This window comes from Lacerta agilis, chromosome 14 (genome assembly GCF_009819535.1).
Source record: "Lacerta agilis isolate rLacAgi1 chromosome 14, rLacAgi1.pri, whole genome shotgun sequence".
Classification (NCBI taxonomy): Eukaryota; Metazoa; Chordata; class Lepidosauria; order Squamata; family Lacertidae; genus Lacerta; species Lacerta agilis.
This window is the reverse complement of record NC_046325.1, coordinates 38,583,341-38,646,274: the sequence shown is the minus strand read 5'-3', so window position 1 is coordinate 38,646,274 and position 62,934 is coordinate 38,583,341. Positions and strand designations below refer to the sequence as shown.

Below are 62,934 nucleotides of genomic sequence, written 5' to 3'. Positions count from 1 at the left end.
ATCAATGCCCCATCAGCTTCCCAGTTGTGACCGTTTCCTCCCAAGACACAAAGATGATCTTGGAATTGTCCCCCTTGCACGAGCATTGTTGCCTTTCATCTCCTCTTTGTGGCCTCAAACAAGTCCAAATCTTCAGCAGGAGAGGAGAACCATTTTGGGCTGCTTCCCAAGCTGGGGAGCTGGAGGGGCAGAAAAGGTTGGTGGTGGTTCTAATCCTCCATGCAGTACGACAACCTGGGATCTGCTGAGCTCACACAGAGGCTAATGAAAGCATGGGACATATTACCTTGAGTGTAAAATGCATTTTGCTGCTTAATAAACGAAAGATACCATTTAATTCTTGGAGTTTTTCTTTTACCATGTTTTTTCTACCAGCTTTGTGACAGGTAAAAGGTAAAGGGACCCCTGACCATTAGGTCCAGTCGTGTCCGACTCTAGGGTTGTGGCGCTCATCTCGTGTTACTGGCCGAGGGAGCCGGCGTACAGCTTCCGGGTCATGTGGCCAGCATGACTAAGCCGCTTCTGGCGAACCAGAGCAGCGCACGGAAACGCCGTTTAACTTCCCACCAGAGCGGTACCTATTTATCTACTTGCACTTAGACGTGCTTTTGAACTGCTAGGTGGGCAGGAGCTGGGACCGAGCAACGGGAGCTCACCCCGTCGCGGGGATTTGAACCGCCGACCTTCTGATCAGCAAGCTGTAACATGATGGGAGCAATAATTGCCTCACCAGTAGTTGGAAACCCATTAGTATTGTGCAGGATCCAGGTTTTAAGGATTCATTTATTTATTTCAAACACTTGTATACCTATACCATTCATCCAATAGATTCTAGAGCGGTGAACAAGTGTATGTATGTAACAACATGGTGATTACTGGCACCTTTCCCCCCTATATATATATAAAAGCACTGCATTTATACATTATTTGTTGTTGTTCAGTCATTCAGTCGTGTCCGACTCTTCATGACCCCATGGACCACAGCACGCCAGGCACCCCTATCCTCCACTGCCTCCCGCAGTTTGGCTAAACTCATGCCAGTCGCTTCGAAAACACTGTCCAACCATCTCATCCTCTGTCGTCCCCTTCTCCTTGTGCCCTCCATCTTTCCCAACATCAGGGTCTTTTCTAGCGAGTCTTCTCTTTTCATGAGGTGGCCAAAGTACTGGAGCCTCAACTTCAGGATCTGTCCTTCCAGTGAGCACTCAGGGCTGATTTCTTTAAGGATGGATAAGTTTGATCTTTTTGCAGTCCATGGGACTCTCAAGAGTCTCCTCCAGCACCATAATTCAAAAGCATCAATTCTTCGGCGATCAGTCTTCTTTATGGTCCAGCTCTCACTTCCATACATCACTACTGGGAAAACCATAGCTTTAACTATACGGACCTTTGTCGGCAAGGTCATGTCTCTGCTTTTTAAGATGCTGTCTAGGTTTGTCATTGCTTTCCTCCCAAGAAGCAGGCGTCGTCTAATTTCGTGACTGCTGTCACCATCTGCAGTGATCATGGAACCCAAGAAAGTAAAATCTCTCACTGCATTTATACATACAGAATAAAAAAACCAAATAAATTAACAGTGTTATGAAGCAGCAGCTAAAACCAGGTGCATGAGGAATGAAAGCAATCACTTCACCTGCCTGTTGTTCTTTATTGTTAGGAGAGAGAGAAGAAATCCACCATAGTTTCAGTGCAGAAGCCAAATTGTCTGCTAGTTTTGGATGTACCGGTAAATTGAAGGACAAATCAGGGAGGGGGGCCTTCAAGATTTCTGAGTCTCCTGCTTGTTACTTCCTGACAACCCCTGCATATTTTGGGAGTGGAGGAAGCTGCTAATCTGGGATTAACCCTTTCTTTATTTGTTGTGCCAATTAGTTGATTAAAGCTCGAAGCCTTTGTTTGAATGGGCGAGATGCACGTGAACATTGACCTGTTTTTGTTTTTAATTCTGGGAGAGATGGCATCCTCAGGTGTTGGGGAGGCAAATAGAAATTTTTTTTGCCATTTAATGCATGTGAGCAGGCAGACCAGGTTTGCTGGGATTTGTTAATACTTGAGTAGGACATATGCAAGCAAGACGATATGACTTCAGCTCATAAAACAAATAAAAACACAGGGACAGCTTTAACCATCAAAGAATTGTAATTTTGAGATCCCCCCCCCCCCGTCATGCATGTTCAGTACGTTGGCTCCACATGCCCCAATATCTGAAAGTGGGGGAGGGGGGGGTCTGTGGACTCTCCTTCCTTGGGAGGTTTTTCAGCAGAGGTTGGATGTAATGGATGCTTTAGCCGAGATTCCTGCATTGCAGGGGGTTGGACTGGATGACCCTTGGGATCCCTTCCATTTCTAGGATTCTATAATAATGTACACATTGGCCTCTTAAAAAGCTGTGAAGTCCCACCAACACACTGTATTTGAAGACGCGTTGAACACCCAGAAAATAGCCTTGGAGAGGAAACAGAAGAGGGGGAAGCCAATCCACAGATAGGAGCCTCTGGGCCCTGCGGAGAGGGCAAGGCTTACTTGGAACAATCTTCACGTTCTGCACATGCTCAGAGGCACAGTGCACCCCCTCCCTTTCCCTGAACTTTTTTTTATTTTTTCCCCCTTGCCCAGGACTATTCCCCGGCATTGGACACAGTTTCTAGGTGAGGTAAGCTAAAGGCGGAGCACCCGAGAAGAAGGAGGCGGAGGAAGAAGAAGAAGAGAGGAGACAGAGGCGGCGGCGGCGGCGGTGCTGGCTTGTTCCAGCAGGTGGAGCCGTCGCAGCTTCTCCCCGCCGGGCAGGAGGGGGCTGCCGGGGACGAGGAGACACAATCGCCGCCGCCGCCGCGTAACCGGATCCCGCACAGCCAGTGCGCCCGACTTGCCGCCGAGGCTCCTCCGGGCGCGCCATGGCCGGGTAGCGGGGAGCCGGTGGGGGCGGCCACAATGCTGCGGGCGCCGGCCCTGGCGATGCGCTTCGCCCTCCTCCTGCCGCTGCTCGTCGGCCCCGGCTGGCCGGCTCGCGGCAAGGCGCAGCCCGGGGACCCTCCCAGCCCGCAGGGTGAGTGGGCGCGCAGGGGGCGCCGGAGAGGAAGGAAAGGAGTGCGGGGGTCTGCATGCAGAAGGCGGGTAGTGGCGGGGGGTGTGTGAGTCGGGGGAGCCCCCGCCCCATCTGCGGTGGGAACGGGGGATCTGCTCTCCATTGCTGGGTGGGTGGGGCAGTTTGGGGTGGGGCGGGGGGTATTGCTCCGTGCCATTTTTGCGGGTGGGAGAGCTGTTGGCGCGCGGTGGCGCTTTTCCAGAAAAAGTGGGGTGGATAGGTGGGAAACGGAGGCAGATATTTAGCTGGATTTCAAACCCCCCACCACCCCACCTCCAATTTTTGTGTATTGTGTGTGTATGTGCTGCTTCTCCCGCCTCCGCCTTTCTTTCTTTTTTAATTAATTTTTAAAATTAATTTTATTTTTACCCCGCCCTTCCCGGTTCAGAAACCCGGGCTCAGGGCGGCTAACAACAAATTCTTGATCGGGTGATGGTCGGGGGTGGGGGGGTTCCCTTCGGCTCTGGTCTGCTGGTTCCCCAAAAGGAGATGGGCGAGATCCTTCCGGATCTTGCAGGACGGCGGCGAAAGAGATGCGACGTGGGGCAGCGGGAATGGGGGGTGGGTCCGCGCCGATTCCTTCCACTCGATCACGCACACAACCCCCCCTAAATGTTGCGCCCCTCTCTCGATATTGGGCGACCCTCCCACAAGGCTCCCTCCCTCCCATAGACAGGAAAGAGGTGGGGGGGGGGAAGGAGGGTTTTGGAGGTGGGTGCGCGTGGGGGGTGGGCAGGGTTTTTGTCTATTCTTACGACCGTCCCCAACCTCCTTGAGCTCCCTCCACCTTCCATCTGCCAGCCCCCTGCTCGCACCATCTCTTTCTCCTCCCCTGTTAACACCCATCCCTTTGGCTGGCCATCTCCTTACATGGCAATCTGTTTATTTCAGGGTCTTTTCTTCTACTGCTGCCCACCCTGAACCTTTGTCTGCCTCTCTGCTGTCCCCATCCTTGAACCACCGTCTCTCCCCCCTCCCCCCCGTGTTTCTCCCCCCCCCTGCTTCTGTCTGTATACCATCCGAACCAAATATTGCCTTTCTCGGTCCACACCCTCCCCCCCCCCCACATCCTTTTTGACCTCTGTTGGATGTACCTGTTGTCTGCCTGCCTGCCTTGCATTCTGCTTGTTGATCTCGTGCATTTCATAAAACCACACACCTCTGCTCCTGCACCCCGTATGCACAGTCGCTTGGTGTGCGTTGCACGACATTGTGTCTGAAACAGCCAGAAATCTCCCCATTTGTGGTGTTTGATCTGTGGTGGCTCTTTCACACATGACGTGTGTGGACGGGGCCTATCAGAGGTGCATAATTCTTCCTCTTAACACATTCCATCTACCCGTTCCTTATGCAGTGCCCTTTTCTGTTTATCGGTTTCACTCTCTCTCTCTCTCTCTCTCCCCCCCTCTCTTTAGATGTATTTTTCCAAGTGCCACCATGCGACTTAATTCCCCATCCCCACCCCCTGCTTGGCGCCATACCTTCCCTTAGGGTATCCTTGCTGGGAACATGGCGTTTGCCTTGGAGACCTTGATTGTGAGCTGTTGCTGCGACAGAGCGCTGTATCTTGGGGGGGGGGCTTACCTCCCTCCTGGACCCTGGAGAAGGGCTGAGTAGGGATGAGGGGGAAGCAAGGGTGCCCAGGCCCCTCTCTCCATCTGTGGCTTCAGGGGTAGCCAAGTAGATCCCACACTCCACCGTTTCAGTGGCTTTCCATGCTCTTCTTGTTTAGTGTCTTTGAGTCCATATGGCAGCGTGGAGACAGAGGGCCTGTTTGTTTGTTCTGGATGATGGAGCTGGAGAATTGGGTAGTGTGAGCAGATATTCATTTGAGCCATATTAGCAATGTTGTGCTTTAATTGTTGTGACCAGCTCTGGGACCTTAGGGTGAAGGATGGGTAATAAATTGTAATGCGTAATAATAATGATTAATAGTCCTTCTTTCCCAGGTTGTGTGTGTGTGTTGGGTGGTGATAGAGAGAAATGGCAACTCCTTCCTGCGCACTGTGCTGAGATATCTGCCACTTCAGCTTTATTCCATTAGAGACCCAATAGACACTGACGTTTCCAGAAAACTGCTTGCCTTCCCTGGAACTGTCATTGCATATGGGGGGGAGGACTCCACCCTTTCACCTGCTGCTTGCCCCATGCACCTGCTGCTCCCGCTGCAGCCAATTAATATGTCCGCAGCATCTCTGGCAAGTTTGACCAATGAGCTCTGCCTCCTCAAACCTGAACTCGAATCACATTGTGCCTCTTTGTGTGTGTTGGAGCACAGGGAAGACTGTATCTGGGCGAGATGTTGTGGCTCAGCCCTGTTTAAAAAGGAAATGCTCACCTGTGCATACACATGCTAATATCGTTGATTTGGTGACTTTGCCAGTCCTTTGCTTTCACCTCTTTTGTTTCACCCCACCCCACAAAAAAAGATCAGTGGGCAGAGTTCTGTGCTGCCTTTGCATTTGGCAAGTTCCTGCTAACATTTTTAGATTAAACAAAATAAAAAAATTCCTTCCAGTAGCACCTTAGAGACCAACTAAGTTTGTTCTTGGTATGAGCTTTTGTGTGCGTGCACACTTCTTCAGATAATTTTTAGATTAGTTTTTAATATATGTGATGCTTTTCCAAAAGCAGTTGTGCTCAGAGCAAGTGGCAATTCACAAACAGCAATGATTCGGCAACAACAATCCTTTTTTTTGTATTTATGAGTGTTTATTAAATTACAGCTTTTCACATAATTATTGCCAGACCGTTTCAAAGTTTTACCCTTGCATTTGACTAATTCCCTTTATATCTATCTATCTATCTATCATCATATTTTAATCATTCTGGCTTTTGCATAAATTCCTCGTTAAAAATTTAGGCTGTTTTACTTTCCGACACAGCTTCTTACTTTTAGGCTAAGCTGTGTTGCTGCTTTTTTAAAATTAATGTGTGTGTTTGGCACATGCCAGCCTAACTTCCATGCCTTTGAGCCTACAGTTCTACCTACCTGCTAACAAAATTGCTCCTGGCAGTGCCAATCCAGGCTGCCAGTTTCTTTTCTCTGATATCTTCCAGACAAGTTTTTTAGACCCAGCACCTCTTTTATCATAAATGAACTGATTCTGCTTCATTTTTTTAGAATTTACTGTGTGGTATTCAACTAAGTCCAACTCAGAGTAGGCCCATTGATATTGATGAACCTAGGTAAGCTATGTCTGTTAACTTCAGGGGTCAACGCCTGAATTTTTGTTGGAAGCCGCCCAGAGCGGCTGAGATAACGTAGTCAGATGGGCGGGGTATAAGAAAGAAATCATCACCATCAGTTTCCCCCCACTAAGGAGCCTAGAGGCAGGGGATCCTGACTGATCTCCCTGTTCAGGTAGTGTCTGGAGACATGCTTAACTTCATCAGGCAGCTTCAAACCAAACTCTGGTTTCACCATCACTTTTTAAAATCGGCTTTACTTTGGTTTCCGATAAATGGAAAACAGATTTTTCTCTCCTCTGCCTAAATTTTGAACTCTGGAACAGAAAGAGCCTCAAAAAAACCCTGAAATCTATTTCAAGAGACATTTGTGCCTCTTGGTTTCCACTAGCAGGACTCTGAATTCTTCTTCTTCTTCTTCTTCTTCTTCTTCTTCTTCTTCTTCTTCTTCTTCTTCTCCTTCTCCTTCAAGAGTGTTTTATACTTCTTGCTATTGTCAGACAGTTTGGTAATGAAAGATATGGACGGAGATCAGTGTCACCCAAGAAGGCATAGAGTTGCCCATTCACTATCCTCTTGAATACCTTTTCCCAGAAAGGGTATATTGGTGAATGGTATTGGATTGGTGAGTTGGCACAATCCTCCAGGTGCAGCATGGGTGTGCCCACACGACTGTCTCCATACGTGCAGTGGCAAATGCTTCCTCCAATTTATAAGCCGAAGAAGAAGAAGAAGAGTTTGGATTTGATATCCCGCTTTATCACTACCCGAAGGAGTCTCAAAGCAGCTAACATTCTCCTTTCCCTTCCTCCCCCACAACAAACACTCTGTGAGGTGAGTTAGGCTGAGAGACTTCAAAGAAGTGTGACTAGCCCAAGGTCACCCAGCAGCTGCATGGAGGAGCGGAGACACGAACCCGGTTCACCAGATGATGAGTCTACCGCAGTGTTTTTCAACCACTGTTCCGCGGCACACTAGTATGCCGTGAGATGTTGCCTGGTGTGCCGTGGGAAAAATTGAAAAATTACTTTATATATAGTCAATATAGGCACAGAGTTAAATTTTTTAACATTTTCTAATGGTTGTGTGCCTCGTGATTTTTTTCATGAAACAAGTGTGCCTTTGCCCAAAAAAGGTTGAAAAACACTGGTCTACCGCTCTTAACCACTACACCACACTGGCTCTAGAGAGGAGTAACCAGATTTTACCGGGCTACAACTCTCATAATTCTTCACCGTTGGCCATGATGGTGTGAGTCATTGTCCAATAACATCTGAAAGGCACCACATTGATTCCCTGTTGCTCTCGAACCTAGCTGGTCAACCTGCCACCGCTAGATATCCTAAACCACAATGGGCAAAGGCTGAAAACAGACAGGATAGGCTGAAGATTGTCAACATCCCCAAGACTGAAATTCACCCAGTGATTCCAGATCGGACAGTGCTCTGGGTGTATCGAGAGACTGCAAAAGCTGCCAAGTAGTTGTAGAGCAGGGGTAGGCAACCTAAGGTCCATGGGCCGGATGCGGCCCAATTGCTTTCTCAATCCAGCCCGTGAATGGTTCGGGAATCAGTGTGTTTTTATATGAGTAGAATGTGTGCTTTTATTTAAAACACATCTCTGGGTTATTTGTGGGGCATAGGATTTCGTTCATTTTATTTTTTCCAAAATATAGTCCGGCCCACCACATGGTCTGAGAGACAGTAGACCGGCCCACGACTGAAAAAGGTTGCTGACCCCTGTTGTAGAGGCAAGCAATGCTATGCTCAAAAGCAAATTGAAAACCACAGACCTATGAAGATTCCTTGACATCACCCTGCTAGCTGTGATGTGAGCCGTTCCTTTCAAGGCTTGTGCTACAGATCCCAAATTGCAGAGGTGATGAGGACTTGCCAGGAGCTCGGTTTTGTTTTGCAGTTTTATGAATTTCTATAGGACGCCTCAGCGGAGACATAGGCGTTTGGAGCGTTTCCGATGGAATGGAGCACAAAAAGAGGAAATTGCTGCAGAGGTTGAAAAGAAGTGGGGACATGGATTAAGTTTAAGTTGAATAGGTAGAGACCAAATGAAATTATGTAAACATCCTTCCTCCCACCCACCCTCCCAAATTCTCCACTTTTGGAGAAGCCTGCCATGGATGCTGATCCCATTTTGTGGGAAGCAGTCATGGCTAGGGGAAGAAAGCTAGCAGAGGTTCCCTGATCCTTCAGCCAGATAAAGCCAACCAGGAACTGGATAGGAAACTTTGGTCTGTGCTGTATCCGGATTCTTGACCGGCAAGCGAATTTGGCAGGATTTCCTCTGGCAGATGAGGCAGCTTCGATGGGGAAACAGGGTATGTGATGGTCATAGGATGCTTGCTGTCTGATTGCCTGGGGTGTGGCTGTGCTCATTTCTGAGAATCTCCAATTTTTGTGCGGAATAACCGCCCAGTCTTCTCCATCTCCAAAGAGGGTATCTCACATCTGAAAAAGCTGGAGGCAGGAGAATTGTGCCTGGATCTTCTCAGGGTGCCACACAGCCAAAAGCGGATTAAAAGGGCACATTTTGAAGATGCTGGCCCCACAACTGTGTTGACTGCTCTGCTTGCCTGGTTTTGGCAGACCTGTTGAGCGGGGTTTCCCGGTGGGCTGTTTTCCGATTTGTGGGTCACAAATTGTGCAGGCCTGCTCAAGACCTCTCTTTTGCTTCTGCTGTGGTGAATGGGGAGCGGATTTGTGGACGTAGGTTTTGTGTGGTCCCGCCAAGAAGACCCCCGTTCCTGCCAAGCACAGATCAGACCAGATGGACAGCGCCAAGTTTTGAACCTGCAGGACAGCAGCTGCTGCAATGCTTGTGTGTGTTAATGCAACACTTGGCTGTTTCTCCTCAGCTCGCTTGTACCCCACTCTCTTCCTTGAATGTGTGTGGGAAGGTCAGGGTTCCCCCAACCCTTCGCTGGATTTGGCTTCCCTAGAGTCTGTCCTGGAAAAGGACACCAGGCTATGCAGCAGCGTTGGCCAACAATATTTTGCTTATAGACTTCCGGCGGCGACGCCATCGCCGGGTGGTCGAAGGCTGCTTCGGGTCCGAAGCGCCTTGTCCATCCCGGGGGTTAGGAGCCGCGCTACCGCAGCGCGCGGCTCCGGTTGGGGTGCGGGAAGAGCGTCCCGCACCCTGGGCTCCCCGGCTGCGCCCGCGGAGGCTCCGAACCCTTCCCCTGCCCCCCTGTAAAGGGGGAGTGGGGGTGAAGGGACAACGGAGCCGGGCTTACGGGGATATGCCCCAACCGGGATGCAAATGCGGCGGCAAAGCCCGCGGTGAGCGTCTAAGTTCTACCTGTGAAGAATGGAGCTAAAGGAACCCGGTGGTCGTGAGTAAATAATCTTGGCAGAAATCGTGTTTTTGGAACGATCCGGGGGGAAGGAGAAAGGCAGCCTGCCTCCCTCCCTTCGAGCCTAAGAAATTAACCAATTTGAGGGATTGCTGCCACAGAACTGGTTATAAAGTATTTAAAATCGATACATGAGACTGGCAAACTTTTTTCTTGGGAAGCTAACTAGCGGAAAATATCTCTATTTAAAGTTGCGGTGTTTGCGCTCCAGCTTAGGAAAATGGCGACGAACAAAGAGACAGGAGAAGAAATATGATACCCACTTCCTCCTCCTCTGCCAGTACAGTGGTACCTCGCAAGACGAATGCCTCGCACAACGAAAAACTCGCTAGACGAAAGGCATTCACTAACGAAAGGGTGACTCGCAAGACGAATTTCCCTATGGGCTTGCCTCGCAAGACGAAAATTTCAATGCATTCCTATGGGAATTAAATTCCTATGCATTCCTATGCATTCCTATGGTCGTGCTTCGCAAGACGAATTTTTCGCAATACGAAACGACTCGCAGAACGAATTAATTTCGTCTTGCGAGGCACCACTGTATGCTGGGTTTCGTCCTTGAACTGGTATTGAACTCTGGACTAACAGATGAACAAAGGCTCACTGCCTTGAAGGTGGAACTACTTTACAGAAAAGTTAAAGTCTTGTGTGGGGGTCTGAAATGGAACCAACTGCCCACAGAGGAGGCTAACAAAACTTTTGACACTTTGGAAGAAAATCTTGTCAAAGAGCTGAGAGGATGGATGGAAAGATGGAAAGAAATGAGTGAGCTACTTCGGAGAAGAAATTCGCTTGTTGGGGGTGGCAGCCCCAAGGCGATGTCAAGATTTGCTATATCCAGTCCCCGAGGTGTGAGCTCGGGGGCTAGTGACAGAGAATTAAGGTATTTACAAGAAGAAAAGGAATGCTACAAAGAACCGGAGAAGCTGAGAGAGGGAGAGTTGGACACCTCGGAGCTCGTGGCAAGGAGAGCTTTGGACTATGCCTGGATCTGTGGACGTTTGGAGAGGGAAGATGCATGGAAGTTCAGTGCTGATGCCATCAGGAGAAGAAGAATGGACAGAGGGGGTGTGGGGTGATGTATTAAGCAAAATCTAAAAGTAATCTGTTATGGTACTTTGAAATTGGAGGGTGAACACTGTCAACAATAGTTTGTTTTATTATCTGTTTGAACATGAAAAGAGATATTTTAAGTTTTTATGTTATTAGCAGCAGTTCAAAGGACAGAAGAGATAGATTTGATGAGGATGATCTGTGAGGATTTATGAGGATGTAGTATAAATAAAGTCGATTTAAGTGGTTTAAGTTTATAGATTAAGACGATTAAGATGAAGATGAAGATTAAGATGAATGTTTTTCTTTATATATATAATTAAGCTTAATTTTTTAAATGAAGAGGTTAAAAAGTAGATTATGGATATAAACTCGAAGGTGAAAAGGCAGGGGAAGTCAACTGTCAAGATTGGAAAAAGAAATTTTTTTTTTTGGAGATGTCTAATTAAGAAGGAAAATCATGGCAATTTTTGTATTAGATGTGTAATTGTATTTGTTTAGTATGTGTATAAATGTAGGTGTGGTTAAGGTTGTATGTGGTTATAAGTAAAAATGTCAATAAATTCTTATAAAAAAATATTTTGCTTATAGTTGTAGAAAAATGGAACATCTGGAAAGCATCTGGATCCGACAGCATTCCTCAGCTGCAAAAATCCAGCTGCTGCATAGTTGGGGGTAGGGGTGCTCCTGGATTCAATAACACTCTTTTTTACCGCAGGGACTATCGCAGCCTGCGATGTATTACGTATTTGTCCTAGGCGCAAATCACTTGTGGAAACTGCAAGCTCATTTGACGGCAATGACTTCCTCCCAAGGAACTTTGACGATAGGATAGCTGTCTTGAAAGAGTGCTGAGTGCTGTCGGCCTCTCACACCAAACTATTATTACTAAGAATCCTGGGCCGGGGTCTGGGAATGCGCTGCGACATTTTGTTGTTGGTCCCTCCTTGTTAGCGTCATTCCCACTATTAGCAAAAGCCATGGGGTCTCTCTCAGTACACAGAAGTATTCAGCATTGTAAATTAAATGGAAAAAGAACTTTTTAAATTAAAAAATGCAGTAACAACAAAATCCTGACAAGGCCACAGAATGCTGGTTGCAGTTGAGAAAGGGGCGGATGGGGGTTGAGATCTAAATAAATCAGGTCAGGCAGAGGCAGATTGTGTGAGTTCATCAGATGAGTAGGCAGTGGTGGAAAAATCGAATATTGCCCACCCACCCCCCCCCCAAAAAAAAATGCTGGAGAAAAGAAGGAATTGACCTGCTCAAGCTCCTGACAACTTGTTGTAAGTATGGAGCAGGGTGGGGTAGGGGAATAAGGTTAGCGAGTTACCTTCTGTGAGGTTTTTAAAAACCCTTCTCAGCTATGCTATACAGGGATGTTTTAGGATGAAGGAAAGACAAAGTACAGTTTTCTCTCCTTTTTATTTCTCCAGGAGTCCTGCCTGCTATAGCAGTGTAAGAAGTTCAGGTGTGTTTTGGCTGGTACCTGCCACTACATAGCTCAGGAGGGGAAGATTGCGGCAGTTGTGTGGGGGTTTGGGGGCAAGGTGCCCTTTATCCCCTCCCCGCTCTTTAAAGTCTCCGCTTCCTTGATCAGAGCTCTCAGGTGGTTGGGGGGCACGCTGCACCATTTTGTTGCAGCAGGTCCCATTTCTTCCCTCTTAACTCCCTGGCCTGTTCTGTAGGAACATTTCTCCAACTGCTTTATAACAACAAAGTCGTGTATAGCACAGCAAAGGGATATTTAGGAACAAACCGGGGGATGCGACAAAATTTTGCCACATATCCCCAGTCTCAGTGAACTTGTACAGCCAGACTGGAAAAGGAGCTTTGTTCTGCTGTTGAGGGTTTGTCCGCTCTTTCAAAAGCCCTCAAGGAAGCCCTGGAACAGCAAAACAAGGTTTCGTTTCCATGTTGGCTGGGCCCCAGAGCAGAAGATTCATTGTTGGGGGCTAAAGATACACAGCAAGATTTTTTGTTGCATGTCCCCACTTGTCGTTCTTAATCGTTCTGATCTATAGAGCACTTTGAGTTTGCAAAGTTGCTTGAAGTCTTTTTTTTCTGTTTATTTTCACCCCGTCCTCCTTGAAGTGGGTCAGTTTCCATGGTTCTTTGGGAGCTGCTAAGCTAGTGTATGATCATAGTATATGGAAATAGGCAAACTGTCACCATAAAGCAGAGAACAGTGATGTAAGTGCCTGAGGTAATGTTGGGAGTATAGACCCAGCAGCCTTTTCATTCCTGGTGGTCCTCCTCTATCTGGAGTGACTCCCATCTAACCTTTTTTTTTTTTTTTTGCATTTTCTTCCCAGCCTTTGAAACAGTGGTTGGTAGCTAAACGCTCTCACCAAGAATCCCTCCTTTCTTAATCCCACACATGTATGCAGATAGTGGGGAATTGTCTCTTGTGTATTTAGTGGAGATGGACAGTGGCACTCTGCACATCCTTAGAGGCAACCTTGCAGCACACATGGTGTATGAGCTCTGGTGTTCAAAATAGGCCTGAGAGCTCCACCTTGGCTCAGATTATGTCCTCATTGTATGGCATTGGGAAAGTCCAGAGAACATTTTCTCTTTCCGGTCTTGTTTGGTCACAGGAATAAACAAAAGCTCCACGTTCTTGGCAGAGCGTTGGCTTCCGTAACAAAAGGATAGTTGGATTCAGACCGGAGTAGAACTCTTGACATGCAAGTTGCATACATACTGTACCTTTAAAGCAGTGTTTTTCAACCTTTTTTGGGCAAAGGCACACTTGTTTCATGAAAAAAATCACGAGGCACACCACCATTAGAAAATGTTTAAAAAAATTAACTCTGTGCCTATATTGACTATATATAAAGTAAATTTTCAATTTTTCCCACGGCACACCAGGCAACATCTCGCGGCACACTAGTGTGCCGCGGAACAGTGGTTGAAAAACACTGCTTTAAAGCACACTCAAAATACATCCCCCCCAAAGAATTCTGGGAGCTGTAGTTTATTGCCGGTTGCTAGGAATTGTAACTCTTTGAGGGGTACCGGTAAATCATTGTTAGCCAGACTCCAGGCGTGTTTTGCAACTGGTGCAGTTTCAATTGCGACCGCACAGAGATCTCTGGATCTGGCGACTAGGGAAAACAAAATGTCACTTAGAGAAGGATCTCAAATACTTTTCTCAAAGCCTGAATTTGTTGTATTTTGGATTGTTTGATGTTTTAATGTGTTGTAAACTGCTCTGAGCTTTCTTCTTTAAAATATAAAAGGTATATAAATGAAATGATAGTAATATTATTAATATTATTATTAGTAGTAATGATAATAATGATAATAATAGTAATAATAAAAATAAAAAGCACCACTGCAAAAAGGCATCTAGACATTCCATTGTGGTGACCGTCATATCTAGGTTTAAGGTGCCATTTGGCAATTAGATTATATATCCGAGCTGCGAACACAGGCATAAACTACACTACCCAGAATTCTTTGAGGGAAAGAATGTGCATTGAATGTGCTTTAAAGGTATAGTATTGCATGCAGCCTAAAACTATAGCAGTGTCTTCCAGAGGTGACTTTCTCTTCATCATTATCAGTCTATTGAAGCATCATAAGGTGTAAACTAGCAACTGATATGGGCTCAGGGTCTGAGGAATGCTATTAGTCTCTGTGGGCCTGGAATACAGTGCAGACCGTGTGGGGACAGAGGGTTAGGAGAAGCAGGTGCAGGATTGGGCGAATTGGAGAGAAAGTCGATGTCCTGCCTGGAGGGAAAGCACAGGAGAGGTTGGCAGCTTGGCAATAATGGACAGGGAATGTGTCAGGAGGTGACCTGAATCTGGGCAGCTGCATGACGTAGTGCTGCCCGTTTGAGACAGGAGACAATTTATAGACTTTAAAGAGAGTTGAAAGTGGGGTCACTGCTCTTGCTGCGCTTAGCTCCGCCTTCTTTGGCTTCGAATAAACAATATTTTCCAGAGTTTAAAATTACACATAAAGCTTCAAGACCTGATTGGCCAGAGGCGACAAGGAAAGAGAAGAAATGCTTCTATTTTCTGGGAAGCAAAACTTCCTTCAAATCACTTCAGACTCTTTTTGAAACGGGGAAGGACCATGGTTCAGACGCAGAGTACATGGTTTGCCTGCAGAAAGGTCTAGGTTCAATCCCTGAGATCTCCAGGTCAAATTGTCCCCTGTCTGAAATCCTGGCGGGCCACTGCAATGCTGACAGCAATACAGTGCTGGATGGACTAGTGACAGCAATAATGCATATATAAAAGCAGATTCCTGTGTTCCTAGGGCTTGTCCGCACTGGAGTTTAATGCGGATTTGAAGCTGGCTGGTCTTCCTTTGTGGCATCCACACATCCTCATCCAAGTGGTATCCGCTTCCCTCCCTCCCACTAAATTTAGATTGTCCCAATCCACGGATAATCCAATAAGGGAAGAAAATCCAATATAAAATCACACGTTACCTGGTTGCAGACACACTGAAGCACATTCTGTGTGTTGTTTTTGTTTTTAACGTGTGGTGATGTTTCGCTGGGTGCTCTACCATTGCAACCCCTCCTGACTTCCATTTTGTTTCCATCAGCCCCTTTTAGCCTGCCTTTTCCCATCCATTGTTTCTGAAGGAGCATTCGTGTTATTTTTAAAACCACTGTTATTGTTTCATTTATTTCACAATATTTATACATCTCTTAATGTTTTTTTTAAAAAAAGAAAACAACCCCAAAAAAACTTCAAAGCGATTTGCAAAAAGATACAACCATGAAATTGGGCGTGGGGAATTACGAAACGCAAGACATTAAAATACTAAACAGACTAAGCATCTGAGTAGCCTTGACTAAACAAGGCACCGAAAATACTGTATATTCTGGTGTAGGCCTATAAGACTACTTTTTAATCCAGGAAAATCTTCTCAAAAGTCGGGGGTCGTCTTATACGCCGGGTGGAGAATCTGCGGCCAAGTATATCTCAAACTCTATATTTTAACTGGAAAAGTTGGGGTGTCGTCTTATATGCCTAGTCGTCTTATACGCCGGAAAATACGATAATAAAATGAAGGCACCTGCTTGATATCAATAGGGCGGGAGCTGCAAATTGTAGGTGCCGACACACTTAAACGGTTGGGTTCCTACAAATGCGGAATGCATATTATGTAGCACCCTTTAGTAGTATCAATTCTGCCGATCAAAGCGGTCAAGTTGGGCACGTGGGGTAAGGTGATCTCGGAAATAAACTGGTCAAAAGCTGCCAAGGTCTTTAAATGCCAACCATAACCTGGCCCAGTAGCAAATCGGCAACCAGTACAGATCTGAGCGCAGGTTTTATATACGCTGACAAGGCCTCACTCCTGTCAGCAGTCGTGTTACACACTAACCGCAGCTTCTGGATCAAGTGTGAGGGAAGCCCCACACAGAGCACATTGCAGTAATCCAGTCTTGAAGTAACCTGGCAAGGCTTTCCTGGTCCAGGAAGGGCTGTAGTTGTTGAACCAGTTGCTGTTGTTGTTGTTGTTACTTAAGTTGTATAGAACAACAGTATTAAAATTAAAAATAAAATTTGCTCTCGCAGGGAAAAGAAAAGGAAGTGGCATCCTTTTATGCAAGCGACTCCAAACCTTTGACTGGCTTGGAGCTTGCACCTTTTTTAAAAACAAAAAACAAAAAACAAAAATCCGGTCTGGTATACTGAAAAACTTGTGTTTAAAAAAACACAATAAAATTTTTAAAAGCACGTGCTCACAGGTAAACAAATGCCCATAATGGACGTCAGGTTTCTGGAATTCAGGGAGGGTAGTGAAGGACTAACTGAAGGGAGGTGATGACGACAACACACAAATATATCCGATGAAGCACTTTCTCGGTGTGGTTGGGAAATGTCAAGGTAGATATTGAAGGCATTAAACACGCACAGAGATTCAGCCACCCGTTAGCAACATAATGTGGATATAACCCTAGTCTCTCATCTTCAGTATGTGGCATTCTGCTTGCACGGACCAGGGCTTGTCCCCTGTGGTTAATTTCTAGTGAGATAGATCCAGGAACTCAAACCTGCCTGGAAGCCATACCTGAAAGCTCTGCCATAAACAAAACAAACCCCCATATGAGAGAGAGAGAAGAAGAAGAAGTCTGGATAGGTCTTTTTAGTAGTGCGGGAAATAATTCTGTGCATGCTCAGCGACATTATTATTTTGTATGATGCATGCCCAGCCCTGTCATTAATTTTGTACTTGTCCAGAAGATAAAACAATTTCTCTCTGCCATAGTTGTCACAGTGGTCTGTGAATTACGCATTTTCCAGGGCCCAGCTGCCCCAGCATTGAAAATAGATACTGTGGATACCCCGCAGGACTATAGGAAGGGTTTTTTTTTAATTTAAGAGGACAGCGGGGAGAGGTTTTGACTCCCAAATGTTCTTTTTTATTCATGTATCTATATGCATTCACTTAATTAGAAAGCCTTGAGGTGTCAGTATTGTGCATTGTGAAGAGAGAACCTTTTTACTCATCCGCGTGCAATAAAAGCACGGCAAGGGAGCATGGTGGAATTGTGTCCTTTTGCCACAATCAGCGCCACCCTGGGTTGGAGCACAGCAAGATGGTTAAAAGTGTGTGAAAGGGCAAGCCGAGCGGAGCATTTGTTGGGAGGGGGCACTGTTCTGGCCCCAGCACCAGCGCCATGGTAACCCATGGGCCTGCTGAAGGATGCGGGCCTAGGCCTTGCTCTGTGCAACGGTCCCCATGGCAACAAACTCCAGCGATGGGAAGGAGGTTATTCACATCACTTTGCTTTCTAGGCCTGAGTGGAGCTTGGAGGGAGGGGGTACTTTGTAGGACAATTGAGGCCGTTGCCACGGTGATAGGACCACAGTCCAAAAAGGGGAAGGTTGATCTGACTGCTGAGGGCACAGGCCTTTGGAAGGCAGGAAATAATCAGGGGTTTTTTTAGTTGTGGGGTGGAGTGGGACCCCGGTGTCTGTATTATGGGTCAAAAAAAACAACCCCCACAGCTTTTTTCAGAGCTGCATGGCAGGCAACTTGATACAGGCTGCTGTATAAACCATGGCTGGTCAGTTTTAAACAGAGTTCATGTTTGGAGTTTTCCAGGGGCTCCATTTCCAGAAGCATGGGCTATGCAGAGGGCCTTCTTGGTAGCGGCACCCCTCCCGTCTGGTGTCAAGGAAATAAACAACTATCTGACATTTGAAGGCAGCCCTGCAGAGGGAGGTTTTTAATGTTTGATGTCTTACTGTGATTTAATTTGTTGGAAGCTGCCCAGAGTGGCTGGGGCAACCCAGTCAAATGGGCAGCATATAAATTATTATTACTATTACATTTACAGTTTAAACCTTGCAGAGAAACATTTGGTCAGTTTGGGAGAGTCAAAATGGTTTCAGGACTGTCTTCATCTACTGTTTCAGACATGTGGTGTATATATTTATGTACGTGTTTGCCTTGTACATTTAATTTACATATTTGAGACCTTAAATTCTTAATAACACGGCGCAACCCAGAAGTATACACTTCCGGGTTTGCCACGTTCGCAGGCCGAAAGTTACATATCCAGAGCAGTAGGTAACTTGAGGGTCCAGTGTATTATTATGCCTATCATTTGCGCCCTCACAAAGGGCTCTTGTAACTCCTTCGCTCCCAGCAGCGGAATGGGCTTTGGTTTTTACAGCCTTTCCTTTGGGCACCTCAACCTACTCGCTTCCATTCCTTTGTGTCTTCTACATAGCAGTGAGCAGCTGAGGTGCCTAAAAGGGGAACATTTTACAGAACTTCTGTTGCTGCTCACATTGGGGGATTTGGGCCTCCAGAGCCCTTTGTCTCCTTTTGAAAGTTGGGTTGCTCACTGATCACAAAAGGAAACCAAACAACATTCCTCCTCCCAGCCAGCCTGTTTTCAGGTCAGATGCCAGAACAACAAGGGGAAAGGATAGCTGCTGTGTGTTTTGTTTGCAGGTGAAGGGACTGTGGGGTTGGGTTTTTTTTACCATTAGTCTGATTAATCTGATTTTACATTGCCAAAAACTACTGGGAGCGCAGCTGCTTGTGTCTGTCCCCTGACCTGCTCTGTGTTCTGTCCTCCGGACCAGAGGTCTGTACATCTGTGCCCTGTCCAATAAGTTGGTTTTCCCCCAAGGGCGATAGCTTGTAGCTCAAAATGTTTTAGCTCAAATTAAGTCAAAGATAGCTTTGTTTTGGTGGGGTCTTTTTATACAATGGCCTTGGATTTTACCCAGTAGCAGGAAGTGCAAAGGAGTTGCGCTCCATATTTCAAAGTTTATTCTAGCTGTGCAAATTGAGGGATGCTAGCTCTGCTTCTTCTTCCCCTGCAAGCAACTACTCTCTGAATGCACTTTGTGAGCAGTGACTGACCCCAGCTCCACCTTGATTTTGCTGGAATTGTACCCCCAGTCCTTCTTCCAGGCAGCTCATTGATGGAGAGAGGAAGCAGCAGTGGCCTCCCTCCAGCTGGAGCTTCCTGGTCACCAGGGAGCTTGCATCCAAAGCCAAGTGGAGTTGAATCAGCCCCTCTGTCCGGAGGTCTTCTTCTGTTTGCACGCAGGGTGAGGAGAATATGTCAGGCAGGCAGCCAGCAGAGGAGATCTTTGCCATGTGTGACCAATCCTCAAGTTTGCACATTGTTGGAATGGACTGGGGTGATGGGAGCCAGCACTGCTTGAGCTGCAGGGAATTGCATAGCGGGAAATACAGCGAGACAAACCTTTTGCTAGGGTTTAGTATTCTTGAACTGCTCAGTGAGATATCCCATTTTTGCTTCCCCTTCTTGCTAGCACTGCTCCACGTTCACAGTTCTTCTGTGTCTAAAGTACGTTTCCCATCACTGTGCGGTGATCTTTCATTTATTTGGAATAAACAGATGGCTATAAGAATGCATGTTAAATGTTTGCCTGTTTGTTGTTGTTGTTCAGTCGTGTCCGACTCTTCGTGACCCCATGGACCAGAGCACGCCAGGCACTCCTATCCTCCACTGCCTCCCGCAGTTTGGCCAAACTCATGCCAGTCGCTTCGAGAACACTGTCCAACCATCTCATCCTCTGTCGTCCCCTTCTCCTTGTGCCCTCCATCTTTCCCAACATCAGGGTCTTTTCCAGGGAGTCTTCTCTTCTCATGAGGTGGCCAAAGTACTGGAGCCTCAACTGTTTGCCTGTTATCCCCCCCTTTTAGGGGGGTCTTTTGAGTTGCATCATTCTGATATGGGAACATAACTTGCATAAGGAATCCTGCATATTTCAACTAGTTTTCTAACTAGAATTTCTGCATTGCAGGGGGTTGAACTAGATTGCCCTCAGGGTCCCTTCCAACTCTTATGATTCTATGATTTACTAGCCTGCTTTGAATTGTGGTCACACAGAGGACTTGGGGGAGAACTGAGGTCTTATTTGTTCCTGAGCAGTGTGAGAGAGTCAGGGGTGGCAGCTTGAATAAAATAAAATATTGGGGCGCCCAGGTAAGCCCCAACACACATAAGCTTATCACAAGATGTGGTGCACACACACCATTTGAATGGCAATGCACATCAACTTTGGTGGGGCAGCCTCATAACATGAAGGGATCTTGGCCCTTAGGAGTTGGTTCCACAGGATACCCTGCTGGTTTTTCCCTTCTTCAGACCCAGGAAAAAATAAAGACCACAGCCCTCTCCTAAGCCTTCCTCAATTTGCAGATAACTCAAGGGAGAAGATTCTGTGCTGGGCATCATGGAAGGGTGTTACCAGAGGAGGAGGAGAGACAGTTGCCATCGGCAACTAGATGTGTGGAATCCTGATGCTCACAACATTGCTTTTCATTTCTGTGACTCACATATACACAAACCATTACCTGAGCGGCTGTGATGTTCCTTTGCATTCACAGGCGAGCAAAGAGCGCATGCCAGACACAGAGTGTTGAAACTGGGGCAGCTGCAGTGAGGGAAGCGAGGACTTGGATTGCCGGAGAGGAAATCCTCACACGCAAAGGAACAGTGGGAGGGGTTCTGTGCTATGAGCAGAAATGAGCGAAAGATGATACGCTGGGTAGCTAAATAGGAAGAGGGCTGAGGAGACATGACATCTTAAGGACAATGGACCAAATAGGGTGGCTACAGGAAGGTCATGGAGGCCTTAGAGGTGGAAAGGAAACTGAATGCCCCTTATTGTTTTAACTAGCCCACACCTTTTGTTCAAATGAAATGGCAACACAAATACCAACAAAGGAGGGGAAAGGCCACTGAGAAACCATACAAGTTACTTTTGAGTTGGGGAAAACATTGGGGGTAAGCCTGGTGTCCTCACACCCCCTTTATGTATTCTCTCTCTTTCCTCCAGAGGTGGTCATCAAGGTCCAGGTGTATGAGAACGGCGACCTGTCCCCACTGCCTCAGGCAGCCGTGGAAGTGTATGGCAACCAGACGTCTCTGGCTTCAGGCGCCACCGACCATGAGGGTGTCAGCATGCTCCCCATCAGCTACCGCCTGGGCACCTGGGTCATCGTCACAGCCTCCAAGCGTGGTTTTGTTACAAACTCTGTTCCTTGGCGCGTCAACAAGCTGCCACGTGAGTTGCGGTGCCTAATGGCCAGGAGAGAGTCTGGGTGGATAGAAGACCACAGATGTGGGGTGGGGGCTGTCAGTGCATGATGGGTACTTCATGGGTGGAGGTGGGGGGGTTTACAAAGGTTGCAACTTTTATCAGCTTCCACCAACTTAACTTCTGTTCTATAGGAATAAAGCAATATGTGGTGCTTTGGTGGGTAGAATGAGGTCACTCCTTCCGCCTCGCTAGAATGGATGATGGCACGAGCCCAGCATCACACTGTCACATGGCTAGATCCCACTCAGTATGTACGAATCTCATATCATAGTGTGTGTTTAGTGCACAAGTAAACAAATTTACAAGAGCACTGCTGGATCTTACCAAAGGTAATCTCAGTGCTGGAAATTCGCCAGGCGTGTTGTGTGACTGGGACGGGTCCAGTTGCGACCACGTGGAGATCTCTGGATGCTAGGTTGGCGACTGACATCTCCATCAGGCTGGCCCTTCCAGCTTTTTTAAGCAGGCCAGCAGAAGAGCTATTTATTGCATGTATAGCCCACTTTTTTCTCCATGTACTTGGTTCACACCACACCCCTCCTCAGTTAACCCCAACAATGACCCTTTGTGGTAGGTTAAGAGGCTGTCACTGACTCACCCAGTGAGCTTCATGACTTAGTGGGGATTTGAACCCTGATCTCCCAGACCAACAGTCTAACCACTACACAACACTGCCTTCCTAGTGTACTTCTGCTGTGGGGCAGCTTATTTTTTTGGGGGGGAAGAGATAATTTATAGTGAAATAATTCAAACCGTTTGGGGTGTACAGAATAAGATGGGGGAGCCCTCACCCCCTTGCAAATGAAGCAAAGTGCACACATTATGTATGAACCCTTAGTGCGCACTGGCAAAGACTCACTGGCGCTAGTAATAAGGTCACCTCATTGACCCACCCTGGGGTTGGAAGCAAAAGTCACAGCTGGCGTATAACACTATCAATAATTTCTGTCTGTAGGCAGGAAATAGGAGGCAACCAACACACACATGCATAAAAATATAGATGTCTTGTGTTTACATACCTTTTTGGACACAGGAGAAGGCCAGAACAGGATTTCGAATTAAAGTGCATGCACACTGTGTTTGGAAGCAGGTTGGCTTAGCTTCCAGTTCACATATCTCGGTCCCTACAAACGCCCTTATTTTCCAGGGAAAGTCCCAGATTTACAGAATCGTCCCAGTTTCTGATTTGATCCCGGAATGTCCCACTTTTCCTTAGGACATCCCTATTTTCCTCGGAGAAATGTTGGAGGGTATGGAGTTAGGTGATCCCCGAGCCAAAGAGATAAGTAACACTACAACCTTTAGAAGACATCCGAAGGCAGCCCTGTATAGGGATTTTTTTATTTAAAAAAATGTTTAATGTTTTACAGTGGTACCTTGGGTTACAGACGCTTCAGGTTACAGACTCCGCTAACCCAGAAATAGTACCTCGGGTTAAGAACTTTGCTTCAGGATGAGAACAGAAATCGTGCGGCGGCAGCGGGAGGCCCCATTAGCTAAAGTGGTACCTCAGGTTAAGAATAGTTTCAGGTTAAGAACGGACCTCCAGAATGAATTAAGTTCTTAACCGAGGTACCACTGTATTATGTTTTTATATGGGACGCGGGTGGTGCTGTGGTGTAAACCACTGAGCCTCTTGGGCTTGCTGATCAGAAGGTCAGCGGTTTGAATCCCCGTGACGGAGTGAGCTCCTGTTGCTAAGTCCCAGCTCCTGCCAACCTAGCAGTTTGAAAGCACGTCAAAGTGCGAGTAGATAAATAGGCGTTTCCATGCGCTGCTCTGGTTTCGTCAGAAGCAGCTTAGTCATGCTGGTCACATGACCCAGAAAAACTGTCTGCGAACAAACGTCAGCTCCCTCGGCCAGTAAAGCGAGATGAGCACCGCAACCCCAGAGTCGTTCACGACTGTACTTAACTGTCAGGGGTCCTTTACCTTTACCTTTATGTTTTATATATGTTGGAAGCTGCCCAGAGTGGCAGGGGCCAACCCAGGTTTAGAGAGAGCCTAATAGTCCCTATCATAAGTCAAGATGTTAAATCTTAATCACTGGTGTTAGACTGTCACATACATGCTCACAGTTTTCCTCCTGTCTTTAGGCAGGTCCTATCTTTAGACACAGCAAGCTGGAGGGTGGCAGCAGCTGGTCCCCTGGCCACTCCCATCCTCCTGAGCTTCCACTCGGGTGGCAGTGATGCATCCTTGTGGCTGGTCTGAGCTGCCTCACCTAGTTGCTTTCTCCTGATGCGTCACTTATGGTATGGTTGGGAATGGCTGTGACTGATGCGAGCAGGCAGAGGGGGAGCCAGCCAAGGCCATGCGCCCCAGCAGACATTGCACTCGCACACATGTTGTGGTGATGCTGCACTGTGGCATTTGTTTGCACAGGTAACAAGCAATGCCAAGTGGAGCGGTGAGTAAGGACAGAGCTTTGGGTCCCACATGGGACCTGCCCTGCGTCTCCTAAGCTAGCCTGCTGCCCTTAGAGCCAGTGTGGTGTAGTGGTTAAGAGTGGTATACTTGTAATCTGGTGAACCGGGTTCGCGTCTCTGCTCCTCCACATGCAGCTGCTGGTGACCTTGGCTAGTCACACTTCTTTGAAGTCTCTCAGCCCCACTCACCTCACAGAGTGTTTGTTGTGGGGGAGGAAGGGGAAGGAGAATGTTAGCCGCTTTGAGACTCCTTCGGGTAGTGAAAAGCAGGATATCAAATCCAAACCCTCCTCCTCCTCCTCCTCCTCCTCCTCCTCCTCCTCCTCCTCCTCCTCCTTCTTCTTCTTCTTCTTCTTCTTCTTCTTCTTCTTCTTCTTCTTCTTCTTCTTCTGTGTTGTGGTGGAGGGTCCTGTCCTGCCCCCAGTATTAGAGTAAGACTCTAGTGTCAGTACAGCTGGCTTCTGCATTTGGAATAGCAGCAATTATTTCATACAGGCAGCAAAATGCCTTTGGCTTTGCCTGCTATGAGCATGATATGGCAGTCTCCCTGCAGCTAGTGTGCCATTGTTGCACAAAGGTTTTGTTGCGCATATTTCAAGTTTAAACCAGAGGGCCAACCTCCTAGAGATTTTCTTTTATTTAAACCTCAAGGTTTTGGGGGGCAGTTGGGAGAGGCTTATTCTCCAAGCAGAAAGTGAGGAGGAAGATTCAGGTGTTGAGGGAACACCAGAGCCTTCCCTCCTCCTTTTTTCTTTTGATGTTCTTTTCCCGACCTTTCATTCTCCCCAGAGTTCTAGTTCCTGTTGCTCATCAACATACCATGCCAGAGATGCCGACCATGATTCAAGAAATATTTCAGGGAAGCAATTCAGATTGCTCAAGCCACATGTCAAAGGGGATTGCAGCTCCCAGCCCTCTCGGAAAACCACTAGCCAGTCAGCCCTGCGAAAATTCCTTCTTGCCATCAAATTTGGAAACTTTAAGTAAACACCCACTCATGAGTTTACAGGCCAACCTCTTATTTGCCTCTAACATCTTTTAAAACTAGGTATTTATGTATGTACCCTTCAGGAGAAAAGGCTGAGGAGTAAACCCTACACAGATCGGAGTGGGAGTCCTAAGATGGTTGGGGAGCATCTTGTATGCCTCCTTCCAGCAATTCCCTGCAGCCAAGCTGATGCCAAACGTATGGCTCTGCTTTCCTTTGGGCAAGGGGGGGGGGTCTTGTCGTCTGGATGGCCCAGGACCTCCAAACACACTTGTCCAGGCTTGAGCCCTGGGGAGCTCACTTTGGAGCTGCTAACGCAGCAAAAGCAACACTGCAGGTGGCAGTTATAAGTTACCGGTACTCGTCTCTGCAGCCACAGCAGGAGTTGTGATTCTCCAGCTGTTTGACTTTACCCCTGGAGACACACTCCATTGTCTCCTGAGAGAAACAGATGCCTGAAGGAGCGTCTCCACCCCCATCGTTCAGCCCGGACACTGAGGTCCAGCTCCGAGGGCCTTCTGGTGGTTCCCTCACTGCGAGAAGTGAGGTTACAGGGAACCAGGCAGAGGGCCTTCTCGGTAGTGGCACCGTCCTGTGGATCGCCCTCCCATCAGATGTCAAGGAATAAACAACTATCTGACTTTTAGAAGACATCTGAAGGCAGCCCTGTTTAGGGAAGTTTTTAACTTTTGATGTTTTATTGTGTTTTTAATATTCTGTTGGGAGCCGCCCAGGGTGGCTGGGGAGACCCAGCCAGATGGGCAGGGTATAAATAATAACTTATAATAATATTATTATATACAGCCCTACAGAGTTCTGTGGGGGTGGGTGGGAATATGCATACTTATTTTACATGTAGGAAATATGGCTTACTAATTATAGTACCATGAACCTCCTAAGTGTTATTTTTTTCCCCCTGGAGTCTGGTTTATTCCTTCATCAACATTTTTTTTAAAAAATAATTTAGTTTCAAAATAGTTTTCTACAGCCCAGAATGACAGTGTAAAATTCTCATGCCAGAAAAAAATCTATTTTTTAATTGTTGCGATAACATTTGCTTCTGAACTGCTTCCCCCACACCTTAAAATTTCAAAACTGTTTGCACCAGACCAGCTTTTTTGGATCCAGTTTTCATGCAAGCTACTCCCTCCTCTCACTATCTTATGTAGGATAACAACAAAACTTGCTCTCAGAATGCAGAGCCTATGTATCCAAAATGGTACTATCCATGCACCGCCCCACAGGAAGGCATTAACAGGGCTTGTAGGAAACCCTCATAGGATTGGCAGAAGTACGGGAAACTCCTAATCATCTGTTGACAACTGTGCATCCTCAGTGACCACAGAGCAATGACTGATGGTTGAAGCAGGAGGGAACAAAAAACCCAGGCGGGTGGAGTATGGAATGGGATAGTTTATTCTGGAAAAGGACACAGCAAGCTGAATAGGAGCACTCTTCACTGCAAGATTTTGTGGAAGATCCACAATCTTCAAACTCCTGTGTCTCAGAATGTGTGGTAGTGTAAATTGGGATACATTGGGGTTCCAAGAGGCCATGTTAGGGACCAAGTTAGGTCTGTCCTCGCTGGAGAGTGATGAAATTGAAGTTATTTCAGAGTTATTTCTATTTCTCATGTTTTAGGGTTGAACTCTCAAATTGAAACAGATTGTAAGGCTGAGCCTAGGCTCAATTATGCTCTAGCTGCCATCCTTGGTGAGAAAGGGAGAGGGTGGGCTGTGACAAGCCTTGCCAGATGTGCCTGACAGAGTCCATCTGTCAGGCACCCTCCACGTTTTCCTCAGTTTCGGCCATTTGTCTTTGCTCTGGGCCTTGCTGCTCCAGGATGCGGTTGTGGGAACACTTGTTAGAAGCTGGTTGACAGATTTATGTAGATGACAGGTTGAAATTCTGCATTCTAGGAATCTAAAAACAAGGGGAAAACTCGGTTTTCCACGAAGTCCACCATCCAACTTATCATAGAATTGTAGAGTTGGAAGGGACCACGAGGGTCATCTAGTCCAACCCCCTGCAGTGCAGGAAACTTTCGCCCAACATGGGTCTTGAACCACAACCCTCAGAGTAAGTCTTGTGCTCTACCGCAGTGTTTTTCAACTTTTTGGGGCAAAGCACACTTGTTTCATGAAAAAAATCACGAGGCACACCACCATTAGAAAATGTTAAAAAATTTAACTCTGTGCCTATATTGACTATATATAAAGTAATTTTTCAATTTTCCCACGGCACACCAGGCAACATCTCACGGCACACTAGTGTGCCGCGGAACAGTGGTTGAAAAACACTGCTCTACCGACTGAGCTGGTAATGTATCTCTCCCTCCCTGATCACTGCTACTTGACCCACAATGAAAACTGAATAATATAATAATATTTACTTTAGTTCAGATCCTATTCCTGCAACTGTGATTATTATTATTTTTTTAAATCAACCTTTCTAAAATTGCCATGCTATAAGGCTGAATGAACCAAGTAGACTTAAAAAAGTTTTTACTCTGCTTTGTTATATGGACTTGCAAATTTACTCTTTGCTTGCAAAGAGATTCAGTTCAATCTAACAGCTCCAGTGGTTGTTAGCAATGATTTCCAGAGGATAAGAGGACTTTCTCCTGCCCAAAGGGCTTAACAATCTTGTAATTCAACACAGGAAACCACAGAGGAATGGCTGGGAAATCCAGACAGAATGAATGGGAAGAGCATGTGTTTATATATCAATTACATGCGGTTATGATTAGTTACAGCACAGTATTGCATCTAGAAAAGGTGGGGTTTGAGAAAGGATTTAAGGAAGAAAGAGCTGGCATTGCAGAGATGCTCTGGGAGGCTCTTCCAGGCTAAAGGGCAGCAAGGAAGAAAGGGAGAGAAGCAGGAGCTGTATGAGCAAAGATCACAGGTGGGGAGGGATGCATTGAAAGTAAGAGATAAGAGGTGGGGGCAAAGCCACGGCCTTTGAATAAAGAGCCTGCACTGGGGCCAGAAACAGCAAGGCAGCTAAGTGTAGAGGTATAAGGTGGGATGTCATGTGGACGCAGGCGGTGCTGTGGTCTAAAGCACTGAGCCTCTTGGGCTTGCCGATCAGAAGGTCGGCGGTTCAAATCCCCGTGACAGATGCCTGGCAAAAATCTTTTTGTCCATCTGCAAGAACTTGCAACTGTGGCACAGGCCCTCCTTCCCCAATCTATTCCACCCAAGTTATAATGACAAATTTAAGCTCTTGGATGCTGCACTTCCAAACAGCCACTGGGAAGAGGCAGATTGCTTGGATAACATGGTACCCAGGGATGGGGCAGTGGTGGCGCTGTGGTCTAAACCACTGAGCCTCTTGGGCTTTGCCGATCGGAAGGTCGGCGGTTCGAATCCGCTCAAGGTGGTGAGCTCCTGTTCCTCTAGCCCAATATTATAAAGGAGGAAGAGGCATGGCATGGCAACAGACTGAATAAGGAGAGAGAGAGAGAGAGAGAGAGAGGAGAGAAGGATTTGTACCTATTCAACAAAGTGAGTGATGATGCCGTCAGTGGCTAAGGAGAATGTACAAGGAACACTTTAGAGGAAAGATGAGAAGTCTTGTCTTGAGCATACAAAATTACGAAGAAGTATTCAAGGGATGCGGGTGGCTCTGTGGGTCAAACTACAGAGCCTAGGGCTTGCCGATCAGAAGGTTGACAGTTTGAATCCCCGCGACGGGGTGAGTTCCCATTGCTCAGGTCCCTGCTCCTGCCAGCCTAGCAGTTCGAAAGTACATCAAAGTGCAAATAGGTACCGTTCTAGCGGGAAGGTAAACGGCGTTTCCATGCGCTGCTCTGGTTCACCAGAAGCGGCTTAGTCATGCTGGCCACATGACCCAAAAGCTGTACGCCGGCTCCCTCGGCCAGTAAAGTGAGATGAGCACCGCAACCCCAGAGTCCGCTACTGGACCTAACGGTCAGGGATCCCATTACCTTTACCTATTCAAGTGAAAGATTGGCTAGGATAGGGTAAACAGCTGGAGATGCAGATGTGGAGGTGAGGGAGACCATTCTAGTCTAGAAAGAAAGTGCTGGGTTTCCTCAGTGTACAAGTCAGAGGCAGGGAACCTGTGGTCCCCCAGCTCTTGTTGCACTCCCAATTCCCATCAGCCCCAACCAGCATAGCTTGTGGACAGACATGATGGGAGTTGTAGTCTAGCTACAGTTTCCCCACCTACGGTCTTGATGGTACCAAAAGCCGTGGGATTAATGAGGTCATCCAGAGACAGTGTGTGGGAAAAAGAATAGCAGAGTCCAAGAATAAGAGCCCCAAAAGACCCCAGTGGGAAAGGGGAAAGTGGAGGAAGAGCTTTCCCTTGTGGAACATAAAAGGAGCATTTAGGTAGGAAGAGAACCATGGCTAAGAGATGAGGGGTGACTTATACATGCCTTCCCTCCTCCTCCTCTTCCTCTCCCACTCTTCCTCTCCACCTTCCATTTTCCAGTTCGTTTTTGTGGGGCAGCATTATATCTGCACTGAGGTTATTCACAGCATGTTTAGATTCAATCAGGGTTTGCAAATCCATCTTTAGATTATGGTCTGGAGATGAGCAGATTTTGCAGCTGCACTGACTCATGATGGAATTGCTATCTTGGGATAGAATAATCAGAAATCATTGTGTGTACTATCAGTATTCCCACTCCACCATTAGTATTTCCATTAAACTCCCCACCCCACTTATGATGGACCAGTACTAATAATAAATTAGCGGGGGGGGGGGGGGAAGGAAGAGCATGCAAACTCCTCTAATGAGTGGTTCATGAGAAAGAAAGAAAGAACAGCAAAATGGCTCAGTTCAGACATCACACCAAGCCTTGATTAATGAAGCTAAACAATGGTTTGATGTGATGTCGAATAGTTTGTGTTTGGCTAGCAAATCACAATTGGAGACCACTTCCTAGAATGGGTTTGCAAACAATGGTTTGTGTTAACTGTAAATCACCATGAAAGACAGGATGCAGTTTTAACTAACCAAGGGCTCATCCAAACGTGCCCTTGACCCACTGCTTTCCCCCAGGGAAACCTAATCTTTACTGCTGAATTGGAGCAAATATAAATTGGGTTTTATCTGATTTATCACTAAATAGTGGGTTTTCCCGGGGAAAGCAAGGGCAAAACCGTTCGGCTTCTTGTCTGCAAGCACGGGACAAGCAGAAAATAACCCATGCTTTCTAGGTATGTGGAAGTGTGGACAAGCCCTCAGGTTTGGTGTGATGTCTGAATTAATAAACAATACCTTTGACTAGTACTTTGGAAGCTATTCTGCCTTGAGACTGCCTTGAGTACTGAGCGATCGCACTCACTGGATCATCACCTTGTCGTGGTGAGTGGGCTTGCATGTTCCTATGACCCTTGTGAGCGAAGCCATTGGGAATCTCGTACTCCCAGCAGGGTCACCCAAGGTGGTAAGGTCAAAGGGAAGGAGCTAAACAAAGAATGATCCAAGAAGTCCTCAACAGCAGAACAGGCGGATGATAACAAGTGGTATGTTACAATGGCTGTGAAGGTGGATGAAGGCTGCAGCAGATAGGAATCTACCGTGACTACTTCATGCCATTGGAACAGAGCCCTGCTGCGAAGACTGTGCGTTGGTCAGCGTGCACTGATCTACACACATAAAACAAATTCACGCACAGGCGTCTTCCAGAAGAAAAAGACTGAGCAGATAGATAATCGAAGAAGAAAAACAGTTCTAAACGGTGGTTTTCCAGTTGTACACCTGGAAGCTTAAGTGTTTGAGTACAAAACTAGGATTAGTGCAAGCCATAGACTGGTGTGATGTTTGGGCTGAGTCTTTGCAAAAGTTAAGGGGACAACACTTCAGAGAAGAGCACGCCCCAATTTTTTCTTTCTGTTTCTTTTTCTGCACCTCCTGCCGCCCTGCAACAGAAACCTTTCTAGGGGCTTTTACTCCCAAGACAGACTACCTCATGAAGTTATCAGGAAACTTGCTGCTAGGCACAGAAGGACTTCGAGTAAGTCTGATTCTCTCTTTCTCTCTTCCCTCCCACAATTTCCCTTTGCAGTCTATGCCTCCGCAGCCTCTATCTGCTCCCCGAGCGCCCTGCAAACACTCATCCTCTATGATGACCTGGTACAGATCCTCCTTGGCTCTCCAGGTAAGTCCTCAGTTTCCATTTGCCAGAAAGTGAAGGGCACGTGGCTGGCACCCGGGTAGCCAGCTTGGCTGTCTGGGGATTGGGGATCCCACACAATCGCCAATGCCATCTTCTGGGCTGCAGGGGATGCTGGTCCCATTTAAGATTGCAGAGCACATTGCTGCCCTCTGTGCATACTACTAGGAAGTAAGTGGTGGTCAAGGGAGACAAAGGAAAAAGTTGGCTTGCTCACTGCAAGCTCTGCACCTCCTCCAAGGCCTCTGGCAGTCTGTGCCTGCAGGGGGAGGCAGTCATCAGCAGGGGGCATTTGGGAGAGACGTCTGCAGCTCAAGGGACTTTTTGAGCCGGGCTGGATGATGGGAGGAGGGAAGTAGGAAGGTCAGTGCTCTGGGCCTTTGCTAGAACTGAATAAGCCAGGGATGTCCAACAGGTCAATCGTGATCTACTGGTTGATCCCCAGGAGGTTTCGGTAGATCGCTGGCTCCTCCATCCGGCCCCGCCCCCTTGCCCCATCCTCTAGATCGCTAGAGCGGAAGTTGGAGTTTTTGCAGCGAGGCTGACTGTCTCATTTGCAATCTCTTGGTGGGGGCTTTTTATAGCTTGCTTGACCTAATCCCCAAAATTAAAGCTTAAGAACTTTGACCTGAAACCCCCCCCCAATATGGAACGTTCCTCCCCCCAAAAATCTCAATGACCTGAAACCTCCCCCCCCCCAAAAAGTGAGGTTCTTCCCTTAAAAAAGCCCAACAATTTTGACCTGAACCCCCCACAAGGGTAGATCACTGCCAGATTTTAATCGTGTGAGTAGATCACGGTCTCTTGGAAGTTTGATGTCCCTGGTATAAGCGAGTGAGCTGAGGAGGTGACCCTGGGTCGGGTGTGAGCTGGTCAGGAGTCTGCAGGATCAAGATGGGTTGCTGTGCAGTGAAGTGGTGAATGAGAGAATTAGGGTGGTGTGTGCTCTAGGTCCCTAGAGGGAGATGCCCAGTGGCCTCTGCTCTGATGTAATGGGCTCCGTAAGAGAGATGCTTCCATAAACTTGCCAAATGAGGCAAGTCACTCTCATATTGCTCACCTTTCAGAATTTCTTGCCTTCCTGTTATCCATGGGGAGGAGCCGAGCATGGTTTGCTTAGCATACTGAATTCTCTTATCAAGGGCTAAATTCCACCCTTTAAAAATACATTTTAAAAAGGTGAATTACAGTCAGTATAAACTAACAAAAACTGGGATACATACAGAGCAATGCAATAGGATTCAAATTCCATATGTTTTTCATGAGTTTGAGCAGCCCTAGGCTATACAGAGTATACCTGAGTATAGTGGTACCCTCGGTTTTCTAATGTAATCCGTTCCGGAAGAACGTTCGATTTCTGAAACATTCAAAAACCGAGGCGTGGTTTCCCAGCTGACAGGACCTTGCACTCAGCAGTAGCTGCCTTGGAAGTTCGACTTCCGAGGCGCATTCGAAAACCGAAGCATTTACTTCCGGGTTTACAGTGTTCAAAAACCGAAACATTCATCAATGGAGACATTCGAAAACCAAAGTACCACTGTATATCGCAGGCAGCGGCTCTTGTTTCCTGAATGGTGAGCAGAAAGCACTCTGCACATGCTCAGAGGTGCTTCCTTGCATTTGCCACATCACATGTCCACAATAATCTCAGGTTGCAAACTGCAGGCCGAGCTGCATCCCACTGTTTGCTGTGTGAGCGCTGCCTCAGTAGGCCGGCAGCTGAAATGGTTGATTCTTACAGGGGCCAAGAGCCAGCCGTGGGCTCAGTTCCAACGCAAATCCGCCCGCCTGCCCCGCAGCTCCACCTACAGCCAGCTCTCGGCCTCCCTAACCGCCGCCAGTAGTGGGCCGGATATGAGGGGCTTCCCATCTTTCATCGGGGCTGAAAGCAACGGCAGCGGTAAGGGGACTGGGCCCAGATCCTGGGTGAAAAATGGTGAGGATGCGACACGGAATGTTGGAGGCTGTGGAACCAGCCCTTTGATTGCTCAGGGGGATAGTTGCCTTAAAGCAGTGGATTTGGGAGCAGCAAACAAATTTCAGCTGCCAGATTTCTGGCCGGGGTTCCGTTTAGATCTCATAGTGCCCCCTTTTTTAAAAGCAGCAGCTGCATCAGTGGCCAGTTCATTTCCGGTCCCAGTTCAAGGTGCTCACATGAGTGTGTAAAGCCCTAAATTATCTAGGCCCTTAATACCTGAAAGACCACTTCCTTCACTGCAGACCCTCTTGGGTGCTGAGATGGACAGAAGGAGCCCTCGTGTTAGTTCCTCTGCCCTCTAAGGCCTGGGGGAGAGCCTAATCTGTGGCAGCCCCTAAGCTGTGGAACTCAGAAGTTCATCCAGCACTTTTATTATACAGCTTCCGGCAAGTGCTGAAGACACACACCTCTTTATCCTGGATTTTGTTACACGAGGTGCATGTTTTTCTGACCCAACTTATTTTTCTGATCGTTAAGTTGCTTCAAACTGGTTTTAATACTGTTGTGTTAATGTTTTGCAACCTGCCGTTAGGGTGAAGGGTGAGTAATTGCAGTAACAACAACAACAAGAAGTTTGTTAGTACAGTCATACCTTGGAAGTCAAACGGAATCCATTCCAGAAGTCAGTTGGACTTCCAAAACGTTCAGAAACCAAACTGCGGCTTCTGATTGGCTGCAGGAAGGTCCTGCAGCCATTCGGAAGCCCCGTTGGACGTTCGGCTTAAAAGAATAGTTTGCAAACTAGAACAGTCGCTTCTGGGTTTGTGGTGTTCGGGAGCCAAAACGTTTGAGAACTAAGCTGTTCAAAAACCAAGGTATGACTGTATAGCTTTATCAACCAGACAGCTCAGTTGCTTAGAGCGTAGTGCTGTTGACACCAAGATCGCAGGTTCAATCCCTGTATGGGACTGCTAAATATTCTTGCATTGCAGGGGGTTGGACTAGATGATCCTCGGGGTTTCTTCCAACTCTGCGATCCTATGATCATTGGGTGGGGTGCATGGTGGGGGGGACTTTAGTTTTTGCTGCATAAGGAACCAAAGTATCTTGGGATGTCTCTGGAGGCGGAAGCAGCTCTTTTCCTAACCCTTTTGTCCCCTCGCAGCCAACAACACGTGGCTGGAGCTGGTGCCAATCGTCGCTGTCAGCGTCCACCTCTTCACTGGCAATGGGACAGAAATCCAGCTCTCTGGCTCCGTCCACCTCTCTATCCCGCTGCCGCCTGATACCGCCGCTGCAGCAGCCACCAGTGTGCCGGCCTGGCGCTTTAACCTCAAGAGCGGTGAGAGCGGGCAAGATCCTCCTGGTCTGCAGACACATTCGAACTGCTCAATTCTTGCCACATTCCACAGGCTCACAAGGCAGGGAGCAATGTTGCTTCCGTCGGAGAAAACACCCCGCATATGTATACAGGGGTCTTTGCCAGCCTCTTTCCAGACCCCAAGCATCTCCTCTGTCACCCATGACTGTGTGGTGCCATAAAACCAACTAAGTGCTTATAAAAGTCCATTAGCAGGACTCCAGGGGCAGGGGAGGAATCACGCCACATCTGTAAATAGAAGCCTTTTGGGGGGGGCTATGCTCTTATAAGGGGGTTATTGCTGGTGCTGAAAGCATTTTGAGTTGACGGCTGGATTTCTGCTCCCACTTTTTGATTCCAGTTTGGGACCACCCATCATTTGTGGCTGAAAGGCAGGGGATTATATGTACATTGTTTGTTTCTACGGTGCCCTGCTTGCTCCAATTTGCCTGTGTCTTCTTGGCTCACCTAGGGAATGAGCTCTATTGAAACCTCTGTAGCAGCGCATAGTGGGTTCATGAGGAGCCACTAGCCTGTCTGAAAATGGGGGGAAAGTTCCTGAGGTGCCCAATTGGAGCTAGGGGAGCCATAGAATCAAGAACTATGCCTGGGACCACATTGGTTCTCTAGGTTGGCTCTTCCTCCTTGGCATTTCTACTGCACAACAGAATATGTGGCCTGCTTTGCTATCTGCATTATCTCTCCCCCCCCCCCACCTGATCACCTAGCTGTATAGCTCTGTCCTAGCTTATGCCAACCTAGCAGTTTGAAAGCACACCAATGCAAGTAGATAAATAGGTACCGCTGTGGCAAGAATGTAAACAGCGTTTCTGTGCGTTCTGGTTTCCGTCACAGTGTTCCATTGCGCCAGGAGCGGTTTAGTCATACTGGCCACATGACCTGGAAAGCTGTCTGTGGACAAACGCCAGCTCCCTCAGCCTGAAGCGAGATGAGCGCCACAACCCCATAGTCGCCTTTCACTGGACTTAACTTTCCAGGGGTCTTTTACCTTTTATAGGTTTTGCAGGTTAAGGATGGGGCTGGTGAGTGGCCAGTCCTTCATCTGGGAAAGGGCTTGGTCCAGATGTCCTTTCAGGTTACTTCTGATTGAGCAGTTCTTCTTTCTCTCAGGTCTATGGATTCGGAATGGGACAGGCCTCATCCGCAAGGAAGGGAACCAGCTTTACTGGACGTTTGTCTCCCCACAGCTGGGCTATTGGGCAGCTGCCATGCTGTCTCCAACAACAGGTAAAAATATCACCACCAAATTCTTAATTACTTTGCTGAGGAACCAGCCAGGAAGCTGCTAGCGGATCTCTTGTGTTAGCAGGAGTGCACATTCTCTGCACACCTGTGGGAATTTGCTTGGAGTGTGGTATCTTGTGGGTTATGAGTTCCTGAAAAACGAGTGCCTCTCAGTTTGCATGGAGTGGTTGCCACACAAACGCTGAATAAATGCAACCAGAGCTGGGGTGGGTGCCATGCTCAGAAAAGCATGATAAAAACTGAAAAAAATGCAATAGAAATAAGTCTGGGATTAAGGGAAAGGGCATCTAGGGAAAACCAAAATGAATATGGGGAATAAATCCCTCCATGCATAAATCTGCTAATATTTATATTTGTAGATATCTAGTGCTATTTTTCTAGAAAAGAGGTGCTGGAACTCACCACGAACACCTCCTGTATATAAATCTGCTTGAAATTATATCCCGCTAATCTGAGCATTTTTAATTAGTCCCATCTTTTGATGTTTTAATAAAAAGAAAGCCATCTGTAAAATGTTTAGTAAACTGGAAAAATTGCCTTTAAATTATTGGCATGACTTTAAATCAAGCTTTTAAAGAGCCCCCGCGCCCGGTTTGGAAATGTATAAAGTTGGGATTGGATAAAAAACACACACACACACACAAATTGGCTACATCTTTTGCTGGATCAGATCCAGGGTAACCCCATTTAGCACGGCATCCCTTTTCATTTCCAACATAGATGCTTTAGGGAAACCTTCAAGTCAGCCCATAAAGAGGTGTCTTCGTTTCAGGGCTGGCCAGTGCAGTTGGAGGCATAAAGGACATTGCCACCTACCACACAATTTTCTTGCTCACCATCCTGGGTGCCCTGGCATTGCTGGTCCTCATCCTGCTCTGCCTGCTTATCTACTACTGCAGGTGAGTGCTGCTTGCCCAACTTCCCACTTCCAGCCTTGTCTTCTCAAACCCTCTTTCCGTCACGCAGTAATTTTTTAAAGTTCGCCCTCCCTATCGCTGCAAGGGCTTATTTACTGCATTTTTGCTTTCATTTCATCTGGGTATTGTCGGGGTCGGGACCTGGCAGCCCGCAGGCTGGATCTCAGCCAATGGGCCATTTGAACCGGGCGCCAGTTGAGGGACCTTTCTTTCTCGAATGGAACTGCAAAAGGACTTCAGCTATTGGCGCTCTGAGTGGTAGCTGAGGAGGGAGGCAAATGGAACGTTTCAGGCATTGGGGGAGATAAAGGACAAACCCCTTTTCTCCCCAGCGACCTCTTTAGATACAGCTCACAGCTGCGGTTTCTGAAGGTTTCTCTTTCCCCTTCCCTCTTTCACCAGGAAGGGTGAGGGTATTCAGCTAAGTTGGGAGTCAGTACCTCAAGTTGCCAAGAGCGTCACGAAGCAAGTTTTGTTATAGGTGCTTTACATATATATACTTGTCCTTAGAATGCTTCAGAAGTCATGGATCCAGGACACCCGAGTTCAAGTCTACCGCTAACATAATCAGGCTCAGTTCCCCATCAGTAAAATTGGAGTAATGGAACCTTGCGCCCCGACATTATTTTTCGCAGGAAGGAATCACGCTTTGCAAATCGGAGCCCTCTCGCAAATGATCCGTTTTAGTAGGGCCCAGGCACGAGGAAAAGCAGCTGAGCTGAGGATTGCAGGAATAGTCCTAAGGAATTTGACAGCTGTTGCAAGCACTTTGTTGCAAAATGTCAGGCAGCCTCTGGCCGATTAGTCATGGGTCCATTCCTTTCCCCTCCCGCTCTCCCAAGGCTCTGCTCCTTTGCTCTTTGTCACCCAACCCTATGCCCTAGTGAAAGAGGACAGCGGAACCCCAGAGAACAGGCATCCAGACACACATTGAACTGGGAATGGGGAGGAGGGAAATTTCAGCCAGAGATACGAGCAAGCACATTTCACTTTAGAAATTAAGTGCTTTGCACGACTACCGGTGGGTCTCAAACCCAGCTTGCTTGTGTCCCGAGGAAGAGGGTTCATTTCCTTCAGCCCCGAATGCCTTGACATTTAAACTTCTTTAACAGAAGTTTGTGTTGCAATGATCCAAGGGTGAGCAGCAGACTCTGACTAGCAGTCCATTCACTCTTTTACTTTTATAGAATTATAGAGGCAGAAAAGAGAGCTGAGAGATCACCTGGGAAATTCTCCTCTCACACCCCCACAGCACACAACCCTATGTCCAAAAGGCAGGAGCATCCAGTTATTAGTATCTAAATTTGTATACTGCCCTTCATCTGAAGATCACAGGGTGGTTCATTGCGAAAGCTGTGCCTGCCCTGCGGAACGCCCTCCCGTCGGATGCCAAACAGATAACAGCTACGTGATTTTTAAAAGACACCTGAAGGCAGCCCTGCTCAGGGAAGGTTTTAGTGTTTGATGTTGCCCTGTGCAAGGCACATGTCACTCCCCTGAGCTAGAGCACTTCTGCTATGGCTAACTGTGAATTTATCTGCACCTACATTTTCTTCTTTGTCTTCCCCCTTTCCAGGAGGCTGTGCCTGAAGCCACGTCAACAACACAGAAAGCTCCAGCTCTCTGGGGCGCTGGATGCCTCCAAGAAAGACCAGGCCACCTCCATGTCCCAGATCAACCTCATCTGCACGAGCCACCTGGAGACGGGCTCTTCCAACGGGGACACGGACGTGCACACACCCATCCTCAAGTCGGCCTTCTCCTCCTCCCGGGAGTTCGAGAGCTCCCGGGAGGAGTTCTTCAAGCAAGTGTCCAGCCAGAAAGCCCGCCACGCCAGCAAGGCCTCCATGGTGGACACTCTGAGCCAGCGGGGGGCCCTTAAAGATGGCTACCCTCAAGTGGCAGAGGGCTACTCCCTCAAGGCGGCCCGCTCCATGGATGTGCCTGGTGCCCTTGAGCCCCCTCTCCTGGAGGACTACAAGCGCGGCTATTCCCACCAGTGCACTGAGGACAAGAGCAAGCAGGCGCGCCACGACAGCAAAGGCTACCCGCAGGAGCACCCATCCCCGCCTCCCTTTGACCATTACGTGGGCCACAAAGGGGACCCCAAGCCGCCCGAGTTCATGATGTCACAGTCCGTGGACCACCTGGCTCGCCCCACCTCCCTGAGCCAGCCTGGGCAGCTCATCTTCTGCGGCTCCATCGATCACATGAAGGATTCCATGTACCGGAATGTGATGCCGACGCTCGTCATCCCTGCCCACTACATGCGCCTGGCTCCCTCGGACCAGCCTGCGGGGGGTTCCGAGAGCCAGCCAGACCTGGACCCGGGCGGCATGGGGATCCCTCACCAGTTCGTGGCCGGGGAGCAGCAGCAGAGGCAGCAGCCGCCGTTCCTGCAGCAGCAGCTGCAGCACCCGCAGTTCCAGCTGCAGCAGCACCCAGGGGAAGAGGGCGAGGGGAAAGGCTGGGGCCCCCACACGCAGTCTGTCAGTGGCTCCGTCACCATCCCGGTGCTGCTGAACGAATCCACCATGGCCCAGCTGAACGGGGAGCTGCAAGCCCTGACGGAGAAGAAGCTGCTGGAGCTGGGTGTGAAGCAGCACCCTCGTGCCTGGTTTGTGTCCCTGGATGGGCGCTCCTCCCAAGTCCGCCACTCGTACATCGACCTCCAGGGCAATGAGAGGAGCCGCAGCAATGACGCCAGCCTGGACTCCGGGGTGGACGTCAATGAGGCCAAGCCCCCCAAGAGGTTGAAGGAGGAGCGCCTGGCGCCGCCCGCTATGGGCCCTGCATACTCCAAGCTGGTCTTTGCCGACGCCGACACAGAGCCGAGCAGCAGCGAGAGCCGCACCGCCATCTGCTCCCCCGAGGACAACTCCCTGACACCTCTGCTGGATGAGAACACCGACCACCGGGCAGCCACCATCCCCCGGCGAGGGCGCAGCCGCGGAAACAGCTCCCGCAGCAGCAACAGCAACAGCGAGCTGCGCCGTGACTCCATGACCAGCCCGGAGGATGACAGCAATGAGCCTTCAGAAGGGACGGACGACCAGGGGGACAAGAAGAGCCCCTGGCAAAAACGCGAAGAGCGCCCCCTCATGGTCTTCAATGTGAAGTAGCAGGTGGAACTGTGCATGCAAGGAGGTGGGCAGGGGAATGGGTCGCTCTCGTTGCACAGTTGGGGGAGGGGAGCGGAGATCACCCGGACCACAGAGGTCAGGCTTCCCACACACAATCTTGGTGCCACTTCCTGCCCTCTCCATCTCATCAAATGCTTGGTGGAACAGGAGCCCCCTGGACTTTTGACAGGACAGACTGATGGAACAAGAGGCGGTTTGCGGCCAAGCTGTACTCTGGTTCTTTTTCCCAGCATGCCCCGCGACCACCCAATAAGTTTGCCTTGCGCAAGGCAGGTTAAGAAGTGCTGCATCAAGGGGCTGAGCGAGTTGGGCCTCTTACCCTTTTCCACCAACACCAGCCACTGTGAGCCAGGCAGCAATGTGGGGCACAGGAACTGCCGTGTGTGTGTGGGCGCGTGCGCCCACCTGCGGGACAAAGCAAGTTTTGCTGCTCTGAGAGACCTTCTGCCAGATTCCAGGAGGCGGACATGGCCTTGTTCTGTGTGGCTCCAGTTCCAAGAGCTCCTTATCCCCACCTAGCCTTGGCACAGTCAGAACTAGCGTTGGCTCCTTGCCCTGACATTATTGGGAGTGGACGTGAACTGGAAGGCATTACTGGGGCTCTTTACCCTCCCCTTTCCTTGGGGGGAGGGGTGGGCAACTCGTACAGTTCCTTTAAAAAAAAGAATTCTGTCCTGTGGATTTTCCAAGCCGTAGCATGGTTTGGTTATGGGTGGGGGGGTGGGGGGGGGGGGTCGGTCAAGTGCCCCAAAGCTCTAGGCTGATGCCCATCATTGCCTGTCGTGCCTCAGTGCCCCCAACAACCTGGGCGACAGTACCGCGGACAAGTGCGGTGGGTTTGGGGAGTGGGGGCACCCGTGTGGCAACTGTACATATGTGTGTGTGTGCATGCGTGTATGTCAGGGGTCGGGTGGGAGCCTGAGCCACGGCGTGCGTGTGGGTAAGCGTGTCAGTGGCGGCCGACCTCGCTGCCAACCAAACTCCCTCGCGGAGTCACTTTTGTGCCCCCCATCTCCCCACCCCACCCCTTTGTGCCTGCAACTCCTTGGTCTCCTCCAAGTGCCTTCTGGCCCCAAACGTTTCCCCACCACCACCGCATCCCCTCCCCACCCAGGCAGCTGTGAATGAAACCTTGGGTGTCCACAGAAGGGTACTGCAGACGGACCATCTGCTCAAATCTTCCTTTCACTAATCCCTCTTCTCTCCTGCCAGGGAGCGCTTGGGGATGGGGTGGGGCAGGGGGGAAGCTCAGAAGGAAAAAGTCACCCTCGGCCTCTCTCACAAGCCCAGCTGCCAACTGACTTAAGCCGTCAGTGGAGACAGCCTGGGCAGCTGCCCCTTCCAGCAACATGGCAGCATCAGTGACCAATCTCCCAGATAAAAGAGCAGGACCAAACTGGGGTGTTTGTGTGTACCGATGGAGGGGTGTGTGTGTATGTGTATGTCTTACATCGTTGATGGAGGGGAGTGTTTGTATCATGCTTTATATATTTGGGGGGGGGGGATACGTAGTGTGTGCCTCCTCAGCAGCCCCCAGCAGCGCATCGGTGGAGGCCTCATGGACCACTGAGGGGATACAGGATGGTTTTATTTGGGGAAGGGGTAGAGGAACCACTAGCCTGAGGCTTTGTCAGTGAAATGGGGGGGTGAGCAAATGGGGAGGGGTGGGGTGGTTGGCTGCAAACCTAAAAGTGTCTTGGCAGGGTGGGGGCTTATTTTGAAACCAATGAGTTGGGCCTGACACCTTCTGAAACAGTAGAGGGCCGCCAGAGAAGTCAACAGGTCAGAAACCATTTTGGAGGAGAGAGGGGAAAGGTTGTTTCTGACGCACCTCAGCACCCACTGAAGAGAGTTAATAAAGCTTCACAATTCCAGCTGCAGACCCTGTCCTTCTGGAACCCCTTCCCCACAACACCAGGGCTTGCTCGCCATGTCTTAGAAGCTGCTGAAACCCCTGGGGAGGAGGTGGGGGGGGCATGGTCGAGATAGCGAGGCCCTTTACTCAGAAACACTTTGTTCTCCGTTCACCTGTTCCAGGGCTGAGCCTTAGCAATGAAAACAGGTTCTGGGGCTGAGCCCTAGCTCAACGAAACCCATCTCCCACCTGAGTCAGGCTTTTCATTTTGACTGTTGCCCTGGGGGCGGGGGCAACTTTTCTTTTTTTCTAATTCCCTTTCCTGGGTTATTCCTACTTTTATCTTCTCCCATAGCATATGTTTGTAGGATTTCTCTCCTCCCACCCACTTTTGCTGGTTCACCGCTGTCATCTTTGGGACCCCCTGTTCCTTGATGTGGCTGTCGGCAAAGACTCTCCAGAGGGGACCAGGAGCCACCAGGAGCTGTTTTGCATGAGATGAAGATTTCTGCATGGAAGTCTGCATTGAAAACTGCAGAAATCCCATGTGTCATGCATGTGTCTCTTTCCCAACTTGTACACATAATACCTTCCGTGTGGGGGGAAATAATCTTCTGTGAATCAGCTCCACACCCCAGCTACTACTATCTTTGACAATATCTATGAGTATTGGAGGAGCATCTTGGACTGGTGACTAGCCCAGCCCAGCGGAAGAAAGCCAGCAGTGTTTTTTGCAGGCTGTAGGTGCTTAATGCACAGAGAGAATCCACTGAGCCATAACGGATTTTCCCGCCCTCCCCCCTTTGTGGAATCCCCCCTTTTTTAAAAACCTTAACCTCATGGCCAGTCAAAAGAGCTGTTTCAAATGAGCATACAGTACATTGCTGCAAGTGCATAGCATATTTCAGTGTCAACTGTCACCGTTTTCAAGGGGGTTGTGTCTGTTCCATCTCCTAGATCACGCCTCACTCAGCCTGATCAGTACCAGCAAACTTGTCTCCAAGGTGGCTGTTCCTAAGCTACCGTTGCCATGACATTGAGGTATCTCTCGGATCAATGCACATCTTGTAGGAATGTAGCCCTATACAAAGATGGTGGCACTGTACTCAAACCCACAGGAAGTTATATATGGTTAAATGCAGTGGCAGAGCCACACCCCACAAACTTATCAGGACCCCCCAGAACCAGATACCTCTTACTCCTTCCTGGTCCCGTGCTGTTTTCTACTACTTTTTTATAGTTGGAAATAAAAATACCTTGCACGTAAAGGGAGCTGGGTAAATGAAGGTGATCTCTGACACTGATGCATCTAACTGTGGGGAATGCCTTTGCTTTCTCTGGTGACTGAACTCTCTTGTTGAAAAATCTTTTTTGGAGGTTTTTTTTAAAAAATTATATAAATATATTAAAAAGTTGGGCAAAGATGGCAAAACTGGAGACTTGGTGGCAGCTGCTGGTGAAACCTCATACTTGTTCTTTAGAATGGTATTAATATATAAACCCTCTGAATTTATCAAGGTTTCATTGCATGGTGGTTGTTTCCTTTCCTAGGCAGCAAATCCTTTCCCCCCCTAAGCTCAGCTGAGTCTAGAGGCGAGCAGGTTTAAACTTAATTCAAAAGCAGCCGCATACAAACGGGTGGGGGACGGGGACAATGTGGATTTACTGATGGGCTTGCAAGACACCGCTCTTACATTTTATATTGAGCTCCTTCCCTGTTGGCTGAGAGAACTTCACCTGTTGAATTTGCTGGGAGTTGTGCAGCATTTTGGGGAGCAAGCACCCCACTGAGGGAAAAAGAACATGACAACCTCATGTAGGATATAAGTGGAAAGAAAGTGGGCACTGTTTAGTGTGGAAAAGTATAGATGTTTTGGCCTGTACAAGAGCGTTTTTCGTACTGCAGAATACAATCTGCGAGCCACCATTTTATGAGAAGATGGTGGTGATGGCAAAACCGGGTTGCGTCAGGCTCTCTTGGACTCCCTATCAAGCCATTTTTGCTTGAGCGGCTGTGAAGAAAGGGTGCCCAAGCATTTCGACCGCCTTGTGGTGGGTTGGGGAGCAGGACAAAGGGCCGTTCCCAGTACAACATGAGGGAAATGGAAAATTGGTTTGCCCAAGAGAGAGAAGCCTTATCAAGGGTCAGAGGAACTGGAAGCAAAGGAGCTGGATAAGGAAAAGAGTGGCCCAGGGCCTGAGGTGGAACTAGGCCACAAGCCTTTGCTAAAGTAGTATCATTAGGCAAGGGCAGCTGAGGTTTCCCTGTTGCAAAACAGCAAGCAGCCAGATCTCTGGTTGCAGGGCTTGAAATCAAATGCTTGCAAATGCAACCACTGGAATGTTCTACCACCTCACCACTCCACTCTTGGGAAAGGAACTTGGAGGTCTGCAAAAGAATCCGGAAGACAAACCTAAGGGAGCAGCAACAAGACCCAGCCCAAATGAGGGCCGAGCAATGTCAGCAGCTATGAAATAGTGAGAGGCAGTTTTTGGGGGTGGGTGGAATAGCCCAGTGTTTTTCAACCTTTTTTGGGCAAAGGCACACTTGTTTCATGAAAAAAATCACGAGGCACACCACCATTAGAAAATGTTAAAAAAATTAACTCTGTGCCTATATTGACTATATATAAAGTAATTCTCTTGAATAGGAATCAAATAAACAAATTTTTCCCACGGCACACCAGGCAACATCTCGCGGCACACTAGTGTGCCGCGGAACAGTGGTTGAAAAACACTGGAATAGCCTACTGATGAAGGAAATGGCTTGCCATTGGAAGTTGAGACTGCATTGCGGCATTTTGTCCTTTCTGATAAACTGGTAGCCCTGATGCCTAAGAGCTTGGCAAGAATTGAGCCGTGCTCATTGAGCTGGTGGTTGCTGCTTAAAGGAATGTCCTGGGTATACCAAATACCTAAATAGTTTTTTAAAAAACAAAATAAAAAATTCCTTCAAGTAGTACCTTAGAGACCAACTGAGTTTGTTCTTGGTATGAGCTTTCGTTTGCATGCACACTTCTTCAGATACACTGAAACAGAAGTCACCAGACCCTTATATATAGTGAGAGAGTGGGGAGGGGTATTACTCAGAAGGGTGGTGAACAAACTTAGTTGGTCTCTAAGGTGCTACTGGAAAGATTTTTTTTTTTTTACTATGGCAGACCAACACGGCTACCTACCTGTGACTAGTTTTTTTAAAAAAATTAAAGGGCCAACAAAGGAAGCTGCTTTCTACCAAGTATCTAACTGCATTGACGACGACGACGACGACTGACAACTGGCTCTTCCAAGGTTTCAGGCAAAGGTAAGAACAAGAAAGTCCTTCACGTAGTTTATGAACTCTGCTCCCACAAGAGGCACTAATGGCCATCAATTCAGATGGCTTCCAAAGAGGATTAGACTGGTTCATGGAGGGTAAGACTATGGCTATATTCTGTCCCCCACTGTTGGAGGTGGTACACCTCGAAATGCCCGTTGCTGGGATTCACAAGTGGGGAAGGGTGCTGTAGCACTGAGGTCCTGCTTGCTGGGACCCCAGAAGCATCTTGGCCACAATGAGAACACAATGATAGACCACTGACTTAATCCAGTAGGCTCTTAGGTTCTTGCCTGCCCGCCAATGGTGGCTTCTAGGACCTACCAGCTGTTGAAGACAGCGGACATGGGGATATCCCTTGAAATTAAGTACCTCCCCTCCTTACACATAGCATGTTTTGACAGGGCGGGAAGACATCCTTTTTCATGCTGACCCCCCCCCCCCAAAAAAAAACTTTTCCTCCCATAATGCAACACCACAAGCCCCTGAGCATGAGCTCTCTATACATATAACACATGTAAGTTTAAAGAGGGCGGAAAAGAAAGCTTGAGGCTAACAACAACAAGAACCTTTCCCCACAAGCCCTAAATGGCATGTTTTGTGAGGAGCTGGGGTCCGGGATACAGTGCAACATTGAAATTCAAGCTAAATATTAAATGGACCCACCAGATGGTTGATGGCAACTCCTGTCATCACAGGTCCCATTGTGTTTCTCAGTTAAGGGAAGATGGGGATTTTGAGTAGTTTGCAGGTAAGGAGGCTGGACCTTGACAGTGTGGAGTGGGAAGGACAGCTAGTAGTTCTTCCACCAGTCCACTTTTGGAACTTTTTCTGCACACTCGATCTTTCCCCATATGCCCTGGCTCCTGCCCACTGAGTCCTCAAGCAGCCCCAGTTGCACCCCTGATCTGCCAGGCACACACACACACATGGCATTCCAGGTTCTGCCTGCTGCATCCGATTGTTGGGAGATGATAAGACTTAATGCCGAGGTTTCACTTGGTCAGTTTCTGGTTTCTGCAGATTTCCCCCAACTGCTGCCTTACAGTGTGGAATTGAGAGATGTCCATAACAGTATATAGATATTATTATTATTTATTCTGCCCATCTGAGTGGGCTACTCCAGTCACTCTGGGCAGCTTCCAATAAATTAAGACATCAAACATTTACAACTTCCATATACAGTGCTAGGGCTGCCTTCAGGAATCTTGTGTAGTCAGATAGTAGTTTATTTCCTTGACATCTGATGGGAAGGCATTCCACAGGGCAGGCGTGACTACCAAAAAGGCCCTCTGCCTGGTTCCCTGTAGCTTCACTTCTTGCAGTGAGGGAACTGCCAGAAGGCACTCAGCACTGGACCTCAGTGTCTGGGCTGAACGATGGGGGTGGAGACGCTCCTTCAGGTATACTGGGCCGAGGACCTTTAAAGGTCAGCACCAACCCTTTTAATTGTGCTTGGAAATGAACCAATGTAGGTCTTTCAGGACTGGTGTTATATGGTCCCGGGGGCTGCTTCCAGTCACCAATCTGGGAGCCACATTCAGGATTAGTTGTTTCTGAGTCACCTTCAAAGGTAGCTCCACGTAGAGCGCATTGCAGTAGTCCAAGCGGATTAAGGGTTTCAATGAGTTGTAACCAGTGTGTTTGCAAAAATTTAAAGCGGGGTGGGGGTGGGGGAGGAGCATATATTGGAGTTTCTAAAACTGGCCATATTTCATGTTGTGAAATACAGCAGAAAGTTTCTGCTTTCAACTGTGCAATTCCATCTGTGCTGCAGGGGGTGTGGGGAACAATGTAAGAAGGTTGACATTTGATGTTACTGTAGGGAAACTTTTTTTTTTTTTTTTGCAGAGTTTGCTGTGGCTTGAGATCTAATCTGCAACATTAACAGTGGGTTACACTGTAAGGCTATCATAAACCACTGTCTCTCAACCAAAGGGTTGGCAGGAGGTTGGGGGGGGGGGAATACTATCTCAGGTTAAGAATGGTTTACAACAGCCCAGCAATGTTGTTCTCTGTTAAAGCTGCAGATGGGAGTGAATGGATTGTATGCCCTGCAGAATTTACACTGGCTGGACTTTTTTCTTAAATGAAGTTTGAAAACGGTTTAAAAAATCCCCACAAAGTAAGACTGAAGTTAGAGAAAGCACCTCCTCCTCCTCTCTACTGCTACATTTTGTTGTAGTGTGGACATCCTGGTGATCCACTGCAGCTGGATTTCTCTAGATTTCTCTGGGTAGCTCTCACTGCCATCGCTGTGGAGATTTAAAAATGGCTTCTAAAAGAAAACATGGGAATTATCTACCCAGACATTGAGGTGTGCTATGATGCTCCAGAGACCTGGTACCCCCAGCCAACAGGCTAAGCACACTGGGGAGTTGGGATGGATGGAGGGATAGCTGCCATTTATTGCTCATTCCCTAATTATACAATCATAAAACACAGCATGCAAACAGTCATTAAAGGGGGGGGGAATCACCCTCAAAATGGGCATGAAACCTGCCCTGAGCTGTTCAGAAATGACATTGACTCAGAATTCCTTTATAGCATTTCCCCTTTTTAAATTATTTGCAAAGTAAACTGCAATCTCTTAGTCCTCCAACACTGCACCCACTTAAAAGTTTCAGAAAACACCAAGCTTCACAAAGGCACAGAACTGCTTGCAATAATAGCCAGATCTGTAGGGGTTGTTGTTCAGTCGTGTCCGACTCTTCGTGACCCCATGGACCAGAGCACGCCAGGCACGCCTATCCTTCACTGCCTCTCGCAGTTTGGCCAAACTCATGTTAGTAGCTTCGAGAACACTGTCCAACCATCTAATCCTCTGTCGTCCCCTTCTCCTTGTGCCCTCCATCTTTCCCAACATCAGGGTCTTTTCCAGGGAGTCTTCTCTTCTCATGAGGTGGCCAAAGTACTGGAGCCTCAACTTCAGGATCTGTCCTTCTAGTGAGCACTCAGGGCTGATTTCTTTGAGAATGGATAGGTTTGATCTTCTTGCAGTCCATGGGACTCTCAAGAGTCTCCTCTGGCACCATAATTCAAAAGCATCAATTCTTCGGCGATCAGCCTTCTTTATGGTCCAGCTCTCACTTCCGTACATTACTACTGGGAAAACCATAGCTTTAACTATACGGACCTTTGTCGGCAAGGTGATGTCTTTGCTTTTTAAGATGCTGTCTAGGTTTGTCATTGCTTTTCTCCCAAGAAGCAGGCGTCTTCTAATTTCGTGACTGCTGTCACCATCTGCAGTGATCATGGAACCCAAGAAAGTGAAATCTCTCACTGCCTCCATTTCTTCCCCTTCTATTTGCCAGGAGGTGATGGGACCAGTGGCCATGATCTTAGTTTTTTTTATGTTGAGCTTCAGACCATATTTTGCGCTCTCCTCTTTCTGTAGGGGTAAAGAGCCTAAACTAAGCAAAATGGAAATTCAGTTGGAACTCTCTCATCCATGCCTACTTCCTAATTTTTAACATTATCCCATGGATTTTACTGTTTAGCCACTTTAGGGCTAAACCCTCAGGTGGAACGGAAAGGTGCTAAATCCTAACATAATAATTAAAAAATGCAGTACAGTCTGGGACTGGGCAGTTTACTGATGCTCTTTCTGCCCTCTCAAAATAATAATAAGCTATAGCCAACTCAGCTAAGCTAGGTACCAGCTGAGACTCCTGCAGGAGTAGGGGATCCATGAGATGGCTTGCTCCACCATAGTACATTACAATAAAATAAAATGCAAATCGCCAACGCGCAGAACATTAGCAGGGGTTAGGGAGAAGAAGGCTGTTAGTCCAGAATACCACCGATAACTCTTGTTAAGGGTGCAGGTTGATGTGAAAAACCTCTCCATGCTAACGGGAACACGCTGCTGATGTAGCCCGACTACAGTACAGGAATGTGAGTGAATGTGAGTCTTCACGCGCCCTCTAGTGGCTCTGCAGTTGCACGCCCACCTATTGACTTTAAATGGCGACTTCAGAAGTTCTTTGTTAAAAGCAAGGGGAGGAAAAGAACAGGAAACGGGAGCAAAAAATTAGTTTGCCCCCCCCCCCAAAAAAAAACTGCTATGAATATATTTGAAGATCTGCGGAGCAGCGGAACCCCAGGGATGGGAATCGCCTTCCAATGCTCGCTTGAAAATGAATTAGGGAAAGGGTGTTTCATTAATCTGAATTCTTGCGCGAGGACCCAGAGCTCTTCCCTACAAGCAATACTTTTGAAACGGCGGATTATTCAGTCGGTACTGTATTAAAGAAGCGAAACAAAACTTACAAAAATAATACATAGCATACTTGCCAGTGCCATGCAGCTGGTTATAACGCCTGTACATGATAGAACATGAATTACACCATTGGTAACAATGCATTGCAAACAGGATGTAGGATTAAACAAACCCTTGGGAAGACCTTGTTGTTTAGTCGTGTCCGACTCTTCGTGACCCCATGGACCAGAGCACGCCAGGCACTCCTTGGGAAGACCTAGTGTGGCCCAGTCTTTTTATGATCCTAATGACCTTTATGATCCTAAAGCCTAATTTATTTATACGTGTTGCACGGCAGTAGTGCAGCCGTTGTGCATATGCACAAACAAGGCAGGCGCACGGCGCCGCACACTAAGCAATCGGCACGCTCTCAGAAGCACTCTTTCTTCGTTACCACTTCCGGGGCTGAGCCCCGGCGTGGAAAACCAGAAGTTCCGGCTAGCCTGAGCCGGTGTTCAGCCTGCAAAAATGAAATAAAAAATATATTTTAAAAAACCAACAACCTTCCTTTCCCTGCTTCGTCACATGCGCAACAAAGCGCATTTGAACTGCCGGGGTCATGTGCGCATCTTGCAAATTGACTTAAGCAACAGATCATATGACTGCGCATGGGGCCGGGGGGGGCAATGCCCGCGATAGCAAAGCAACCAACCAAAAAGGGGGAAAGGAAGGGAAAGCGGCTCGGCCAATTCCATGGAGAGCCTGAGGCGTGGCCTTGCACCCGGGGTTTTGCTTTTCGGGCTGGAAGGAACCGGCTAGCGAAGGTCCAGTCTTATTGCGGGGCGAAGCTGGTGCAAAGGGTGAGTTGATTTGGGCAGCCCCGGTGTCTTGGGGGATCCTGCTGCAACAGCAGAAGGGTTCCCACCCCAGGGTTATTATCAGCTGCGCATGCAAGAGGTTGGGGAATGAATATACAGGAAGGGAGAGCTGGCTGTTTCAGCCTTGCTTCCTGAGAGTAGTCAGGCTGACTCCTGTTGAAGACGGAATACTAGGCTCAGTGCAAGCTTTGGTCTGATCTCGAACAGCGGAACTCCTTTGCGTTTCTTACATCGTTGTCCTCTCTCTCTTTCCCCCTTTCCTTCCACCTCCCCCCAGATTAATTGGAAACTGAGCATTTCTCTCTGTCGTGCGCCTTCTTCCTCGCCTTGCAGGATATGTTGCAGAGAAGCTCACCAGGTGCCCTCATTACATATCTTTAGACTCCAGGAAGAAACATTCCTCTTGTCCCAGGACTTTGGCTAATTAAAGAGTCTATGGGCTCTTTAATTAATTTAAACTGGGGGTGTGGGTGGTGGAATTAGGCTTGGTCTGTTACTAAGTTACCGTATGTATTTTTGTGTTTTTCTATTGTAAACGACCGTGATCCTCGGGTGATGAGCAGTATAGAAATGTAATAAACAATAAAAAACACAGTATTTGACCCTGGGATCTAGCTTCGGTGCCAAGTGCTGTTGAATGGCTTTAAAAACCAGGGGTCAGCCCCAGAGGATGTTTTTTTCTGCTAAATAAATAACAGCAGCAATCATTCTGAGCTGTGCCAGGTGCGGCTGCTTGCTACTCCTGATTCTTATACTCAAAGTGGTTAAAAACAGCTGCACTGTGCTCTGTATAGCTGGGGTAGAGTGGCCTTTTCTGTGCAGCGGTTGGAAGAGTTCTGTGGTGCACAAACCCCTGCACATTAATTCTACATTACAGGGGGTTGGACTAGATGACCCTCGGGGAGCCCTTCCTTCTCTACAATTCTGTGATTCTACATAGGTTGACCTCAAAACCTACGCCCTGAAGGTCGCTGTCCTGTCTCTGTTTATGGCTTCCTGTAGTTATTGTACAAGAGACTATGTTGCACTTCCTTTTCTCAACTCAGTTTTTACTTCCTCCCAAACTTGAATCCAAAAATCAGTGTGTGTCCTCTCTTCTGGTTGAAGTCAATGTGTTGCCTGCTTACTGAGTTTGGATCATTGTGAGTTCTGTGTTGTGCTTCTTGTTCTGTAAGTGTGCCTGTGCCGAGATCTCAAGCAGACAGGGCAAGGCCAGAGCATTGCAGACATCGGTCTTCAGTTTTGCATGCAGAAGGTTCCAGATTGAATCCCCAGCATCCCCATGTGGGGCTTTTCATGTATGGTACCAGGTGAAGCACGGTGTTTGCTGCCTGGTGGTAATCCTGACACTTTTAAGCCAGTGTGAGAAACTCTGATATATAAGGTACGCACCAAATGGCTCCTTAAACCGAGGTTGCAGTCGCCAAAACGGAATGTCCAGTTGCCATTTTGCGGTAGGGTGGCTTTCGCACTCCAAAGTCTTTATTTTTTCAAACGATGGACTGACTGTGATTGATTCTCAAACACCTGGGTAGTTCAGATAGCAACCATGAGCTAGGTTAAGAGCTTTGAGAACTTAAAAGAGGAAAAGTTGCTTGATCCAGGGACAGTCTACATATATTCCGACCTCTTTTTCTTAAAGGTGACTGCCTCTGCTCAGGCAGGTTCCAGAAATTCATTCTGATTGTGCAGGTAAAATATAACTGATGGAATTCTACGGGATGTGTTGTGAAAACAGTCCAGATCCAGTGATCCCCAGGCAGGCACCTCCAGATGATGGAGACGTTAGACGTCTTCCTGTAGCCCAGGGATCTTCACTTGGTCGCAAGTGGTTGAAAGCCAGGCACAAAATGTGCTTGGCTAATTCTTAACACTGTTTAAACCTTCTTTGGCTTGGGACCAGTGGACTTTAAAGACCATTTCCTTCTGCATGGATATGCCTAGTTGTTGAGATCTTCCCCATAGGCCCACCTTATCTGTGCTAGGTCTCCCTGCTGGCGGGGGGGGGGGGGCCAGGTGGGGGATGGTCTGCGATGGATCCTTTTTCAGTCCTTTTGCTCACCTCAGGGATAAAACTTTGACTTGATTATCTCTTTGGCTGCAGGCGGAGACCTTTTTGTTTGCCCAAGATTTTTTTGGATGTCATTCACTTAAGTCCCTGCTGGCTCTAGAGTTAAACATTTTTCGTTTTGTCTTTCTTTCTTTCTTTCTTTCTTTCTTTCTCTCTTTCTTTCTTTCTTTCTTTCTTTCTTTCTTTCTTTCTTTCTACTGTTCTGCTCTTTTATAAATCTTGGGGTGAATCAGTAGTTGTCATACTTAGGCCTGTTAGCCAGGAATGTTTTGGGGTTGAAGAACGAGGCAAAAATGAATGAGCTGCACCCAATCCGAACTTCTTGGTTTGGTGTACCTGCACGATAAATATTTCTTAAGTGTGTGATTTTTTTAAAAAAAATAGAGAATCCATTTTTTAGAACAATCTTGGTGATCTGAAGGTGTTGGTATAAGAAATTGGCCCACAAGAGAATCTCCCACTTTGCCATTTCTTGATCACCCTCTTTTTAGATACAGGTGGGTAGCCGTGTTGGTCTGCCATAGTCGAAACAAAATAGAAAATTCTTTTCAGTAGCACCTTAGATATCTGAAGAAGTGTGCATGCACACGAAAGCTCATACCAAGAACAAACACAGTTGGTCTCTAAGGTGCGACTGAAAAGAATTTTCTATTTTGTTTCCTCTTTTTAGACACAGAGACAAGTTTACTCAACAAGAGGGGTGAGTATCTAGAGAACAAGGGATTTGGTGGAAAAATCAACACATAAAACAAACAGATATTTGATCCGTCCGTGTACATTGCTTCGACATGTCTTGAGATATCGCATTGCCTGCACATAACTTCTGCAGTTTGTGTAGCTCCATACTCTAGTTGGATCATCTTTCTGTTGTGATTTCTGAGAAGTAGGGAAGCTTGGCTTTTTGCTTGTGTTGCGGGGGGCAATGGGGGGCAGACAGGAGAAAGAGGCACATCAGGTTCGGGGAGGAGGGCTGTTTCTTTACTGTTTTCTAGTAATATTTAGGAGCGCCAGCTCTGTGCTGTGCAAGAGAAGCCTAGGGCTATATAGCAGGAGGGAGTGTGTCTGTTCACAGTGGTGCAGGTCAACAAGCCACCTTTAAGCCTGAATTTCCTCCCATTTTTCAACTGCACCCCAGTGACTGCACTGCCACAGGTTTCCGCGACTCCTTCCTTTTCAGGGTCTGATTCTGTGAGTGTGTGATAGCTCCCCCCAAAAAGTACAAGTCAGATCAACGAGACATCTTTTTGAGAAAGATCTGACCTGCCCGCTCCTACTCATATTTATTTGCACATAAAAGGTAAGGGACCCCTGGACGGTTAAGTCCAGTCAAAGGCGACTATGGGGTTGCAGCACTCATCTCGCTTTCAGGCCGAGGGAGCCGGCGTTTGTCCACAGACAGCTTTCCGGGTCATGTGGCCAGCATGACTAAACCGCTTCTGGTCAACGGAACATCGTGACGGAAACCAGAGTGCACGGAAACGCCATTTACCTTCCCGCCGGAGCGGTACCTATTTATCTACTTGCACTGGTGTGCTTTTGAACTGCTTGGCTGGCAGGAGCTGGGCTTGAGCAACAGGAGCTCACCACCATTGAGCGGATTCGAACCACCGACCTTCCGATCGGCAAGCCCAAGAGGCTCAGTGGTTTAGACCACAACGCCACCACTGCCCCAACCCTGGGCACCAAGCAATCTGCCTCTTCCCAGTGGCTGTTTGGAAGTGCAGCATCCCAACAGCTTTAATTTGTCGTTATAACTTGGGTGGAATAGATTGGGGAAGGAGGGCCTGCACCACAGTTGCAAGTTTCTTGCAGATAGACAAAAATATATTTGCACAGGCATCCGTCACAGAGGACGGTTTTCACATAATGTGGATATTTGATTTTGATTACCCTGTTTCAGGGTGCCACATGATGAGCATGCATTAAAAACCATTCATCAACACCCGCAGATGAATTGGGGAACTAGTAATTGCAAAGAAGGAACTAGGTTCAGCCTCGTCAAGGGCAGCTGGTTCTGAAGGCACGTGTTGTTCTCTTTCTCTCATCCTTTGTTCCTCTTTAGCTGGGAGGGGGGGGAACCCTAGACCTCCAGCTGTTGTTGAACATGGCTGATGAAAGTTACAACTCCTATCCTTACATCATGACTCCTTTATGGAGCAACTGCTGAAGAAACCAGGCTTCTCTTGCAAACCCCATCAGATTTCTGAAGCCAAGAGATTAGGGTGTGCCACCATGATGAGTATGAAGCTTGGCTGGTCTGGATTGACTACTCCAGATTGAAGTGCATATTTCTCCCAAGCCGCTGTCGCTCAAATCTACAGTCTTGCATTGTGCAGACTTTAGATACGAGCTCTCCTCAGGTTTAGCAATGTACCTTAGTTGTCCCTTTGACTAATTGGCTCCTCCTGCTAGCAAGCTGATCTGAGAAATCTTTAGATCTGTAAGTTGCAGACTTAACACCTAACTCTATAATTCCTAAACTACTGATTCTGGGGAAAGGAAATGGTCTTCCTGCTTTATTGCGGCCAACTCCTTCTTGTGGGTAAACGAACCTCTGAGCCGGCATCAGGTGAATCGGAGGATAGAGGTAGGAACTGTGATTTTGTATTCCTGGGGGCTAAGTTCATTTTATAGGCTAGAATGGGTAGAAGTTGAGTTTGGAATTGGAGTGCAGAGCGGGCTTAAGTTCAGGTGAAACCCATGTCAGTTCAGATGCTGTGCTTTCTAACTCGAAAGTTAGTGCCTTGATCACTCTCTCTAGCTCATGCATTTTATGGAATCTGCTTGTTCTGCCTCCTTTGCTTCCTCCCTGAAAGTTTTCATTTCATGAAAGTTTCATTTCATATCTCTCTCTCTCTCTCTCTCTCTCTCTCTCTCTGACACACACACACACACACCAGTCAGTCATGTAAGCTGCAGACCAAAAGTTTCCGTTTCGGTTGCAGGGACACATAAATTTCAGTTCCTGATTGCGGCTGCCAATTTGGCTCTATTTTGGACTTCTGTGGCAATAAAGAGATGAGAACCATGGTGCAGAACAAGGCAGCAGCAGACCCACCTGCGCACCCACCCCCAAACCCCCAAACTGGGCCAGAGACCTCTTTACAAGAGGCACTTGCTTCAGGCAGGCAGAGCCTTTCTAAAACTCAGTATGGGTAGATAGTGCATATTATGTCATAGAATTGTAAAGTTTGGAAGGGACCCCAAGGTTCATCTAGTCCAACCCCCTGCAGTCATGCTACCTTTCAGCCAAGGATCCCCTCGAGGTTGGACTGTAAATACTGTACAGAATTCAAACAATGCCATAAAATACAAAGTTGTTAAAACAACAACAGCAGCAACATAGCAATGCTTTTTCTGAAGAGGGTCTGGGGACGGGATTCATATTTTCTGATGCTAGGCCTGGTGGTAGTTATGGCTACTGGTCTAGCCCAATGTATTTTGCTGCCTGAGGTGAAGGGTAAGCAGACATCCCCGCACCATTCCAGTGTGGTGTAGTGGTCAGACTGTTGGACTTGGGCCTGGGAGACCAGGGTTCAAATCCCCACCCAGCCTTGAATCTCACTGGGTGACCTTGGGCCAGTCACTCTTTCTCAGACTAACCTACCTTGCAGGGTTGTTGTGAGAATTGGGACCAAGTAGGCCACCTTGAGCTCCTCGTTGGGATATAAATGTAATAAATTTAATCTGTGTGCAGTAGGTAGCTGGACTGCTAGTTACCTCAACACTGAAATGGAGCAAAATCCTGCTCCTCACCTGAGGGCGTTCAGCCAGCTCAGGAGGCACAGTGTTGGCCATGTGCAACACACAGCTCTGTACTCCCAACACCTCATCGCTGCTTCCTGCCCCTCTGCGTCTGCTGCCTGAGGCCATCGCCTCATTCTGCCTTGCTTGCTTTGAAGACTTCTTGGGCAGCGGTGGGAGCTCAGTGGCAGCTGCCCAGGCCTTTCCTTCTAGCCTGCAGCCGGCAACTCTTTGGCCCAATGCAGCGTTGACTAGGACTTCCCATTATTGGCTCTGTTCACACCCAGAGCTTGCTCACATGATGACTGAGTCACATGAGGGTCAGTTAAGTCAGCTGATGACCCAGCCGAGTCACGTGATACTCTAGTAGTTCAGAGTTCTGGGTCACGTTTTTTCATGCACAAGTTCTCATTTATGCTTGGGTCAGCTTCTTGGCATTTATTATTATTAATTAATTAAATTTGTCAGTCACTTTATCTTGCCCAGACAACCTAGATATCATGGACTTCCCCCAGGGGAAGAAGGCTCAGAGCCTGGGGGTGGGTGGTGGGATGACCATGAGTGGTAAGAGGGAGAAGACAAGGGAGGAGGAGGTGTCGGAAGCTGAAGAGACAACAGGGTTTAGGAAGCAGGGGGAGTCTGTGGCAGAGAGAAGTCCAGACTAGGGGCAGAAGCTGAAGCAGTGGAGGCCAAGAGGCAGAGATAAGTCAGGCTGGTGAGAAAGCCAGGCTGTTGTGTGTGCCCCACCCCTTCCTGCTGTGACCAGCTCCCCTCCTCCCTCGTCTCCCAGGACCAGAAGAGGTATGAAGAGGGAGAAACAAGGACATGCCAGATGAAGGAGCCTCCGATTGCTTGGATCCAGGGGAGGAGGAGACTTAGGCAACAGTGGGAAGTCAGGGACCTTAAGACCCCCATAACTGCCTCACAGGGGCCCACTAAGCCTGGCCTGCTGAGCAGAGGCGTAGGAAGGTCAGGTGGTACCCGGTGTGGAAAATTTCTTGTCACCCCCCCCCCATTGATTCCCCCCCTGCAAAAATGGTTTTATGTTATTTCATATTTTCTTACAAAGTAATAATAACAAGTAATAATAATAATAATAATAATTAATAAAAACTTTTATTTATATCCCGCCCTCCCTGGCCAAAGTCGGGCTCAGGGTGGCTAACATCAGATACATAACTGGTATAAAATCAAACAATAATTAAATTACCTCCTAAAAACATCTCAGAATCAAATTAAAGTCTAACTAGATGGCTTTCCACAGAGTTAGGGTTGGGAACAGTAAGTGCTCCACTGAACTGAAATTTCAGCCTTCACGACATAGGAAAACAGCCAAGTAAACAGCTATTTTGGTGGAGGAGGGTCAAGATATTAACTGATATGCATGAAATTTCATATATAGCTATATAATCCCTAGTATAGTAAGATAAGACCTTTGGAGCAGGCATTTTTTTAAAAAGTTTTTTATAAACCGCCCTAGTAGGGCAGTAATTGTTCCTTGATAATTTGTCACCCCCTCCATTATGGAACATGGGGCGGTGCGCCCCCTACGCCCCCCCCCTTGCTACACCCCTGCTGCTCAGTCCACCTTGTTTCCTTGAATAAAGAGTTAACTTCGCTGAAGCTGTGCGATTTATTGCCGACCTACTTTGTCACCAAAACAACTCACAACCAAACAGACAGAAATCCCCACGTACATACATTAAAACCAAGAGGAAAGAGGAATACATTAGAAACATCCCACTCACTTCTAAAAGGCCACAGATAGTTAAAGGCCAAAAGCCTGGTTATATTTCACAGTGGTGTAGCAGTCCGCAGGAAGACATTGACTTGCCTGTAATTAACCAATGCCTGTCCTTTTCTCCATCTTTCTCTTTTCAGGTTCTTGGCCAAGATGGGGTGGGTACAGCTGTTTGTGTGCCTGGTGCTCGGAGGGACTGCTTCTTCTCTGCAGTGCCCCGATGGCCACAGCTGTAGGGGATCCTCCATTTGTTGCAAGCTCTCCGGAGAAGATGGATATTCCTGCTGTGACCAGCCTCAGGTGAGAACCAGACTTGCACCTTCCACAAGTAGGTGTAAAGTCAAGTATTTGTAGCTCTCCCAAACTTCGTATAGGCAGAGCTGTTCCCCCCCCCCTTCCATTAAATGAACCCTTTTAAAACAATGGTTTATTTAAAGTACTTCTGGACATCAAAAAGATCCCAGAATGGTGCACAAATGTTTGTATAATGCATAAATACAAATTAAAACACGGAAAGAAGCATAAAAAAGCCCCAACAGGAAAAACAAATACTCCCAAAACTTATATTTTTAATAGAAATAAAATCTGTACCCCACATATGAGCAGGAACGAGCGTGCTCAGCTCTACCCTCCCGTTTCACTATTTCCCTCTCCCTCTCCATGAGTTGAAGGTAGGGTTCAAAATTAGCAGAGCACCAGGTACATTTTGCAAGTGCCTCAAAAAGTCTGGGTGCCATTTTTGCGCCTGGCTGACACTCAAGTATTACTGAAATGTATGTGTTTTGAAGCCTTGAAGTACATGTTAAGGATAGACCATATGTTAAGGAATTGTAGTGTTTTGAAAACTGAAGTATGGTACCAATTTTTTTTTGGGGGTAAACACCAAATTAAACATGTATTAACAATTTCTGATAAAAAATGTGATATTAACTATGCGTCTCTTATGTGAATTATTAGTTCATGCTTACCCAAATAATAAATAAAAAGTGTTGCCGACAACCCACTCCCCCAAATAGCGACTGCTCATTCTGTTTTGGCGCCTGTCACATTTGGCTCCTTGCTTTTCTGTAGCAGTTTCTAACATTGGCTGGAGGTCAAAGTCCACAAGTAAAATGGCTCGCTGCCCCTTACTTTGCAGTGGAACTGAGCTTGCTGTTCCGGCTCACCCCACCTGTCTGTGGCACATGCACACCAATAGCACACCTGAATAGGATCAGAATAGAACTGTGTTCCACCAGTCTATACAACCCTGAACCTCTATGTACACCTGTGCATATATATATATTCATATTTAACTCCCTCCCCCATGAGGTAATAATGACCACCACCAGTCTGGGTGGATTTAAAAGAAGATCAGGCAAATTCCTGGAGGGTAGGGCTGTTGGCACTGTTAGAAACTCAGATATAATCTAGGCGCCAAATGGAACCTAGGATGCAGACGCCAAAACGGAATGTCCAGTTGCCATTTTGGGGATCTAAAATCTTAATTTTTTCAAGCAGTGGACTGATTGATTCTCTGTTAAACATCTGGCTATTTCAGATGACAACCTTGAGCTTAGGTTAAGAACTTGGAGAACTTAAAGAAGAAAAGTCACTTGATCCAGGGGACAGTTCTCATATATATTGGCCTATTCCAACTAGACGTTCCGATTTGGTGACCGCAGCCTTCGTTTAAGGAGCCATTTGGCGCCAAGCTTATCTATCTGAGTTTCTAACACTGAGTAGAACCCTAGAATCATGGAATCGTAGAGTTGGAAGGGACCACGATAGTCATCTGGTCCAACCCCCTGCAATGCAGGAATCCTTTGCCCCATGTGGGGCTCAAACCCCACGACCCTGAGATTAAGAGTCTCGTGCCCTACTGACTGAGCTACATGATCCCCCCCCCCCAGCTCTGCATCAGCTGTTTCTTCCAGGGAGGTCCTGCACGGGGCCAGCTCTGCTTCCCACTTTCCCACTTCCTCTTTCTGTTTTCAGTTCACAGGTGCCTCCCTGCGCATGTTCCCTCCGCAAGACAACTCTCTTCACCAGGTGGCGGAGCCCTCTGGTGTTGCGTGCTTAGACGGCCGTGTGTGCCCTGTGGAATACTCCTGCCTGCGTACTCCAGAAGATGACTTGGCCTGCTGCCCCTGGAAAGAGGTGAGGCACAGAAAAGAACAGGGGAGGGTGTTCCTGCAAGGTGCAGGTCTTTCTCCAGGACTGTTTCGGGATAGCCGAAAGGGAAAGTTTCAGCCTCCGTGTCCCACACCTTGTAGTCTCAGCCTGCCTTCTTCCCTTTTGTGCTCTGTGCTGAAATATATCTCAGAACAGGTGTTCTAACGCTTAATAGATCTCTGTTCCCATTTGGACCCTGCTCCTAACTGGGTGATTAAAAAGGAGAAGAAGTGCTATTTTCGTATTGAGCATCTCAAAAAGGTCTCTGCCAGAGTTTGTGGGTAGGGTGCTTTTTAGTTGTGAAGGCAGCAGAAACCTCTCCGAAACCTTTTCCTATCCCTAGCCACGACTGCAAGATTTTTCAGTCAATCTCTCTTCTGAGTAGGTGAGCTGCCAACCTTCTTCATCGACCTTGTGATCTCCGCTTAATCTGAATGCTGTGGAGCATGGGGCACACAAGGAGGGGGTGGGAACTGACTGTAGTCCTGGAAAGGGATGGAAGGAAAACATCCCGTTGAGTGACTGCCGCCAGCTACACGGCTGCCATGCCTCCCTGTCGAGTTCATGGGCAGACTTGAGTCCCCAACACCTCTCCCTGGAAAATACGCATTCTGCAAAGACAGGTTCCTCCTGAGCCTGCAATCCCCACCCCCATCTCTTGTGCTGAATGTCTTTTCCCCTGACGTTCGTCTCCTCTCTTACAGGGCATCTCCTGTGCTGGCGGTCACTATTGCTGCCCCCTTGGCTCCCGCTGCAGTCCTGACGGGAAATCCTGCTCTCAGAGTGAAGGTACCTTGGGGCAGGGTGATGGAAAGGAGAGGGGGGTGGTCACAGCCGGAACAATGAACTACAAAACCTGGCAAGAAGAGTTACCTGACTATCCCAGTGGCTTCCTCTGTATGCCAGGCTTTTCAAAAATCAGCTAGAACTTACTTTTAAAATGGATTTTCTGTTGCTTTTGGCTTCTAGTTCCAACCTTTCCTGCCAGAGTCGGTGCTGTTCAGTGTCCAGATGGGGAATCGGAATGCCCAAACGAGTCTACTTGTTGTATGATGCCTGATGGAGTCTGGGGGTGTTGCCCGATGCCCGAGGTATGGGGGCCCGGCAGGTGGAATCGTAGAGTTGGAAGGGACCCCCAAGGGTCATCTGGTCCAACCCCCTGCAATGCAGGAATCTCAGCTCAAACCATCCATGGCAGGTGGCCATTCAACCTCTTCTTAAAGGCCTCCAACTCTCTCCCTGATATGTCCAAGCGGTCCAGGTAGTAGGAAACGACAGCGAACAGGTTTCTCCGAAGCAAGCAGCTTTGGCCGACTCTTAGGACAAAGCCAAACCACATAGCATCACTAGCCTATAAAAATCAGTGCCAAAGAAGCTTAATTCTTCAGTCTATAAATGATACAAGCATCTTTCATTTGCATAATTTGTCCTTTTTGGGGCGTTTATATATATATAATTCTTCACTTGTTAGCACTTTGTGTCATTTTTGTTTTCTCGTAATCGCAAGCCACACTGAAGGCCTAACACCCCACTCGGCCACCTTCCTTGCTCCTGTGGTTTTAACATGTTTCTTGTGTGATTTCAACCATATATGTACAGCCCCAGGGACTAGAAACTTGGTTTTAAAGTGAAGAGAGATCTGGATCCCCCACCCAGTGTTCCGTTCTGTGCTTTCCCTGCAGATGCTTCTGCAACTCACAAAACACTTAGTATAAGCAAAAGCTGCAGAGAACAGTGTTTTTTTCCCCTTCTTCTTCTTCTTCCTAAAATCAAGGTATTAATTGATTTGATGTCTAGCCTTTGGGTGACTAACAATCTGAAAACCCGCCGTAAATTATTAAATCTTTAGCTTGCCTTTTTCCTGACCGCTAAAAGCCAATCTGATGGAAAAGCAGAGGCTTCTGAAAGGCACCTGCAGTTGTCTTGAGACCTTGCGGGAGCCACAGCACCATGACGGAGCACTTACTGCTGTCAAGTCAGAGTAGACAGTGGTGGTCGAGATCAGAGGCGGGTGGACTTCAGGCTCCCACGATCTGCTTTGCTATTGATTAGAACCCAAAGATCTGCCAGCCAGAACCAGACGCAGAAGGCCAGCACTTAACAATTAAAGAATTCTGAGCCCAGGAACGTTGAGTAGCAGAAGCAAACTGGGTCCCAGTCCTTCCACGCACACAACATTCAGTGGTGGCTGGTGCATGTTTGGGACTGGTAGGGCAGGAGACAAGGAGCCCAACAGCAGGTGGCGCCAGAGCCAACACCAAGCGAAGCCAACTCAGTCTCCTTCTGTCACCATCTTGCTCTCTGGCGAGTTCTGCAAGTGCAGCATTGAGACTTGAGGAGGAGAAAGCAGATAAACAAGAGCTGCCCTGTGGAAGAGCGAGGTTGGTGGGGCAGTGCCCCTTCTACCCTAATGGGGTACCCTCCACAGAATACAATCCTCGTCACCCACCCCAACTTTCTGCACTTCAGCAGTTGTACTTGGCAGTGTAGTTTGGTTGCTGCTGTTAATTAAACAACAGAATAGGAAATCCTTGTTGATCTTCTTCCACGTTGCCCCCAAGATGCACCTTTGGATCCCTCACTGCCTTGGGTCTGACTTGGTTTGAAGTTCATGTATTGAACAGGAGGTTGTGGAGCAACTTCTGGGTCACACCTTGTACCGTTGACACCAAGTACGTCTGTGCGGCTTGAGTCACTGAAGATTCCCAGAGGGGAGAGTGGGTGTTACAGGGTAACAAGACCCATTGGCTAGCTGGGGGTGGGGGGTGGGGAGGAGTCTGTGCAATGCAGCAAGAGAGCAGGTGCACTATAGAACAGCTCCAGGTTGTGCAAAAAGAAAAGAAAAAGAAACTCGAAAAGAACCAGGGGGCAAATTCGAGAGAGAATGCAAAAAGCAGAAATGGGTTCTCCAAAGTCCACACCTGTGAGAGTTTCATTATAGCTGAATGAAGTATTATAGCTGGATGTGTTTCAGAACCGAAGTTCCTCCTTAAGTAATTATGCTGGGATGCAACTTGACACCTCTTAAAAAAACCTAACTAAATATTTAAAAATGTAAACAAGCAAACAAACAACCTCAAGAGAAAGCCATTAAGAACTCGAACATCTCAAAGACACAAGTGCTCTTGAACTTTCTGAAGCCATTGGCACAAGAGTCTGTGTAATATAGCTGCCCAGCAAGCTCGAGGTGATGCTTCTTGAAGGAAAAATACTGTGTTTGCTGATGTACTTGTGAGCAGATAACTTAGAAATGGGACCAGGTAATTGAGGGATGTGTGTGAGTGAGTGAAGCAAGCAGCAAATCAAATCAGGCAGGGATGGGAAGGAAAGCTGTGGCTGTTATCCATGGTCACTGGACTACACCTCCCATCATCCATGCTAGACTAGAAACTTGTTTGGGCATAAAAGCACAATCTTTGGGATACACGATCAGGGTGGCTTACAATTAAATATTGAAAGTACCATGAACACGTAAGCTAAGAAAAACAAATCTGTAACAGCAACACGAAAGTTCAAGTAAAA

At 47.7% G+C, this 62,934-nt stretch overlaps 2 protein-coding genes across 2 annotated transcripts in view; both read left to right on the top strand.

The window, feature by feature from the left end:
• Nucleotides 1-2,756: 2,756 nt before the first annotated feature.
• Nucleotides 2,757-39,446, top strand: FAM171A2 (family with sequence similarity 171 member A2). Its single transcript, XM_033169225.1, has 8 exons — nt 2,757-3,046; nt 21,014-21,241; nt 30,741-30,833; nt 32,590-32,784; nt 33,932-34,108; nt 35,258-35,374; nt 36,165-36,291; nt 37,886-39,446. Exons 1-8 carry the CDS (start codon nt 2,932-2,934, stop codon nt 39,429-39,431), a joined length of 2,598 nt encoding a protein of 865 aa, XP_033025116.1. The 5' UTR covers nt 2,757-2,931; the 3' UTR covers nt 39,432-39,446.
• An 11,366-nt stretch (nt 39,447-50,812) lies between these two features.
• The window catches only part of GRN (granulin precursor), a 23,203-nt gene continuing 11,081 nt past the window's right edge, over nt 50,813-62,934 (top strand). Inside the window, exons 1-5 of the mRNA XM_033169991.1 lie at nt 50,813-50,844; nt 57,399-57,558; nt 59,236-59,397; nt 60,117-60,201; nt 60,382-60,503. Coding sequence (XP_033025882.1) covers nt 50,813-50,844; nt 57,399-57,558; nt 59,236-59,397; nt 60,117-60,201; nt 60,382-60,503 — 561 coding nt within the window. The remainder of the gene's footprint in view (nt 50,845-57,398; nt 57,559-59,235; nt 59,398-60,116; nt 60,202-60,381; nt 60,504-62,934) is intronic.

Coding starts and splice junctions, on each gene's coding strand:
- FAM171A2 (XM_033169225.1), top strand. CDS start 2,932: ATGCTGCGGGCGCCGGCCCTGGCGATGCGCTTCGCCCTCCTCCTGCCG. Junction 34,109..35,257: donor GCGCTTTAACCTCAAGAGCG/GTGAGAGCGGGC, acceptor TCTTTCTCTCAG/GTCTATGGATTCGGAATGGG. Junction 36,292..37,885: donor CTGCTTATCTACTACTGCAG/GTGAGTGCTGCT, acceptor CCCCCTTTCCAG/GAGGCTGTGCCTGAAGCCAC.